This window comes from Siphateles boraxobius, unplaced genomic scaffold (genome assembly GCF_051911475.1).
Source record: "Siphateles boraxobius isolate OS27281-9 unplaced genomic scaffold, OSU_SipBor_1 65, whole genome shotgun sequence".
Taxonomy (NCBI): Eukaryota; Metazoa; Chordata; class Actinopteri; order Cypriniformes; family Leuciscidae; genus Siphateles; species Siphateles boraxobius.
The window spans coordinates 17706788-17767735 of NW_027509192.1; the positions used below are offsets into that span (position 1 = coordinate 17706788).

Genomic DNA, 60948 nt, shown 5'->3' on the forward strand with positions numbered 1-60948 from the left:
TAATACATGTTTACCTGCCCTGAAAATCCAGTCACATTTTGGATTGATTGGCTTAATAACACAACTGCCGTTGGGTACTGAAAGGTCAATGAAAACATTTTTTCAATGAAGACTTTTAATATCATTGGGTGAATGTGGTTGTGAGAAATTTTAAAGCAAAATTAAATTCTTCATTAGTTGCACAAAGGTTGAATGGTTTTGCCTCTTTATGATATGTTTGCTGGTAACACTGCAGATAAAAGATGAATTAGACTATAATTTCAAACCTTTACTTACTTTAATAATGATAATTCATAATTTAGAGTGGCCGTTTCTGATAAAAAAAAACTAAAAAAAAAACTTGTAAAGTAACCTAATCACAATCCTTGTGAAACCACTAACAAGCCTGCTGGAAAGACCAGCTTAGGCAAATCAGGATTGGTGCTGATCTAGCTGATGGACTAGCATAGTTATACTGGTAAATTTTTGCATATTGTGCTTTTATCTGCTCAGATCCTGACATCTTTAAGTAGTGTCGGAAGCACTCATTATGTCTTGCATTAGCCTGTTATATTAACCATGGCCTTACCGTAACTTTAACATTTTGATATATACTATAGGCTACTTGTTGAACATACACGTCCCTGTGCTATCAACACCAAAGTCATGGGTTAAATTCCCATGGACTGATAAAAAGCATACATTGAATCCCATATAAGTCTCTTTTGACAAATAATGACAGTACTTATACTTTGTCATTGTCAACAGTGGCGGTCTTAACATAGAGGCATAGGTAGGCGGCTGCTTGGGGCCCCCTAAAAGCGGTAGTAGTAGGGGGGCCCTCAACCAACCTAAAAACATATATATATATATATATATATATATATATATATATATATATAGAAAAGAAAAAACATGAAAAAGCCTTTTATCATCGTGAACGCTTCAAAAGCATAGTAAATGTTATTAATATTCCTACGAAATACTTTGAAATGTTGAAGTAGTAGTAAAAATGTCCAGTTCATGGTTATCCGCCCCTACACATAACACCCCTTACTTTCTCAATGAAAGGGACTAGTCCCTAACGGTGCGCGCCGAGGCGCGAAACGGCGAAAGATAAACACAATGACAGTAGGACTGGGAAGTACACAACGAAGCAAGACGAAATGCGAAAATGAAACGAAGTTAACCAAGCGGCTCAAATAAAAGAAAAAAGACGCCGATATGTATTTGGCAACGCTGCAAAAAATGAAAACTTTTTTTACGCCTTCTGTTAGGGATACATGCCGCTACAGCAGCTGCAGTTAGATGTGAAGTGACGCTAGATGAGGATAACGTGTATAACGTTACATCCTACAGAAAGGGCAAAAGTAAATATGACATTTATTATGGGTTTATGTGATGATTGTTTGAAGTTCACGTAAATTAAAAGTTGTTATATATATTTTTGAAAGCCTAATAAATGTTAATTTTTATCCAGACATCAATAGCTGTATTAGTATCAGTGATAGGTCTACTGACCTTCATTCATATAAAGATGCCATTAAACAAGTATTTAAAATATACTGTCTTTATGTTGTATCTGCATTTGTAGATTAATTGTAATATCATTACATTATAAAATATATAAACTAGTATAAACATATAAAAATGTTTGTTTGTATAATGTTTGAAATGTCAATTTCAAGTGCAATGCCAATTGCAACCTCCCTCACTCACTCATACAAAGTCAATTATTCATCTTGGCAATATTTGTATATGGCTAAAATAAGTATATGGCTGTTTGTGGGGGTTTACCCTAACTACTTGTCTTGCTGCTTATGTTGATATTGATTTGATCTTAAAAAAATAATAATAAACAGTGCTGGTTTTCTTGGCATTTTGGCAAAGACAGGTGTTATCTGAAACCGTATTCTCTGTTCCCTTTCAGTCGATAACGTCGGACGTAGTCGACGTTGACTGAATTGGGATCTCGCTAGAGAGCCTGTCTTCTTCGAGTACTATTGAACGAGCCACTGTAATTGGCGTGCGTGATTCGCATCACACACTCCGCCCCCGCGGCGCGGGTATAAATACGGAAGTGGATGCACGCACTAGTTGCCTTTCGCTTCGGAGCCGATCGTTTGATGTCTCTGAGAGTGCTGTTGTCTACAACGAGCGAGTGTGTCGGTGTTCTTCAGGAAGACTCTCCCAGTGCTGGTGTTCTACAGCGCGAGTGCAGCGGTGATCGCGAGCTTTGAGCTCTCAACTGCTGTTTTAACAGCAACAAATTTCTAAATGTTTGTGTGTGTTGATGGCTGGTTAGAGGGCGGAAAAGTGAGTGCTTCACTGTTTCAGTTCTCTGTTCAGTGTTGCCGCGGTCATTCCCCTGTGTGCTCCGGCACTGGTGACGGTCCTATTTTCTGAAAGAGCAACACGGGTGCGTTTGCGTCTTTTTCAAGATGTCATTCCGCCCGTGCGTTTCTGGGTGCGGTCGTTCCCTGTCTCTCTCTGATGGTCACAACTGTTGTGTCACGTGTTTGGGCTTACAGCACGCTGAGACAGCTTTTGTGGACAGCTCGTGTTTTCACTGTGGGAACATGACTGTCGCAGTGTTGAGGGCGAGACTCGCCTTCGTTCGCGGAGAGCGAGTCCCCATTACCATGCCCCACCCTCGGGTGCTGTGTGGGATGGGTGACCGGAGGATAGTGTTGGATGTCCCGCCCGGTAACCATTCCCTGTGGGCTCCTCACTCCTCCCTTCCACTGCAACCACTGGAGCCTCCTGTGATGTCTGCTGGTCCATCTGTAATGGGTGGGCCAGCGGTTTCACTCGGGGCTCCCCTGGAGGACAGGACGCCGATTGCAGCATCGGAGGGTGAGCTGACTTCTAGAGATGATGACTCGGCTGCATTGTCTCCCTCCGGGAGTTCAATGTTGCCCGAGCCGGATCCAGAATTATCAGCTATGCTGAAACTGGCCGCCGAGGCTGCCGGGCTCGAGTGGAACCTCCACCGTGTCCCGTTCAGTCTCGGTTGGAATCTGGAGTTTGGTATCTTGGGGCGGGCCGCGCTGGTTCTCAGCTCGCCGCCCCAGTGCCTTTCTTTCCCGAAATGCATGGAGAGCTTATCAGGTGGTGAACAGCATCTTTCTCTGCCAGAAACTGCCTGAATAGCTTTTCCCCCTCATTACCCTTGATGGAGGAACGGTGAAGGGTTGCGAGGTGTCCCTCCATTGGAGCGGTCTGTCGACACAGGTGCACCTGTGTCCGGCGGCCGCTGCCTTTTGGGGGGATCCTCGTCTCCCCCCTAAGGCCTGTGAGGTTTTGTCCGTTCCGACGGGCAGAGCTTACAAAGCCTGTGGGCAAGCCGCTTCCTCTTGCGTGCCATGGCGTTGCTGCAGGCTAGGGCACCCATGGCATGCACGAGGGTAATCCAGACCGTGCGCTCATAGGTGAGCACCGCACTGCATCCGACCTCACCCTCCGGGGTACGGGTGTCGTAGCGTGCATTATCGGTCTGGCGATGTCCACCTTGGTGGTCCAGTAGCGCCTTCGTTGGCTCAGCCTGGTTGGTATGGCGGATGCGGACAAGGTTCGGTTCCTGGTCTCCCCAATTTCCCAGGTTGGGCTGGTCGGCGACGCGGTGGAGAACTGCATCCAACAGTTCTCTGCCGCTCAAGCGCAGACGGAGGTCATCCGGCACATCCTGCCCCGGTGGCCAGCTGCTGCCTCCACCCGCCGCCGGTGGCAGCTCCTCCGCCTGCTCGTCGCCGTGGGCGTTCCCCGGCCGCCGCTCCTGCTGGCCCTCCGCAGCAGCCTCCACCAAGGCCTCAGCATGGAGCCGGCCGCAGTAGGGACGCCCAGCCCGCTCCAGGCGCTGCCAAGCCAGGTGGCAAGCGACAGCGAAAGCATTCCGGAGCGGGCCGCCCAGGAATGGATGAGATGCTCTTGGAGTGGCACGATCACTCCCTCCCCCCGGGTGAGGGCCGGGTGGAGCCTTTGTTTGTGTGTGTGTCTGTTCCGCCGCTGGCTCCCTAAAAATAAAAAAAATAAAAAAGCGGAGCAAGCGGTACCCACACTTCAAAGAGAGAGCAATTTCATCTGTTCCTGGGTCTCAAGAGGGCCAGTCTGGCGGGTGTGACCCTGTATAGCCTTACACCCCTCAGCTCCCCCTTGGTAGCCAGCAGGCAGCTTGGTGCGTTCGAGGACCCGGTCATCCGCCTTCTCACGCGCCCCCTGCCGCTTGTGGGGACAGGTAAGTGTTGCACAGCACACTAACACCACTCTCTCTACTTTGCTGCCCCACCTCAGGCTCGGCTACCCCGCTCAAGTCAGTGATATCATCACATTAGGTGTTGAGCAGATGTGCTCCTGAAAATTCAGTGATATTCATCACACCGAGCGTTGAGCAGTGCTCCTGACTTGTGCGTGCTTATCTTATCCTGCTGGCGAAGGATTTGATATAGCCGCTCCTCCAGCCGGTACGAAGGCCAGTTGTAAACTCGTTCTTCGTGCTACTAGGTGGTGGGTCGTGACCATCTTGGCCCAAGATTGGTCTGCAGCTCCGACCTGTAAGACAGGTGCTTAAAAACAGATCTCTACCTTCCGCACCGCAGGCCATCCTGTGGGTTGCGTGTAAGGGTGGAGTATCAGTACAGTGTCCTTCCCTTCGAGTGCTCCAGAGCCCGTTGGGTCTTCAGGTCAAATGGAAGAGAGTAATCTCGCCCACGGACTTAGTATCTCTTTTTCAGTTTTGGAGATGGACTCGGTCTAACACGTTTCTCCAATGAGAATGTGTTCAGCTGGTGTTTGAAGTGAGAAAGGGTCCCACTGGAAGAACTTTCAGAGGCTTCTGGGGTATATGGTAGTTGCAGCCATTGGCTTCCTCCATATGTGACAGCTTCAGCGCTAGCTTCATGATCGAGTTCCGAGGTGACAGTGGCAGAGCAGCTCACCCTGTGTGACTATAGTTCATCCCGGTCTGCTGCCAAACCCTCTTCAACAGAGGGGCCATGTACAAAGGGCGTGTTTTAACGGGGGCCTGGGCGACCCCCAACTACACGGGCATTCGTGCCTCGAGTTGTTAGACATTGCGACCGTTGCGCAAGCTTCCCCTGCATGTCACAACTCACCCGTCACCTCCTCCTTGGAGTCAGACGCTTCTGAGGGCGCCTTGTTCCACTCCTCCCTCTTACTCAATCGTGCCGCCATCGAGCCTCACGACAGTTATAGCCAGGGCAAGTGGAGACTCCATCCCCTGGGTCCGGCTGGGTCATGACCATTCCAGGGCCGCTCAGTTGCCCTCCCCCCCCCCCCCCCCCCCCGGTTTCATTTTTCCGCCAGTGTTTGTGTAAACCGAGCGGACTACCCTTGGACAAACACTGGGTCTCAGCTGCCCCAGGGGCCCGCAGAAATGCGTTTAACCCCAGTGAGCCTTCTAAAAGTGACTGCGACTCATGGTCGCCTTGCGCCTGCTCAAGTCAGTGAAATCATCACTCTTCATGTTGAGCAGAATTGCTCCTGAAACTCAGTGAAGTTCATCGCACTCAGGTGTTGAGCAGCAATGCTCCTGTAGCTCAGTGAGTTCATCACATGTAGCTCAGTGAATTTGTCACACGCAGTGCTGAGCAGAAATGCTCCTGGTGCTCAGTGAAGTTCTTCGCACTCAAGTGTTTAGCAGAAATGCTCCTGAAGCTCAGTGAGTTTATCACACTCAGGTGTTGAGCAGGAATGCTCCTGAAGCTCAGTGAACTTGTCACACTCAAGTGCTGAGCAGAAATGCTCCTGTCGCTCAGTGAAGTTCTTCGCACTCAAGTGTTGAGCAGAAATGCTCCTGAAGCTCGGTGAGTTTATCACACTCAGGTGTTGAGCAGGAATGCTCCTGAAGCTCAGTGAACTTGTCACACCCAAGTGCTGAGCAGAAAATGCTCCTGAAGCCCAGTGATCTTCAAATGTTGTGTTGAGCAATGCTCCTGTCTTTTGCGCCCGTCGCTTGCACCTACGTGCCAAGTCAGGAGAGGAACAGGTCTTCATAGTTGCCCCTTATTGGCCCAACTAGACCTGGTTCCCATCAACAGCCTTCCTGACTTCCCCTGAAAACTCTTTCGGGGACGGGGCACGATGGCACACGCGTTCTGCCCCCGGAGATTCCGGGCGGTCTTACATCTGAACGCGGAGGTTCAGGTGGCTATCACAAGAACATGTGATAGTTACCATCACTTCTGCGAGCACCCCCTAGAATTGGGTAGCGTGCTTACGCCTTTAGAAGTGGAACCTAGTCGTTGAGTGCGTCTTCTCTCCAGAGGAGATCCTGAAAGCTTTCGATCATTTCAGTGCTCTCTTTCCTGCAAAATGGGTTGCAGTAGGCTGTTTTCCTTCACCCTCAAAATGATGTTGCCTCGGTGTTTAAACGACGCTCATCGTGTTGCAGAAGTATGCAGAAGCACGTTCTGATCGTCAGGTTCCTGAGGAGCAAGGTCTTGTAAACCCTTGTGTCCCTCTTTATCCTCTTGGGCCTTGTCCCTGGTGCGACTGCACTGCAGAGACCGCCCCTGAGCCACTGCAGGCAGTGAGTTAAAGAATCTGTTATATCAGTTCTCCTGCTCGCGTGGACTCTACTAGAGGGTAGGGACTTGCTCGCTTTCAGTCAACGTATTGTGCCTGGAGTCTGGGCCGGCTAACAAGCTGAGACCCCGGCTCGGATTGTGCCCAAGGTTCCTACCTCTCCCGTAATAGGAGCAGGTGGTGAGCCTGCAAGCGCTGCCCTGGAGGAGGCAGATCCAGCCCTGGCTTCTCTGTCCGTTCGCTTGGACGTGTACAGAATGCAACTCATAGACCTCAGACCAGCTCTACAAATATCTGTAGGAATTCAGCAGAGAGGGAAGGCTGTTTCCATGCAAAGTTGCACTTAGTGCTTGCCTTCATTTCGGTAAAGATCCGAGATGCAACATGTCCACTTAGGTGTTGAGCTCCTCTATGATGAGTGTAAAGTGCTCCGCCTGGGCGTTGACGATATGCTTTGCTAAAACAGATTCTAGAGTTGGGGGCTGGACGACACCTAGTTGAACCGCTGCTTCCCGTGGGCTCCCTTCTCATGAAGCCAGTTTCACCGTGAGCCCGGTTCAAGTGTCGGCTTGCTGCGCCATTCCCCTCCTATGGACTGGATACGTGCGCCTTTCTACTCCAGTTGAGTTCACTTAAAATTGAACCCTGTTGAGTTCCTCCACACCCCTCCGACGTCGGACGTGCGGAACGTCTGGTGTTAGGCCTACCACTCGTAAGCAGTGTGGAACCTGTGTTAGGCTGGGTCCATATGTTGCGGTCCCTTCGGCGACCCCATATGTGTATTCTTCCACGATACGGCTCCCTGCGGTGAGCCCGTGTCTTCCCTCGGCAGAGTCTCTCTGCCGTCACTGTCCGGTGTGTCTCCCCCCGTCTTAGGCTGGAGCCACCCCAGTGTCATTCCATATGTTAGACTACCCGGTTTCCGCCCAGTTCGTATGTGTATTTTCCACGTTACCTCCCTCTGGGTTGGACGTGGCTTCCGCAGCATCCCTTCCTTCCAATGTACGGGGAACGCTTTCCCAGTGGTCCTGTAGGAACAGCAGTGACTTCCCTGGCCTAAGCCCTGTCCTTCCCCGCCTTAAATTTGCGGGGGCATCAGGAGGCTTTGGTTTAGGCACTGGAAGGTGGCAGCGTTAGTGGCGTGTTCAAAGGGTGATCCCAATTCAGTCGACGTCGACTACGTCCAACGTTATCGACTGAAAGGGAACGTCCTGGTTGCGTATGCAACCCACCGTTCCCTAAAGGAGGGAACGGAGGACGTAGTCCCCTTGCCACTACCGCTGGACCACCGCTGACCCGGGTTACTCTCGGCTCCTCAGCGAAAAAGCAACTAGTGCGTGCATCCACTTCCGTATTTATACCCGCGCCGCGGGGGCGGAGTGTGTGATGCGAATCACGCACGCCAATTACATTGGCTCGTTCAATAGTACTCGAAGAAGACAGGCTCTCTAGCGAGATCCCAATTCAGTCGACGTCGACTACGTCCTCCGTTCCCTCCTTCAGGGAACGGTGGGTTGCATATGCAACCAGGACGTTGTGTTTCATCATGACTATTAGTTTGTGTAGTACTACACTTTGTGTGTTCTCTGCTTTCCATCTTCATTTTGGAGTAAAGAGATGTATGCAGGGTTTAAAGGGCAAGGTTTTTTTTCTCCTCTCCAACCTTTACTTCCCCGTAGATTAGCTTTCAGTCGGTACATTTTTTTTCGTTCTCTTTTAAAGATGGGATGGGGGGGCCCCATACGTACCTTCGCTTTGGGCCCCCAATTTGCTAAATCCGCCACTGATTGTCAATAATGCATTTCAATACTGTTTAAGGGACATTACAATTACATTGACTTTCAATTGACTACTGTGATCTTGAGTTCCATTTTTTAGATCATTTTGTCAACTGCATATAGTTGGCTCGTTAATTGCCTCTCTTGGGGTTGGCTGCTGATTTCCCTATTCTAATAATACCAATTGCTCTGGAACACATAGATACTGCACTGCCACTCATCATTAGTCACAAAGTTTTGTGTACAGCTTACAAACAGAAAAGACGTTGTAATTTGGGGTGTGCAAGTGTACTGGCGGGCCCTGTACAAGAGCAGTTTTGAATGCTGTCCCATCTACATTAATGGGGCATTAAAGTGAAACTGACAGTTTTCAGAGAAAGGGTTGGTGCAGGGAGAAAAAAAAACATACAAAAAACTGTCCAGTTAACTAGCATCATGAGCCTGACCAATAAGTAAGTTGTTTTGATCAAGGGACACAATGCTATCAACATATATTCTCAAAAATGAATACCCCAGTAAGAAATAACACAGGGATCAGGGGAAAGATGACATTAAAAGTGTAAAAAAAATACTGTACATAATTAAAACTCAGACTTCAAGAAAAAAACATGTAGTGACTTACAATTCCAATTTTATTTCCATTAAAATATTAACTTTATTAGGGGGCATTTACAGATCCAATTGATTCTCAAGCTTGAGCCCTCTATTTTGGGCAGCAAACCAAATCTCTTTAACTTCATTATACAATAGGATTTATATGAGCTAGTAAATTCATAAATCATATTATTCTACTCTAGACCTAGACCTTTATTTTGTAATTAACAGCCATAATTGTACCGACTGATATTTTATTATTGATTGAAAAAAAAATCACTAGGTCACAAAGTTTGAAATTGCAAGATCCAAATACTGAATTTATATTTTCACTTTCTGATGGAATTTTCCGTCAATTTATGACACAACGCCTCCGAAGACGAAGAAGAGATGACTCTTTCAGAAGATGAGTAGTGGCACCCCTACAGTATAACAGTGAAAACATGGATTACTGGAAAATTCCATCAGTGGTGGAATTTTCCAGTAATCCATGTTTTCACTGTTATACGGTAGGGGTGCCACTACTCATCTTCTGAAAGAGTAGATCTCCAGATCAAAACACAGACGAAGAAGAAGCAGAAACAAGTAATAAAAGCATTGCTTATGAAAGAGACGTGGTTTCGAAGACTGACATTAGGGGTCACACCTGAGAGCCCCAAACACCTCTGAAACTTCAGAAAAGGCCAGTGAGAATTGGCGAGCAAAATTTGCATGTGCCACTCCCACGGACATACAGGTATAAAAAGAGATAGCACGCATCCACTCATTCAGGTTTGTGCAGAGGAGCTGAGAGCATGTCCCAGCCATCCAGCGGGTAGTCCAGCATTATGGCAGGAGGGACACCACATCTCGTTTCCTCCATCAGGGAACGGAGGTTACAACAGTAACCGAGATATTCCCTATATGACAGTCACTTCATCATGGTGTCGAAGACTGACACTAGGGGTCTTTTTGGAAAGCGCCACAACTGCTGAAATGAGTTACAAGGTTTTGGAGATGGAGAAGTCAGCAAACCACTGCATGCCGGTTAACAAGTGATTGATTCTATAGTTATGTGTGTTTGAATATATGTGTGCAGGTTTGTAATTCCCTACAAACCATGCCTAAACAAACTACTTGTCTTGCCTATACATTTTGATGCAGAATTTTATTCATCACTTCGGGTAGGTACGCAAACCGAAAAATCCACAACGCTTTATCTGTAGAGTGGTATAGGGATCATCCATAGGGAGAGGCTAGTTGGCATTTCAGCACTGCATTGTCATCGGGTCCAGGCGAAGGTCCTTCGTCAGATCTGGAAACGGCCTGGATCCGGCAGGCTGCGGGAAAACCCCGGGATAAACAAAGATACTACAATTAGCGTAGATGCCATTTTCTTCTTATGATGTAATGAGTACAACAGGATTTAAGAGAGGTTTTCCCAGTTCCGGCTGACCTAATCTATGCAGCCTAATATTGAATTATAGAAGTCGATAATGTTTTATGTGAATGCTAGGTCAAAGAGATGTGTTTTAAGTCTAGCTTTGAACTGACAGACTGTGCCTGCTTCCCGGACAACGTTAGGAAGACTGTTCCAAAGTTGTGGTGCAAAATAGGAAAAGGATCTACCGCCAGCAGTTGATTTTGATATTCTAGGTATTATCAACTGGCCAGAATTTTCAGATAGCAATAGACGTGAAGGACTATAATGCGTTAAGAGCTCCCTCAAGTACTGGGGAGCTAAACCATTTAGTGCTTTGTAAGTAATCAGCAATATTCTTAAATTTATACGATGTTTAATAGGCAGCCAATGCAGTGTTGACAGAACCGGGATAATATGGTAGGGAATATAAAATGGATAATAACCAGGAATATAATTCCTGGTTCTGGTAAGAACTCGAGCTGCTGCGTTTTGAGCCAGCTGTAGTTTGTTTATTAAGCGTGCAGGGCAACCACCCAGTAGAGCATTACAATAATCTAGCCTTGAGGTCATGAATGCATGAACTAGTTGTTCCGCATTTGTCAATGAGAGCATATGACATAATTTAGATATATTTTTAAGATGGAAAAATGCAGTTTTACAGATACTAGACACGTGACTTTCAAATGAAAGATTGGTATCAAAGAGCACACCCAGGTTCCTAACTGGCGACGAAGACTTAACAGAGCAGCCATCAAGTGTTAGACAGTATTCTAGGTTATTACGTGTGGAAGATGTTTGTCCAATAATTAGAATCTCTTTTTTTTCCGAATTTAGTAGTAGGATATTGCTAGTCATCCAATTTTTCATATCAACTATGCATTCTGTTAATTTTGTGAATTGGTAAGTTTCATTAGGTTTTGAAGAAATATACAGCTGAGTATCATCAGCATAACAGTGAAAGCTAATTCCATTGTGGCGAACAGGACGGCCGAGGGACGTGAGAAAACGGCGCGAGGCCGGTGGTGCGATTGCTAATGAGCAACACCTGTGAAGCACACCGGTCTTGCATCTCTCACTGAGGAGCGGAAGCATAAAGGAGGAGCGACGACGTTGATGATCGAGAGAGGAACAGGCCTGTTGTTTAGTTGAGTTTTGTTTTTTGTATTTGTGTTTTATTTTAGCCAGCAGTCGTCCGCGAGGGGCTGCTGGCCATTATGTTTATTTTGGGTAAGCCAGCAGTCGTCCGCGAGGGGCTGCTGGCGGTATTTTAGTTTGGTTTGTTTTATTTTAATAAAGTTTATTTGAATGTTCGCCGGTTCCCTCCTCCTTCTTCCCTGAACATTGCTACACTGGTGCCATGGACGCTCGAGGCGGTGCGCTGGAGTGAGTTGCCGGTGGGACGGTCAAGCTCGCTGCCGGCCGCCTGGGTATTGGAGGGGCGGCTGCCATCCGGGAGGGAGAGGAGGAGTCGCCGCCGCTCGTCGTGGGCCGGAGCCTGCTGCCGTCCACCAGCGAAGGGGAGGAGCAGGGAGCGGGGGACTCCTGCCGTCTGCCCAAGGCACCCGAGGAGCCGTCGCCGTGGGCCGAGGGCTACCCAGCGTCACCGCCAGGCACCGCGGAGGAGATCGCCCAGCTGGTGGGGGACTAGATGGCAGCGTATTCCTCCCTCTTCCCGGGTTTCGGCACCAGTGTAGCAATGTTCAGGTAAGAAGGAGGCGGGAACCGGCGAACATTCAAATAAACTTTATTAAAATAAAACAAACCAAACTAAAATACCGCCAGCAGCCCCTCGCAGACGACTGCTGGCTTACCAAAAATAAACATAACGGCCAGCAGCCCCTCGTGGACGACTGCTGGCTAAAATAAAACAAAAAAACAAAACTCAACTAAAATACAGGCCTGTTCCTCTCTCGATCATCAACGTCGTCGCTCCTCCTTTATGCTTCAGCTCCTCCGTGAGAGATGCGAGACCGGTGTGCTTAACAGGTGTTGCTCATTAGCAATCGCACCACCGGCCTCGCGCTGTTCTCTCACGTCCCTCGGCCGTCCTATTCGCCACATCCATTTTTCCTAATCATATCTCCCAAAGGTAGCATGTACAGAGTGAACAGCAGTGATCCTAGTACTGAGCCTTGTGGTACGCCATACTGAACTTGTGAACGATAAGACATCTCTTAATTTACTGCTACAAACTGATAACGGTCAGATAAGTATGATTTAAACCATGCTAGTGCAATTCCACTAATGCCAACATAGTTTTCTAGTCTATTTAAAAGAATGTTGTGGTCAATGGTGTCAAATGCAGCACTAAGATCAAGTAACACTAATAGTGAGATACAACCACGATTGGATGATAAGAGCAAATCATTTGTGGCTCTAATGAGAGCTGTCTCAGTATTATGGTACGGTCTAAATCCGGACTGAAAATCCTCGCAGATATAATTTCTTTCAAGAAAGGAACACAGTTGTGAGGATACTGCTTTTTCTAATATCTTTGACAGAAAAGGTAGATTTGAGATCGGCCTGTAAATGACTAATTTTGTATGATCAAGTTGCGTTTTTTAACAAGCGGTTTAATCATAGCCAGCTTAAAGATTTTTGGTACGTATCCTAGAGACAAAGATGAATTAATGATATTAAGAAGAGGATCTATGACATCTGGAAGCATCTCTTTCGGTAGTTTAGTCGGTATAGGGTCTAACATACATGTTGTCGATTTAGATGAATTAACGAGTTTGCAAAATTCTTCCTCTCCTATGGCAACAAATGAATATTTTTTTTTCCTCAGGGAGACTACACTGCACTGTCTGATGTGATACTGTAGTAGACGGTTGCATAGTTATAATTATGTCCCTAATACTATCAATCTTATAAGTGAAGAAGTTCATAAAGTCATTACTGCTGTGTTTCTTGTAAACTTCTGGGCTTGAAGCTTTCTTTTTTGTTAGTTTAGCCACTTTATCAAATAGATGCCTATGATTATGTTTATTTTCTTCTAATAGGGTTGAAAAATAAGCAGATCTAGCAGCTTTTAAAGTCTCTCTGTAAGCAATCGAGCTCTCCTTCCATGAAATCCGAAATACCTCTAGATTTGTTGTCTTCCAATTGCGCTCCATTTTTCTGGCTGCTCTCTTAAGGGCCCGGGTGTGCTCGTTGTACCAAGGCGTTGGACTATTTTCTTTAATCTTCTTTAAGCACAACGAAGCAACTGTGTCTAAAGTGCTGGAAAAGAGAGAGTTAAAAGTTTCTGTTGCAATATCGAGTTCTTCTAAGCTATCTGGGATGCTGCGATGATGAAACTGATCAGGAAGATTATTAATAAAGCAATTTTTAATGGAAGAAGTGATAGATCTAACATATTTGTAACACAGAGTTGGTTTTGCAGCTTTGGCTAGTGAAGTTTATCTGTATTATATCTCATTTTTATTTGTTGAACATCAATTACATTTTTAACCTTAGATTGGATTTCCAAATTCGGGGAACAGACACAGTCTCTATATGATGATATCTAGCGTTAGGTGAAAGAGGCTCTATGTGATGGGATTTATTCTGACCTCAGTGACGTGAGACAGCTAGCAGACGGTCGATTTAGCCAGTTTGTCTGCTTCCTGACCTGAGCCCCAGATTGTCATGTTTGAGCTCTAAGACTATAAGCATATTACTAAAAAGAAGAGCAGCACCATCCCAGGAGGGATAAATACCATCTCTTTTCAACAGGTCAGGTCTGCCCCAAAAACTTTTCCAATTGTCTAGTAATTCTATATTATTTTGCAGGCACCACTTAGACAGCCAGCCATTGAGTGAGGACAAGCCAACTACTTAGTCTACTACTAACTATCTCATCACTCCTTCGAACAGGAAGGAGGCCAGAGCAAATTACAGTGTCTGACATCGTACTTGCGAGTTCACACACCTCTTTAATGTTAATTTTAGTGATCTCCGACTGGCAAACTCGAACATCATTAGTGCGGACGTGAATAATAATCTTAGAGAATTTATGATTACCATTAGCCAGCACTTTTAAATTTGCTTTGATGTCAGGCGCTCTGGCTCCCGGCAAACATGTGACTATGGTGACGGGTGTCTCTATTTTCACGTTCCGTGTAACAGAATCGCCAATAACTGGGGCACATTCAACAGGATTCTCAGTGGGTGTTTAAATAAGTAGGGAGAATCTATTTGATGTTGTAACACCGTCTCACCGTCACCCAATTGCCCTGCTGCACGGGCTCTACTAGAGCCGGAACCGAACATTGTTCAGTGTTCTCTAAGCTAATCGCATCCAAAGTAGTATCTAAAGCCCTTGCCCCCTTACAATTAACCTCAATTAAAGTTTGGATGCATGTCTCTAGTTCTGAAATCTTCTCTAACAGCCTGACTATCTCCCTGCATTTATCACATGTAAATCCTGTGCTGACAGAGAAAGCTATGCTATACATGTTATATGAAGTGCAAGTGACAATAAGAGGGGAGATGACATGACTCACCGTGTTTGTTTGACTGACTGATACTCACCTCAGGTGTTTGATGGACTGGTAAAAGGCGCGAGCAAAATAAATAAATAAATGAGCGCACTGAATTTGCTAGTGTGTTGTGCTAGCAACGATTTAGATTGAAGCTAGCAATGTAAAGTTAATATGTGATATTGAGTAAGTAAAATGTAACCGTATAAACAACAGGAAATGCTAATAATGATTCAAAACAGAAAGACATACAAGGCTTACAGAAGCAAACCAACCCAGCAGCAGCAGCAGCAGGAAGGCAGACAGCACCACCACTTCAAAAGAATTATATTTGAAACAAGACTTCTCAGTAATTCTGAAGATATTACTATAAATTACAGCAACACCTCCCCCTGTGCCATTCAGACAAGGCTCATGTTTATAACAATAACATTGGGGCGTGGACTCATTTAAAGTAATGTAATCATAAATCGTCTGGTTTTAGCCAGGTTTCTTTCAAACACAGCACATCTAGGTTATAATCTGTGATCATATCATTAACAATAAATGCTTTTGAAGAAAGGGATCGAATATTCAGCAACCCAAGCTTTACCATTAGGGGAGGGTCTTTGTCTTTCCAGGTAACATCAATATTCAGTGTTTCCCATAGGTTGAGAATTTACTTGTGGTGGCGGGCAGGGCGAAGTGGCGTGGCGCAACATTAGACATAATATAATAATCAGACATTAGCCATGGAAATATTACAAGTAACTGAAATAAGCACAAATGTCAGAGCATGTCAGAACACCTCCAGTGCACAGAAAACACCTCAGACCCATGGAGAGAAGTCCTAGATGAAAAGGGAGGAACTTCTACAAATGCAACGACTGGTGCCAGATATATCATATCGTAGACAATACATCATATTGGATCACAATCAGGAAATCACTACATATGGAGCATCTGGCCCAAGTATATGGGCTGACCTGGAAGGGCATGCATCATGAGTACTGGGCCTGCCATTGAATTCCTCTGCCGAGGAATCACTCCACTCAAGTCTCCCACATTCCTTCCAGGGACAAAATGTAGAGGTTCCAGAGGTCTGGGCAAGGGTGCCAGATTGTTCCCTGTCCCTGAGAAAGGAGGTCCTTCCTCTGGGATTCGCCAAGGAGGAGCAGTCGTAAAGAGCAAAACCTCTGAGAACCAAGACCGGGTGGTCCAATACGGCACAATCGAGAAGCTCCCTGAGCTTGCACAACGTCTTTGCAAGTACGCTCACTAGGGGAAAACCATATTTGAGCAGACCCTGGGGCCAGCTGTGTGTCAGTGCGTCCATGCCGAGGGGGCCTCAGTCATACCACAGTGGACAATGGGAGGATTGCAGTAAACAGGTCGCCGAATCGACTGCTCAGCTGGACTACCCGGGCATGGAGACTCCACTCCCCCTGGAGTATTTGCTGCACGACTGAGCTCGCCTGGGATGTGAGTGGACCGCAGTGACTTCAGACGCTGCTGACTCAAAAAGAGGAGATGTCGGGCGAGATGTGACATGAACTTAAAACTGCCCTAGTGGTTTAAGTCTGTAATCATCACCTTGTTGTCTGTCTGGACCAACAAATGCTTGCTTTGGATCAACAGCCAAAACCTCTGCAGGGCCAGCAACAATGCCAGCAACCGGAGGCAATTGATATGTCAGCGCAGTCGAGGTACTGTCCAGAAGCAGAAGGCTGGTGACCGTTGCATGCTGTGCAGCAGCCTAACTTGGACGCATCTGTTGTGACAACAATCTGCCTGAATACTTTTTCTTTGGGAACCCCTGCCCGTCAAAATGCATGGTCTGTCCAAGGGCTGAACGTATGGTGGCAGTTTGGTATGATAACCACGCGTTGCATACCGCAGAGGCATTCTGAAGCAGTCTCGTATGCATAAACCGGAGCACAGTTACCACCGCCGAGGACGCCGTCTGTCTCTGAAATTGCTCCACCTGGGGAATTGAGGGAGAAAGAGCTTCTGAAGTTGGACCTGGCATTAAAAGGTGCCTTCCATGACTTTGGGAGCTCCTCATGCACTTCTGTGAAGAAATTCACTGAGACAGGGCATGTCTGTGAGTCACACTCAGAGCCCAGATACCAATCATCCAATCATGGCCGGCAACTCTGTGTTATACATATACTGGGTCACCGCATCCGAGGGTGGAAGCCCAGCCTAGTCTTCCACGTCAGAAGGCACTAGCACTAAGATGCTGCTATCGACAGCTCATCCTCATCCAGAGCCCCGAAAGAGAAATCAGCCGTGCCATGCAGCGCAACGTCAAACTCATCCGGGAACTCCACCGAGCACAACGTGCTTGATGAGAGAAGGGAGGCCCACTGGGATAGACCCGGCAGAAATACTCCCGGTGAGAGCAGTGGCTCTGGTGGCCCCACCAAAAGATTTGGTACCTGATTTTGTTGCACCAGGGTGGTGGGGATGTAAATTTACTTAAAAAATGTAATTTTGCTAACATCTGTAAAAAATTTAACCTACTTTTTAAAGGTAAATTTAAATTTAACACTTAGGACTCTTAGGAAAGGAAATTCTCCTTTGGTCTTCATACTGTAGTATCATACATAGATCATGCTAACCCATGCATGGCATCTCACTGTGCCATAGTAAAAAAGGAACAATATGATTTCTATGGTATTTAGAACTGTTCTATGTTATTTAGTCTAATTACATTTCATTACATTCCCAGAAAGGAAGGACACAAAAGAAGAAAAATGCTCAACTTATTATAACAACACAAAAAACAGCGTGAGTCACTGGGCTCTGAACCAACTGTGCAATAGGCAAAAAGAAAGTCAAACAGGCTGGGGTCGAAATCCAGATCAGTCCATTAGCATATAATATCCAGTCGTGAGGCAAGAGTCGAGGTCAGACGAACAGAGGGATCAAACAAGGGGCAGACAGTATCGGAGAAATCCAAGCTCACAGTTTAGGCAAGACAGTAAAAGCAGGCAAGCAGTGTACTGGGAGAGAATCTAGACTCCAAAACCAGAACCAGAGAGTACTGGGGGGCAAATAGGCAACCCACAACACAACTGGGCAGAAGAGAAAAACTAAGCAAAACAAACAGGGATCCCAAACTTAACAAAGTAATGGGAAAAGAGTCTGGAAACACAAAACTGGCAGGAATCAGAGGGAAACAAAGTATACGTATAGCAGAGAAATAAAAAAAACAAAGTGAATCAATAACGATAACGAGTGGCCGCGCTGATTGCAGACCGTGATCAGTTGAGTGCGGTCAGACACGGAAGAGAGAGAGAAACAAAACAAGAGAGAAAAAAGGAATGATCAAACCTGAGTCCTGACACATTTAGCATACATACAAAAATTCACAAAACTGTTATATAATAGCATAAGTAAAATTACTGTATATTACTCTACATTAACAAAATAACAAGATTTGATAATGAATATCCCAAATTTCGGCCACAATTACATGGTTACAGTAATGGTGTAGTAGGGATGGGACGGTATGAAAACGTCTCGGTTACGTATGTAACCCTAGTTCCCTGATAGGGAACGAGACGCTGCGTCAAACGCTGCGGGAACGCCCCTGCGTTGTGCGTCATGAAGCACGTATGGAATCAGCCCAATGGAGAGATGAAACGTCATAGGCGGGTGACGTCATCGACCAGGAAACTATAAAGCACCCCAAAAACACAAGCGCATTAGCTTCTGATAGGCTTGAAGGAAGCGCTAACGGGAGTGCCGGGAGTATGGCGGAGCGACGCAGCGTCTCGTTCCCTATCAGGGAACTAGGGTTACATACGTAACCGAGACGTTCCCTTTCAAGGGAACTTCGAGCTGCGTCAAACGCTGCGGGAACGCGAATACCCACGTCGCCATAGGACCAAATGACCGTCATGTGAGACTAGCGCACAGAGGACGAGAGCACCTGTGCCCCAGGGGTAGAGCTTAAGTCTAGGTCATAGAACTTAATAAAAGTATGCGGTGAAGACCATCCAGCCGCATCACAAACATCACTCAGGGAAACCCCCGACAAAAGAGCTTTAGAAGCAGCCATACTCCTGGTAGAGTGAGCTCGGACAACCAAAGGTGAAGGCTGGCCAGCCGACTCATAAGCAAGTGAGATAGCCTCAACCACCCACTTGCTCATTCTCTGTTTAGACGCCGGACACCCCTTCCTGGGTGGCCCGAAACATACAAAAAGTTGTTCTGATTTCCTCCACAGGGCAGCTCTGTGGACATAAGCGTCTAATGCCCTAACAGGGCAGAGTGAATTAAGTTTCTCCTGGTCCGATGACATAAATGGAGGAGGACAGAAAGCCTGCAGAACCGTAGGTCTAACAATATTAGTAGGAACCTTAGGAACGTAACCTGGTCTAGGATGCAGAAAAGCTTTAACCATGCCAGGTGCAAATTCCAGGCACGAGGGTGAAACCGACAGAGCCTGCAAATCTCCGATTCTTTTTAGTGAAGAGATAGCAAGCAAAAAGATAGTCTTAAAAGTGAGAAACTTCTCGGGAACTTCTTCGATAGGTTCAAAAGGAGCTAGGGAAAGACCTTCTAATACAATGGCCAGATCCCAAGTCGGCACCCTCGTACGAACTGCTGGCCTCAGCCTCAAAGTGCCACGGAGGAAACGAGTTATAAGCGGGTGTCTCCCAAGAGAAACTCCACTGAAAGGGACGTGGTAAGCAGCTAGTGCCGCCACATACACCTTTAGTGTGGAGGGGGATAACCCTGTGGAGAAGCGCTCCTGCAGGAATTCCAGCACTGCACCCACTGGGCAGTTAACTGGGTCCTGCAGGTGTTCTCCACACCAAGAAGTGAAAAGTTTCCACTTCAAGGCATAAAGCTTCCTCGTGGATGGAGCTCTGGAGTTAAGAATGGTCTCAACAACCTCGGTTGAGAGACCGGAGTCTATGAGCTGGGCCCCCTCAGAGGCCAAGCCCACAGTTTCCACAATTCTGGGCGGGGGTGAAGTATCGTGCCCCCCGCCTGGGAGAGTAGATCCCTCCTGACCGGGAGCTCCAAAGGAGAACCGTCCAGGAGAGAAATCAGGTCCGCAAACCATACTCGGGCCGGCCAGAACGGGGCTACTAGTAGTAGACTGACCCCGTCCCGGCGGACCCTCTCCAGAACTCCTGGTAACAGAGCAATCGGGGGAAAGGCGTACAGACGTGACCTCGGCCACGGCTGCACCATAGCATCCAACCCCAGGGGGGCTGGAAGAGTGATGGAGAACCACCGATGACAATGAGTGGTCTCCTTGGAAGCGAATAGGTCCACCTCGGCGCGACCGAAACTCAACCAAAGGAGCTCCACCACCTCGGGGTGGAGTCTCCATTCCCCTGGCCTCGGCCCCTGCCTCGACAGGGAGTCTGCTACCACATTCAAATACCCAGGGAGATACATTGCTCTCAGAGATAGTAGCTTCCCTTGGGACCACAGGAGGATCTGACGGGCCAACTTGTAAAGCCGGCGAGACCGCAGGCCCCCCTGATGATTTATATAAGAGACCACCGACGTGTTGTCTGATTGAACTAACACATGATGGCCTCTCAGGTCTGTTAGGAAGTGTTTCAGAGCCTGAAACACAGCCAACATCTCTAGACAATTTATGTGCCACGAAAGATGATGATCCTGCCACAGACCTTGGGCTGGGCGACCACTCATGACCGCCCCCCACCCTGTGAGGGAAGCATCCGTCGTTAGCGTTATGCGACGACAAAGAGCCCCCAGCACAGGACCTTTGGATAGGAACCAAGTTTCTCTCCACATGACCAGAGCACGAAGGCAGCGCCGCGTGACTTTGAACGTGCGGAGCGGATTTCCCCTCGGGGAGAATCCCTTGGTCCTGAGCCACCACTGTAGCGGTCTCATGTACAACAGGCCGCAAGGTATAACGTTGGACGCTGCTGCCATCAGACCCAACAGTCTCTGAAACTGCTTGACAGTGAGTAGCTGGCCTAGCTTCACTTGTTTCACAGCTGAGAGAATCGAAGCGATGCGGGTCGGAGAGAGTCGCGCCCGCATCGATACCGAATCCCAAACGACACCCAGAAAAGTGGTCTTCTGGGAAGGAGATAATACACTTTTCTTTGCGTTCAGCCTCAACCCCAACTTTCTGATATGAGCGAGGACGACATCTCGATGCCGAACCGCCATCTGCTCGGTCTGAGCTAAAATCAACCAATCGTCGATGTAATTGAGAATACGAATGCCCTGAAGCCTCAGAGGCACTAGTGCTGCATCCATGCATTTCGTGAAAGTGCGGGGAGATAAAGCTAGGCCAAACGGAAGAACCCTGTACTGGTACGCCTCGCCCCCGAAGGCGAACCTCAGGAACTTCCTGTGTTGTGGAAGGATGGACACATGGAAGTATGCGTCCTTCAGATCTATCGTGACAAACCAGTCCTCGGACCTGATTTGAGACACGATCTGCTTGATAGTGAGCATCTTGAATTTTAGCTTCCCTACCGAGCGATTCAATATGCGCAGGTCTAAAATTGGACGCAACCCCCCATCCTTCTTTGGAACGATGAAATATCGGCTGTAATAACCTGACTCCAAACTGGGAGGAGGAACCCGTTCTATAGCCTCTTTTTGAAGGAGCGTTTTCACCTCTTGTTCCAATACCAGAGCCTGCTCGGGGCCCACCACTGTGTGCAGAACCCCTCTGAATTTTGGTGGACGACACCTGAACTGGATAGCATAACCCTTTTCTACTGTCTGCAGGACCCAATGAGATATTTTTGGAAGGCTTTTCCACTCTGCCAGAAATTCTACTAAGGGTACCAGCCTCTCGAGACTGGCCTCTGGTGTAACTTGAGCAGCAGACGCAGCGCCCTGTAACGGCGCACCGGCAGGGAACAACTGGTCTGACCGCTCTGAGACCCTCCTCAGAGGGAGCGAGCGTCCCTCGGGAAAGCGCTCGCTGGGATCGTCTGTGCCCCGGCATAAAGGCGGGGTTGGCAGAACGAGCCCCTGAGGGCACCGAGGAGGAATGGGCACCGTAAAAAGAGGTGAACACCTTTCCGCCTCGGTGGGGACCACCCTCAGCATCCTGAACGGCTTGGCGTCAGGACTTCTTCTTAGCCGAAGCCTTCTTAGCCAATATAACTGTCCTCAGATCAGTTCTACTGGGAGAAGGCTTCGGCTGAGAGTGTCGCGGCTGAGCCCACTGTCCAGCAGGGGGAGCACGAGACGCGACACTCTGCCTCTGCTGCGCTCTATGTGATGAGCTCGAAGACGGCCGGGGCTGCTCCCGCCCAGCAGCCCCAGGGACATGAACTTTAAGGGGAAGAAACTTTTTAAAAGCTGCAGTTTGTTTCTTTTCTTCTTGGAATTTATCGATAACTGAATTCACAGCATCACCAAACAACCCCATGGGAGAAAGAGGAGCATCTAAAAGAAAAGCTTTTTCTCTCTCTTTAATATTAGTCTGATTTAACCACAAATGTCTTTCTGCGGCCACCAGAGCTGCCATAGAACGACCCATTAATTTGGCCGATTCTCTGGTGGCACGCAGGGATAAATCAGCAGCCTGACGCAGTTCACGAACTACGTCAGTACTGACCTCCTCACTCTCACTCATGTCCCTTAGCAGATCAGCCTGGTATGCCTGCAAGATTGACATAGTATGCAGACATGACGCAGCCTGACCTGCTGCCGAATATGCTTTACCCACTAAAGCCGAAGTGTTTCTTAAAGGCTTGGTGGGTAATGCCGGTGCCTTAAAAGATGATGCTGCTTCGGGGGAGAGATGGCTCGCAAGCGTCTCTTCCACACGAGGCAAAGCACCATAACCATGAGCCTTGGCTCCCATAATATTAGCGTATGTTGAAGTCTGGGGACTAAACACTCTATATGACACCGGTTTTCTCCATGATTTCGACACCTCGGTGTGGAGATCATGGAAAAACGGCAGGCACCGGCGTGGAGGCTGCACACGTGACGGCAAAAATCTCTCATCCAACTTTGATTTAGAAACAGACTCCTGTCTAGTCACTGGCCATTCAATATTAAGTTTTTCAACAGCTCTTGTTAACACCTCCATAAGCTCATCACTCTTAGGAGTGTGGGGTGGCGAATCCTCCACATCTCCCTCAACACTAACAACATCAAGTTCCTCAGAACTGGATAGCTGCAGCATTGGTGCCTCAGCCCGAGCGGAAGAAACCGCAGCGCGTGCTTCCGAACCCGGGACTGAGGCACTGGATCTCACAGGTGAAGGGAGAGATAAGGCAGAGCCCGTCTCAAACCCCGCTGTGAGATCCATCTGCGATCCCCACGATAAGCGCCGCCGCTCTGCCTCGGCAGAAGCGGGACCCGAACCGCGGGGAGCGCGCACCGAACCGCTCTCCTCAAAGAGCGACCGGCGGGAGCGGAGCGTCCTTAACGGCAAACGCTCGCAATGCTCACAGTCTGCTCCCTCGAGAGCAAACTGGGCATGCTGAACTCCCAAACAAACAACACAAAGATCATGTGTATCCCCGCTCGTTAAATAACGCGAGCAGGGAGGAACACACTTTCTAAACTGCTGTTCGTCCGCCATAATCTCTCAATATATATATATATAGGGATAAATTGTTTGTGTGGTGCAGGGTATGTAAGACAGACAATATCACACAGGGACAGATTCACATGTAGCGCGACTGAAAGCACAGAAGCTAATGCGCTTGTGTTTTTGGGGTGCTTTATAGTTTCCTGGTCGATGACGTCACCCGCCTATGACGTTTCATCTCTCCATTGGGCTGATTCCATACGTGCTTCATGACGCACAACGCAGGGGCGTTCCCGCAGCGTTTGACGCAGCTCGAAGTTCCCTTGAAAGGGAATTTCATATCACGATTATAGTGACCAAAATTATCGTGATTATCAAGATTATCACGGTTTTGTTAAAACGAGATGAAAGTGTTCAAAAAGAACTGATGCTCACACTGAAAACATTTCAACATTTCAAGTTTTATATTTGAAAATCAACAAACAACAAATAAAACAAGCAGCTCTATGCATTTTAAAGCAAGATTCTGTGGCATTTGCTTCCTTATAATGATCGTCGTCAATAGCAACGCATTATAACTCAGCGCACATCGATGTATCACAACGGACGCGCGCTCTCATTTCAAAATTCAACTTGTAAAATACAACATAAAAATTGCGTCACCATTTTTGATTGTTTTGAAAATGAAATCAGAGTTGATTTTTTTACACAGTTTGATAATATTGTTGCGATCATCTTGCCTGGATGAGTTTTGTCCGCTGTACAAAATGTATTTAACGGGTAAGATTTAAAACATTAATCTCAATTCAATATGTCCCCGTAATTATGTGGTAAAAAAAAATATTAAAAAAATAAGTGTAATAAGTGTACAATGAATATAAATTATTATCTCTTAAATGACACTCTTGTTTGAACTTGTTCATTCGTCTTTGACTCAAAGCCACTTGCTGCGAAGTTTTCTTCGTGGAAGCTTCAAGTTTATGTCAAGTGAGTGAGATTAAATATTTCAACTCAAAACAACATTTTGTGCCCAATTATTTCCCAGACGTAGTTTTGGTATTGAGGTCAAAGTTAACTTGACTTGCATTCGCTACAACAGTGTGATGGACACACAGGACGACTCGGCAGATTTTGTGTTTTTCCACTATTGCAGCGAATTTTTTGTGCATGTTCTGCAGACAGGTGACCATCCTCGATTAAGTTTCCCTCGGGACTTTTGTAGAAGCAAAAATATGACCACACCTCAGATTTGGTCCTCTTAAAAGGCTGAAAAATCTCCCGAGCACGTTCACTGCCTTCCGTCACTCCTTCTCAAAAAAAAAAAAATAATAATAATAATTGTTGTGTGCTCTGCTGCGGCAAACTGTTGCTGGCTAGACAGGATTTAGGCTATGTTATTAAAATCGCGATAATCAAACACGGTTTTAATGATATTTACATTTTAAACGATAATACTAACTGTCAGTACATTTTTTCGTGGTTTATAGTAAAACCGTATATCGTCCCATCCCTATGGTGTAGTGATGTTGTAATGTCTGAACAGGCAATGAAGAGAAATTATCTAAACAGTTTTGTCAATACCAAACCGTTTTGTCAATACCAAACAGTTTTGTCAATACCAAAAAAAGCAAAGAAGATAATCTAAATAGCAGAAATCACAGGAGCAAAAACGTGGCAGGAAAAACAACACAAGACCAAGAACTGAACAAACTGAGGGCATTATATACACAGAAAAGCTAATTAAATTAACTAGAGACAGGCATTTAACATAATCAGTAACCATGGAAACAAACTAGTATCGGGAACTCAGGCAAACTGGAACAGAACCAATCCAAACCAAAACACAATGAAACCCCAAAAGGCACGTCCTTGTGTCGTAACTTGAGTCCAAAGGAGGAGGAGGAGGGAGGGCAGGGTGCTCTGGAGGAAGACATGAAGTTGGAGAGAGGCTGTCAGAGAAAACCATCATGGAAGAGACAATGGAGGGAAAAGCCAGCTGGGGATCCAGTGTAACCAGGACGAAGGCCCATATCATAACAAATGGTTGGAGGAGCCAGGGAAGAGTCAGAGATCCGACCACCAGCGGTGAAGCCAGGAGATCTGGAGACCAAGTAGACCGTGGAGAAGTGGTGATGAGCAGCTGAGGTGGAGCCAGGGTGGCCAGAGGGACAAATGAGCCCGATGGAGCAAATATGTGGTATGGGGAATCCGAGGCGATTTGATTACGATTCAGAGGACTGCCAGCATGTGCTAAATGCTAATGCTAAAACGATTTCTGATGCATCTTTTGTGTGTGTGTGTGTGTGTGTGTGTGTGTGTGTGTGTGTGTGTGTGTGTGTGTGTGTGTGTGTGTGTGTGTGTGTGTGTGTGTGTGTGTGTGTGTTTGTGTGTGTGTGTTTGTGTGTGTTTGTGTGTGCGTGCGTGTGTGTGTGCGTGCGTGCGTGCGTGCGTGTGTGTGTGTGTGTGTGTGTGTGTGTGTGTGTGTGTGTGTGTGTGTGTGTGTGTGTGTGTGTGTGTGTGTGTGTGTGTGTGTGTGACTATTTGGAACTTTTAAGGCAAAGTATTTATAATGACCCATAAAGAATTTACTTCCAATATCTTTTATTAATAAAACAAATGGAAGTGATTTGGCTGTAAGGTTACATTTGCCAGCATAAGTCCCAACATTGCAAAGGACCAACAGGAAAAGAAATGTGTGCCTGTACTACCAGCATACTTGTAGTAAATGTATACAAACTTCAGCATATTCTGAATCTCTAACATAAAATAATAGACTTCTAACCAACATCCTACTGGTATGTGCAATGAGCAATATAATCCTTCACAAAAATAAAATCACAAACAGTTTCAGACAAAAATATAGAATTAATTACCAGCAGCCCTCATACAAAAATAATGCTTGTGGACTTACACATATTCTGAATAATTAGTGATATACAAAGCTACCCAATAAATAATGAGTCTAAGACTTATGACTTGAAATTGTTGCTGTATACCACAATCAAAAAACGTATGATCATCTGTAGAGAGCACAGTTAAAATGCAACTTTTTGTGACTGGCCTTGCACCGATACACACTGTGACTGTGGAGGGCAGTACAGTAAACCTACATATAACGTACGTATAACAGATATTTGTACAGCATATTGATGCGAAAACAAAACAAAGAAAGCAGCTCTCAAAAATGGGCCACAATGAAATTATGCCAATTCTCCTTATCTTTTAACAAAGAGGGTTTCGTTTGCATTTCGCGCTCAGCCATCATGCGTCTCTGTTATGTGCATGCCACAGACTGTCCGGGCACTGCACTTCCACACTTCAGAGTTCCACCTTTTACATTCCATCAATATTACGTTATAAAAAAAATTTAAATCAATTTTTGAATCGATTTAGAATCATCCACGTCCGCATCGCAACGCATCTAAGAATCGATCCCCCCAAGGATAACACCAAGGCGAAACTGGAGGGAGGAGGGAGCACGGTGGAGCCGTGTAGACGGTGCTCCCAGGTGGAGCAGAGGGAGGGAGAAGCCAAGGTGGAGCCGACTGGTCGACGGGCCGAGGTATAGCAATGGGTTGGAAGGCCCGAGGCAGAGCCAGGAGATCACCACACCAAGGCGGAGCTGGAGACAGAGAAGCCCAAGGCTGATCCGAGTAGCCAAACAGAGGTGGGGCAGAGGAACTGGATGAGATTGGCAGAGGTAGAGGGAGTGGGAGGCTGGGTGGGGCCATCAGCAACAAAACCGACTTGGTGCTGGGCAACAAAAAAGATTTGATGCTGGGCGGAACCAGCGGTGATGAAGAAGACTTGGAGCTGGGCAACAAAGGAGACTGAAGGTTTAATGGGACAAGTGGAGGAGGGAGGACTTCAGATGGGACCAGGACATCCACCTAGTCAGACAGGACCACCAGAGGAGGGAGAGGTTTGTGGGGACAAGGGAGGGAACTAGCTCTGCCGAACTCCTCGGTATCCAACTCCACTAATAATCCCAGGGGGATGGACAAAGAAATCAGCTCACACACCTGGTCAGAGGGCATCAACTCTGGGACGGACATGGCTTCAGACTCTGGCTCTGAGGTGGGCATCAGCTCTGGGTCTGTGATGGGTATTGGCTCAGCTTCCATGGTGGGCATAGGCTTTGGGTCCATGGAGGGCTTGGGCACTGGCTTGGATAGGAATGGAGTAGACAGACTGGATCTGGATGGAGCTGGATAGTCCAAATGGTGTAGTGTGGCTTTCAGTGTGTGTCTACCCCAGGTAACCTTATGGTACAAGTCCAGAATTTTCTCCACATATCATTCTAGTGGCTAGTCATTTTGGTGGATGATAAGCAGCCGGTCCTCCACTTCCTTTTTAACTGCTGTTAGATCCATAAATTCAGTCAATCTTTTGTGTTCTGTCATGTCTGGGCAGGCAATGAAGAAGAGAAGAAAGGATGTAAATTCAGAACTTTTACAAATAAAAAACAAACAAAGAGCAGAAATCACAGAAAAAAACACGTAGCAGAAAAAACAACACAAAAAGAACTGAACAAACTGAGGGCCTTTTGTACACAGGATACCTAATCAACTGAACTAGAGAAGGATGTTTAACATCATCAGTAACCAAAACAAAATAGGGTCAGGAAAACAAGCAAACAGAAACAGAACAGAATCAAACTAAAACACAATGAAACTAATACATTGTGAAAGAGGGGTTTCTTTTCCATGAACAGTTTTTTTTTCTTCGAACAGTTAGTTTTAATGAACGGTTAAAAAAACAATTTAAATTTGTTTACATAATCATGCAATGACGTCACATATAAGCAATTGTATTAATAAAGCACCAAATATGTCTAAAACTCACCTTTTACATAAACCATAACCCCTAAAATCCACTGGATCCGTCTACGGCGCGGAACGTCAGCGCCACGTTTTTGATGCGTCCCTAGCTCGGCGTCAAAGTCCACTGGAAGCGTCTCAGACGCGTTTCAGCAGCGGAGCGTTGGTCTCCACTGGGTGTTTTATTTAGAAAATCGACCGGATCCTCTATGCCGTTCTGTGTCTGACTTCCTGCCCGGTACGATGTACTCTGTGCTGCTTGACGCGGCAAGCGGCGAAAATAGACCTGCTACTTATTCTCTGCGGAGCAGAGCGGAGAGAGGCTTCTGGGACGCACGCTTCTGAGACGCGCTGCGTCCGCAGCTGGTGGACTTAAGAGCATTGACTATAATGGCCGAGATTAGCACTGGCATCCGCGACGCTGACGTTCCGCGCCGTAGACGGATCCAGTGGATTTTAGGGGTTAGATACGCAATGCTCATATCAACAGCTCATTGTTTCTCCGCAGACATGTCTGAATCTGAACTGTTTCATCAGTTCAGTGTACTGGTGACTCGAGAACTCTTAACTCAAGAACTACTGCCATAAGATTTATATTTATAGTTATATTTCCAATATGTTGTATTTGTTATACATTATTCTTTTCAGAAAAAAGAAAACAAAATGTTGCCCCCTCTATGAAACCCCAGGTAGAAAGTTCTCAGTACTGTTGTCAGTTCAGTGTATTGTTTGAACTAACTGGAGTGCTAAAAGTGTTGGCAAAAACCAGCATCATAGGATTATCAACTCATGGACATTGGCTTGTTTTTAGTTAGAATGATAGTCAGGCACATCTGACAGTGAGTTTTGAATGGGTAATCTGGGTTTAACTAATTAGATCCCACTTCTTCAAGCAGGCCAGGGGACAGATCAGCGTACCGCGCCCGCCATGGTAAGGAGTGATCACACTACTCAAACAACTTTTGGGGGCTCAAACATGCTCAGGCACAGTTCAGATTGCCATGGCATATGTTGGTGATTTGGGGATTAAAAAGCCTTTAACCTGATCAATGTGACACAATGTTTCTCTTGCTTTCCATGTCAGTGTTTTTGAGAATGTCAGCGCAGTTTCATCTGGCTTTGAACTACTGAAAAGGTGCAGTATGTAAGATTGACAGGTAGCGGTTGAAATTGGTATTGCAGTCCAAATTGAAATTTTGGAGAGAGTTGTTTCTTTCGCCCCCTCCTCATCAGACTTGAAGCTCATGTGGGTTGCCAGTTTGAGGGCACGCAATAGGAATGAGCGCAATTGACAATGGAATGCTAAGAGACTTACGTCGATTTATTGATTTATTGTCAGTTGATATTGCATTTTAATATGCTCCGGTTCATAGAGATTTTTAGTTGGGTGCTGAGGTTTTTTAGGTTGGGTAGAATTTGCAATCTCTGATCCAGTTTGTTCGCTGGCTTTTATGACTGCAATACGCTGTGTTTTCGGCCAACTGGCAACCTGTGGTGGCGAAATCCTATTGGGTAAATTGGCAACATCCGGTATTGCAGAGACCAAAACAAAAACAGACATTCTAACACAGAACGCACATCTCAAAGTAAAATAACTGGATGTAGCATTGTTTTTCAGAGAAATGATTATATGAACTCAGCATGTTTCTAAATATCTGAAACATATTATGGTATTTGTATGCTTTAATACAGTCAAAAACGTACATATAGCACCTTTAAATCACTGAGACATGTGGTTTGTATTGAAGAACTCTGTGCTTTCTTTTGAGCTGAATTGTCTGTCCACACTACTCGCTGCAATCAGTTTCAAAGATCCCTCTGTCGGGTCAAATCAAACCAGCTTCCTTACCCAGCGCTTGGGTTGAAAACTTAGCCCAGAGTTTTTAAGAGTGTTGTACATTGCGACACCCCTAATATAAGCAACATGGCTATAGACTCTGGAGGTCAATCCGAACTCCATATGGATTTTTACTAGTTCCCTAAATTTCGAAATGGTTATTAAAATGGTTTGAATGTCAAGAGACTGAGGAAAAATATGGAAAACCACAGACATGGAACTATAAAAGAGATGTGTAAGGTTTTGCACAAGTTCTTGGTTGCACCAAATATCATTGACAACTCGTCCAGTGACCACATGAGTTGTGGTCTGAAAATTTAAACTGAGCTAAAACATTTTAAAATACCATTCTACCATTGCTAAGCTGGTAAAGTAGAGGAACAGCCATGATATCTATCTTACAGTTTTGTTTTAAACATTTCATGAACTTAAACAGAGTTACACGACTCTTGGCTTTTTTTATATTCATCTAAGATCTTAACACTGTCACTGAAAGATTAAAAAAAGCTTTTAGAAAGTTACTGGATACACTAAGTTTCTGTACAATCATAACAGATTGGCTTCCTACCTTATCAACTTTATTTTGTCCACTTAATGAATCAGTTTACTGCCAACTGGCCAAGGTTATGCACACAAGCAGAACAGATACCCATCACTACAGTACCCTTCACAGCTCAAGAGGCATGTTGATATTCAATCCAATTTAATCTAGATTAATTTAGAATGTGGTGCATAATACTAGACTCTGTTAGCTGATTAATTCACTTATCAGCATCTTCCATAAAAAACAACTTTAATATATCATTGCTTCTCCATTGCTTTTTTTTTTTTTTTTTTTTTTTTTTTTTTTTTTTTTATATATAACTATATTAAACAGATTCAACTATTTTCAAATTAAGCAAGATACCAAAGTCTGCAAACAAAAGAAAGAATTCAAAAATCAAAAACTCAGTAATACTTCTCACCATGTTCTCACAAGACCAAATGTCTTCCTGTATGTCAACAAATTGTCTTATTTGTGGGTTTTTTATTTCCCCTATTTTAGAAAAAAACATCTGGGACAAAGTTCGTACTTAAATGTAACATACCTGAGAGCTTCAATAATTCTCTGGAGATATGAATGAGCAAACTGTTCAAGTTCAAGCAAACTGTGTGTTCAACCTGAACAAAATAAAAATGAATGCCTTCCTAACAATCAGGCGGTATCTAGTTCCCGCTAAAAGTTGCAAAATATTTCTTGAATTACAATTGAATTACAATCGTAGCTTTACACAATAACTCTATTAGGAAATCTACCCTTTCATCTCATCTGTTTATCAGGGTAATGGTTAGACTGAAATTGCACGTGTTGCTCTGTGACCTTGTAGCCCTCCTGGCGTCGAGCCAATGAGCAACTGTACAATATAACCTTCAGTAGTTGCAGTTAAGTGAACTCGTAAACATAGCTAGCTCATATGGCTGTCACGCACACTGTCAGCCATGACAAGAAATGTTTCAATTTCATGTGTGACGCATTGTACTCCACTTCTTAGTTTTTCTTTTCCAGAACCCATATAGATCCTTCATTTGCGGCTGGTATTTTGATTGTGGTTAGTTTCGTATTTCCACAGCATCATTTTTAATCATAGTGTTTTTGTGTTGGTGGCCAAAACTATGGTTACTGTAAATATTTTGACCATGTTTGGCATGTTCACCTACATTTCATTTCTCGTAAAAAAACAATTCCCGGTTATTTAACCACAGCATGGCAGGTAGACGATAACTAATCTTGTGGTTGAATTTTAGGTTAGCGCTAGATTAACATCAGTGGTGTAGCGGACTTATGAAATGAGGAAGCAAAGTATACTCTCTGCATTTAGGTTTTTTGTAAATTTATATTCCATATAGAACACAATTGTATCTTCTCTATCAACAAACTACCAATAATAACATATTTCTGTATATAAAATATTATATTCAAATAAACATGTATTAAGTTCAAGTCAAATTCTCAAACTTTTTATTGTTGTTTCAAATGTAATTAAATCCTGGATTTAAATACTAAATCCTGTTGGAACATCAACAAAACCTATTTGTATAGCTGAATAATGGTTTCCTAAAAAATAGTAAGCAGCAAAATCGTTTTCATAAATATTAAGAAATATTTCTTGAGCAGCAAATCATCATATTAGAATGATTTCTGAAGGACCATGTCACGTGACATTGAAGACCAGAGTAATAATGCGGAAAATTCCCCTTTATCACAGGAATAAATTACATTTTAAAATATATTAAAATAGAAAACATTTATTTTAAATTGTAGTAATATTCTACAATATAAATCTTTTTACTTTTTATTAAAATTAATGCAGCCTTGTTGAGCATAACAGAAAATAAAAAAACAAAACGTAATAACCTCAATCTTTTGAACGGTAGTGTGTACACACACTACAACTAAAAATATTTGCAGGATGGTTGATAACATTTTTACATAGACAGAAAGATGGTGGAATTGCTTTACATACTATTTGATTGCATGTTTTTTCTAGAGATTTTTTGCATCCAAATTCTTTTGACAAGCCACTACCTCTCTTGCCACTGGAGAAAAACTCCCCTGCTCAGCATGTTCTTTTTGGTTGTACCTTGCAGATTTAAAACTGCTGATTAGGTTGCTAGAAGTATTCCAAACCTGTTTATCACAGGTGCATACTACGCTCAATGTACCTGTGAAAGTGACATGTCCCCATAAAAGAGCAAGAAGACAAAATTGTCCGTTCTTCATAGTAGTTGGAAGGCTGTCTTCATTTAGAAACGTTGCACCAGTTCTTTGTATGTAAAACAAACAGAAGTGGCCACTAATGTACGCATATGGGCAGCATGAAACATCGCAATTTGTGTCAACTTGAGGCTGTGGCATAGAGGCTTTGGCCACTGATAAGACTTGGCCAAAGTAAAAACTCTGAGAAGCGTTACTTGTGGTTGGTCGGATGCACGGGATGCATAGGAGTTCCAGCCAACTATTGAAAGTGGATTGGCAGCGGCGTTGGACAGGTCTTGGCCTGGCCAGAAAGGCCAATGCCAGTTTTATTGGGTAGAGTGTGGCCAGGCATTCCTGTACAAGCAACAACTCCTCTTACTCTAGTCTGAAAGGAAGCAAAAGGGGGTCACTTCCTTGAATCGAGCAAACTCTTTAAACCGCCATGTTTTTTTATGCTCTTCCGCTTTGTTTAAAGATTAATGCCTCAAATTTCTTGTTTTGTTTCTTTTCCTTTTTCCAATGGGCCTAATTACATAATGAAATCAATTTCACTCCAGATCCCAGCCAATGCTGTTTGTTACAGCAGGAGCACCACATAAAGACGAGATTGTGTTTCTTCAGTGCTCCACAAAGCGATCTAATTGTCAGTTCCTAATCAACCAGTAATGTGAGGAAGGCTTTCTAATTATGTAACCATAGTTTCTGACTTGTAAACAATAGATGGACATTCAGTATCTTTGAATCATCTTTGAGCTCTATGGGGCATGACATATGCTGGCAGAGGTTGTTATGATGCTGTCTTTGTTTATTGGGTCATGCCCTTGTAAAAGATACAATAGGTTAAACACAGTAAAAAACAGTAGGATCAGTACAGAAGGTTTGCTATAAGGCCAGTATCACTATTACTATTAGTTATACATAAGCTTGGGAATTTGAACAAACACATTAAATATTAAATAAGTATTAAAGGACAATTACGGCCAAAAATGAACCTAGGGCTAAATAACACATGGGTACCGAGTCGACCGTTATATGGGATGTATTTTCATGATAATCGAATGTACCCAGTTTTAACGTTATTTTTAGTTTAACCACAGATTAGCTTATAACGTTAGTGTATGGGGCATCGAATAAGTACGAATAAAAACCGCTAGTTAAAACCACTTACAAGGTTCAAAATAGCCCCACTCTAACACGGAAGCATAATTAGGGTCTCTACCTGCAAACCGAAGCATTGAGAACTTTGTAAGTGTACAGACAGTTTAAAAAGAAGATCATTTATAAAGACAGTACACTACACGTATACAAGCAGGAGCCGTCTTTGGTAAACAGTCTCGACCAGTCGAACCACGAACGCCGTGCTACGTCCTGGTCGATAGCATGGTCAATAATCACAGTTCAGCTCACGTAGCACGGCGTTCGTGGTTCGACTGGTCGAGACTGTTTTCCAAAGATGGCTCCTGCTTGTATACGTGTAGTGTACTGTCTTTATAAAGTATCTTCTTATTAAAAGGATAGTTCACCCAAAAATGAAAATTCTGTCAGTATTTACTCACCGTCATGTTGTTCCAACCCCGTAAGACCTTCATTCATCTTCGGAACACGAATTAAGATATTTTTGATGGAATCTGAGAGCTGGATCACTCCTCCATACTAGTCCATAGGCTTCTTCAGGGATTGAAACTTGTTCCCCGAAAAGTTATTAAAGACATCGTTAAAATAGTCCAAGTGACTACAGTGGCTCAATCTTAAGTTTATCAAACGACAAGAATACTTTTTGTGCGCAATAAAAACAAAAATAACGACTTTATTTCAACTATTCATTTCCTTCTCTGTGGGCCTCTAGTCAGTTCACTAGTAGCGTAAGCTTCTGTTGTTGTACGTCACAGGCATCACTCACATGACTAGCGTCGGCCAATAGTGAGCCTACGTGGCTCTACGCAATTACTCTTGTTTAATTGACTAGAGGCCCAAAGAGAAGGAAATGAGTAGTTGAAATAAAGTCGTTATTTTTTTTTTTTTTGCGCACAAAAAGTATTCTCGTCTTAAGATTGAGCCACTGTAGTCACTTGGACTATTTTAACAATGTTTTTAATAACTTTTCGGGGCTGGCAAGTTCAATCCGTGAAGAAGCCTATGGACTAGTATGGAGGAGTGATCCAGTGCTCAGATTTCATCAAAAATATCTTAATTCGTGTTCTGAAGATGTGACCTCAGTGGGTTAGTTAGAATTTTTTGCAGCATCGAAAATACATTTTGTTCCAAAAATAACAAAAACGATGCCTTTATTCAGCATTGTATTCTCTTCCGGTTCTGTTGTCAATCCGCGTTCACGAGGCCAGTGACGCTGCTGACGTAAGACGCTGCTGACGTGTTATCTGGTGCGTCCGTGTATTCGGGTTCAAATAAATATGTCTGGTTAAAAAAAATGCAAGTCTTCCTCTGTGTGGAAATCCTTAGACATGTTTGCAAAGATTGTTTTGTTTACAGCGTGCGTCTCCCTCAGACTGTAAACGAAGCTCGGGCGCACCAGATAACACGTCAGCTCGTCTTACGTCAGCGGACTCATGAACGCGGATTGACAACGGAACCGGAAGAGAATACAATGCTGAATAAAGTCGTCGTTTTTGTTATTTTTGGAACAAAATGTATTTTCGATGCTTCAAAAAATTCTAACTAACCCACTGAGGTCACATGGACTACTTTGATGATGTCTTTATTTCCTTTCTGGACAAGGACAGTATACCGTACATAGATTTTCAATGCAGGGACAAAAAGCTCTCGGACTGAATCAAAAATATCTTAAACTGTGTTCCGAAGATGAACGGAGGTCTTACGGGCTTGGAACGACATGAGGGTGAGTCATTAATGACATCATTTTCATTTTTGGGTGAACTAACCCTTTAACAATTTTTTTCAGAAAAGATAAAAATAGATGTTATAGGCTAACATAGTGCGTGTAATTAATTTATCTGTTTATATCAACATGATAGAAAATGGTGAGTAAAATATTTCCAGATACTTGCACAGGTTCATTGAGTTCACGGTGAGCATACTCACGTGATCTTGAATGACAGTTTAGATCTTGAAATATTCATTCATGTTGTAAAGACTTCTCCGATTGAAATCTATTGCAGGGAAATGGAATTTTGTAGAAGCGGTTGTTAATATTTAAACCACCACAGTGCACTAAATTAAACAAGCAGGTTAACGTCGTGCAACATTTAACGTTTTCTTTAACGACATTCACGTGGCGTCTTGAGGGGATACATCGAGTGCATCCATCATTATAGCAGACACAAATACTCACTAACACACGCCAGGTTGCCTTCCGCCATGGTTCACTAGTTGATGTGTCACACACACACACACACACACACACACACACACACACACACACACACACACACACACTAGTGCTCTGTGCATTAATGTGCAGCCTCTGACAGCTAAAATGGATCTGAAAGGCATCAAAGGAAGCGCTCGTAGGCCTACTCCTCAGTCAGCTGTTCTGGACACGGCCGACCGGCGGGATTACCTGAACCAAAGCTGATTCATCTTAAAGGAATATTGCACCTAAAATTAAATGCTACTAAAGTCTCCAAAATTAGCCCCCTTTAACAGTGCTCTTAAAATCTTTAATCAAAATAACTTACCCTCCGTCTGATAACGTGTTTACTGGCGCGAAATACAGTTTTCTTGTACAAAAAGACATTTTACTTGTAGGATAAAATACTATAGGGAAGAAAATACTATCACAGCTTCTGTTTCATGACTTTAAACCACAATTTTCATTTCACTTATACATCTCTCATTAATTTGTAAGTTGACAGGAAAGAAACTGAAAAGTAAATAAGTAAATTATAATAAAGTAAAATATGGTGTGGTATATTCTCTGTAGGTGCATGGGCATTCCTCATCTTAAAGGAGCAGCTCAGCATTATCATTATTCACTTAAGTCAAGTCAAGTCGAATATATTTATATAGCGCTTTTCACAATACAGATTGTATCAAAGCTGCTTCACAGTATCAATCAAAACAACTTAACAATGTTTGTTTATTACTGGAAAAAAAAAGATGACTTACCCTCATCTTGTTCTTTTTTTTTCTCTTTTTTTTAGTGGAGCACAAAAGTAAAAACATCTTAAAGGTGCAGTCACATTACTGTTTTTTGGCTAATTTTAATGGGTGAAATGTGAGTTTTCTTGTTTTGTGTTGCATGGAAAAAATAAAAGCATATGGGTTTGGAACGACATGAGGGTGTGTAAATAATGACAGAGCAGTCTGTCACGGGTTAAATAAGATTACATTTGGTATAATAAATAATTTAAAGAAATAAAGATTTTATTTTATTACTGTAAATTGCTTATCGCTGAATATTGCACGTTTACAGGGTGAAGACATGATTAGTCATGTGTAGATGATAACCATCATTTGATCAAATAGAAATACTCTTTACTCGGAGGTCTATACAGCAGCCCTTAACCTTTAGCAGCAGCACATGCAAATGAATTTCACAGAATTAGGTTTATTATCTAAACCATCCCATAATGATCACTTGATTTAGGTGGATACATTCTGTGGGGGTCCAAACATTTGAGCTCACAGTGAAAATCTGGAATTCAAAGTCTTAATTATACCTGGAAATAAATTACAAAGCAATATTATGTTGTAAAATTAATAAGAAATAAGGTTCTGCACTGTTATGTCACTAATCAAATAAGGAAATGTGTATAGCAAATAAGCACAATGCGCTCTTTGGAACATTCTCATGCTGGACGACATTAATCATCAGGTTTTGCACAAACCTTGATAATCAAATAAATGATAAATGTTGAAAATTAAAAATGTCATGCTGATAATATAGTTTGTAATGAAACAGTTTGTATATTAAAAAAAAAGCAAAATAGAAGCATTTTTTACCAGACTTTTGAACTCCACTGTAGATGAAAAAGTCTAAAATGTTATTTAATATAGCTGAATCAATCTAAATAAGTTCATTTATGCCAACAAAACTAGTTTTTATAGGTAAACTCAGACTTCATCTGAGCTGAACCTTGTAGCGTGCGGAGCTGACGTGCATCTGCTCCCATGTCAGTTGCTCACTGTTTGGCCACATTTTAGTGCATTTTCCTTCTTTGGCACACAGATCAGCCAAGTGCAGAAAAGATGCTAAAAGCATCAAGGAAATTCTTTGTAGGCCTCAACGTCTACTAAATCATTTATAGTGCAACCCTGGCAATAAAAACACGTACACTTGCACATGACTGAAACATGTTTGATAAAATGTTTTTTATTGATATTAAAAATGAAAGTACATGAATTGTGCATTTCGGACGTTCTAGTGTGCAGAGGTTAAATCAATTAAAATACACACAGGCTGCGTGGGCTACTGATATTATACTGTTGCCAATGAAAGACAAAAGATCCCTTCATTTTTAGCGTAAAAGGACATGTTTTCCTCACACGCCTTTTTTCGCACGGAAAGATAAGTAACCAGTTTGGAAAGAACAAAAGTGAATGCAGTCCTTGCAGGAATAACATAATAGACAAATGGCGATGCCTCTGGAAATATGGGATCTTCAAATAATAAAAATAATGATAGTAATTATAATAATTGCACTGCTTAGTCACAACTGATATTAATCAGATAAATATTGGATTATCAAGGCAGAGGAATACACTGCAGGCACTTAGACCTTTAAGTTTCAAGATACTAAGTGATACTATAGTCTAATTTTTTGACCTTAAGATGGGGCTTATACAAGAAATTATGTTGGCTTGTTGTCCTTGTCTGAGAAACTGCAGAGAAAATGGACTTGTATTGGATTTTTCACATAAATCTGCTGATATTTCCTGAGTAGTAGGGTAAATAAGTATGGTAGCCCTTCAACAACTGAGAAGAAGATACATGGAGGACTTGAAAAAACACCCCGACCGAAAGGAAATAAGAGGATTTAGGGCATATTATTGTAAGATGGCGAGATTGAAGGGATGTATAAACAGTCCACTCTTTGTGACTTCATAATGGATCTTTATAATGGATTTTTACTTTAACTTATGACTGCAGTTCAATTACTCAGCAACAAGAACAAACACTGAACCAGGGACAGACTCTTCTCAACCCCCAAAACATGGCATACCTTAGAGAAGCCAAAAATTATGATACAACAATTAAGACTGTAGTGGTTTTGTGTACAATAGTGAAATATAAAGACCGGGTTTATCCTGAACCTCGTGAGGAAAGTTAAATGCAAGTTTTTTTGTAGTTGTTTTTGTTTTTTTTACAAACAGAAATCCATTTGGCAGATTAAAAAGCCATGCGGTAGAGAGAGAGAGAGAGAGAGAGAGAGAGGGAGAGAGAGAGTATTCTGAGTATGTGCCTATTTTTGCATTACAACATGCCTAAGCAATCCAGGCTACAGCTGCTGTTAAAATATTGATTTTAAAATAGCTCTGTGGCGAACCAAAAGGAAAAAAAAAAAGGATTTTTTTTTGGTACAAAGCATCTACAAAAAGCATTTACATGTAAAATGGGAAAAAAAGAGAGCATATAAAATAGAATCCATCAGTTGAGCATCAGTGCTATGTATATTACTGTATTTGGACTGATTTTAATATATAATTTTATAACAAAATAAATAATGCCTTTATACAGTGCCCATATTTGTACTTAAACAAACAAACAAAAAGAAGCTTGGCGGCTCATTACGCAAGATACAGATCAGACTAAAAGAATATTACATGATGTCCCTGGAAACTAATTATAATATATATTTCCATATTTATTCTATATGTATATATATATATATATATATATATATATATATATATATATTTATTTATTTATATTCAAGTATTTGTTTCTCAGGCAAAAGCATGTGAATACTACAGATAAATGTCTAAAATATATGTTAGTTGACATTATTGCGTTTTTTCCCTTTGAATTGATATTTGTGCCTTTTTTTCAGAACTGTAAAATAACCTTACAAAAACACAAAGCCTATTTTGCAACAACAAGAATGTCACGGTACCAGAAACCAAACTGGGCTTTTTTTTTGTGCCTTTTTTCCTTGAAGGGTTTTCACGAAGAAGAACATAGAAAATACAAACATCCCACTTTTTCAAGGTCACAATGTTCCCTCTTCCTGCAGTGCAAAGCAGGGGTTTTGTGCAGCCAAGCTTGAAAGGAGGCGAGTTCTTCACGTCCAGGCATCTGAACATGATCCCTTCAGCGTCCCCACAATGCTCTTTCCTTTATCGCAATGGCAGCGCCGGGACCCAAGGCATACGTCGCGTGTCTTACGTATACGCATCTGATATCCCCGCAGCCAATATACTCTTATTTACTCTTTCCAAAGTCACACTTTCCTTAAAACGGAAAGTTTAATAAAGTTTCAAAGGAAAAAAAACATGCTTTTCAACCCCTTCTCCTTTGAGTCCATTCCCAAAGCTAGCACCATGACATTGTTTGAGCTACATGTTCATAGTCCATAAAAAAATAGTGCCTTTTTTATTTACTTAACAAGAACTTTGACGTAATCCGTGGCGATGTGCAATTCGCAGACTCTTCTCTGCTTTTCATTTGTGATTACAAGGTGCTGGAACAGGAATCTAATTTTACAACAATTCCTTACAGTGTGGATGTCCCTTTATAGTTACAGGTGCAAACTAATATTTAAAAAGGACTAAAAGAGAGATACTTTTGTCTCGGGAGAATGCAGTGGAATGGGTTCGTTCATGCTAGCTCTAGCTGTTCCTCGCGTTCTGACGTCCTCCAAACTGGCGAAAACGTTCGACGTTCCGCAGCTTCTTCGCTCTTTCTTTTGCTTCTTCACCTGAATTGTGTTCCTCTCATTTATGATTTGCCTTTTTGTTGGTGAACGAAACAGCAAGAATAGAAACTTGAAGAGCGTGTGAGCACGTCTGGTGGGGAAGGAAGAAAGGTTGTTGAGGACTGCCACAGAAATGACGTCAGAGACAAAAAGCTTTGATCCCCTAGTCTTTTTTTATCGACTCTGTGCAAATGATCCTGGTTTCACTTGTGGCTGACATAGTTTTCTGTGGGAAGAAGGATGGGCGGGAGCTTGCTGGAAAGTGTGATGAGAGGCCTGTGGTGGTGCAGTTGCTCCTGGGCCTTGATTCTCTCCGCCTGCCGCCTAAACTTCTTGGCCCGCAGGATGGCAGGGACGCCCCTCCGTAGCCTCTGGGCAGCCTTCCGTTGCCACACGTCATATTTGGAATATTTCACGGTCACGTTCTTTCTTGGGACCTCCTGTTGCGAAAGTAATAATAGTGTTAGAAAATGACTCCTGAAACAGGTTTAAATTCTCACAGATTTCCTGTTATCTCTGTAAAGCTGCTTTGACACAATCTGTATTGTAAAAAGCGCTATATAAATAAATGTGACTTGACTTGACAGATATCTTCTACGATTGCTTAGAAGATCTCTAAAAATGACTTTAAACTCTCTTAAACTCAAAAGCATTTGACTAAAAATTTTAATCATTTTGCAGTATTTTGCCAAAAATAGATTTTGATAGAATTTCCCCTAAACTACCAAGAGAACACCCCACTTGATATTCTCTTGCCCAATCCTCGTCTTTCTTAAAGTCTTAGATCACCCAAAAATGAAAAGTCTACCATTATTTACTCACTCTCAAGTCGTTCCAAACAGTCTCCTCCTTTTAAAATCAATACAATGAAAGTCTGTTATTTTGGACCCCATTGACTTTATTTATTATGGATAAAAACATTTTTCAAAATATCCCTTTTGTGCTCTGCAGAAGAAAGTCATATAGGAAGGACATGATGGTGAGGAAATGATGAATTTTGGGCAAATACCCATACCAGATGTTATTTAAAGGGCAATCAATTTCTAATACTGACAAAGAACAAAACTCAACACTGAAGAATGACAAGGAAAGCGATACGGGCACAGTTCCACTTGTCCCCAATGTCCAACCAGCTAGTCAACATCCAGGTCATTTTGAGAGACACTGGTTTGGTAACCCAATCCAAGTATGTGATGTAAATCTAAAGGAAAATTTCAACCTAGATATGACCTCTCACTTCTATCATATCATTTTCCACTTGGTCAGCAGTTTTAGGGCAATACTTGCTTACTAGCTCCTTACTCTGGCTCATTGTTTTCTTTAAACCCACATCCCAGGATGGACAAGTTCGGCAGAAAGCACAGGACAATCAAGATGGTGCGTGTGATAAAGTGCTGGAGAGTTTTTTGTTGTTTCCCACGGTCGGCATACCTGTTTTAATGCGGGCATCACCGGGATGACCTGTAGGGATGTGGCTGAAACGTCCCTCTCTGACTTGGCAGGTTTAGCGCAGTATTGTTCCAGTAGAGCTAGGTTACAACTGCTAAAACAACACTCTTCCACAATCCCACGATTTTGAGAACGCCGACTATTCGACCTACTAGTTGGTCGACCTGCAGGGATACAAATAAAATAAATTTATGGATGACAGGGAAAGAAGCTCTTAGATGATCACATGTCAGACAAATTTGATGAAGTTCACCTAAAAATGTCCTCATGTCATTGCAAATCTGTGTTCAAAACCAGTTTTTTGTCCATGCAGTGAAAGTCAGTGGTGACCAGTGTTGCTTTGGACCCCATTGACTTCCGTTGCATGGTCAAAAACAGTTTTTCAAAATATATGATTTTGTATTCCAGAAAGTCATTAGTAAATGTTGACAGGATTATACAATGCTGATTGAACTATACTAGCCTAAACTGGTTTGCTGGTCTCCCAGGTTTGGGGCACTTGTCAAATACTCCAGCTGGCTGACCAGGTACAGTAACTCTACTAAAAAGACTGATTAAACCAGCCTAAGTTGGTTTGAAAATCATTCATGTTTTAAGTTCCCATTCACTGAGCCTGGTAAAGCTGTTTTTTAGCTGGGTAAACTAGTCATCCTGCCTGAACAGCTGAAAAGTGGGGGAAAAAATCCCTAATTAAAACCAGCCAACAGATGAGCAAACTAGCATAGACTGATTTATTTTTTTCTTTTATTTTTTCAGCTGGAGATCCAGTTGAACACCAACATAGCCATGCTGAAAGGCCATTTGACCATCTCAAACCAGTTAAGTCTAAGGGGGGCTAGTTTTGGCTGTTTTGGCAAGAAAGAAGAAGAGATTTGGGTGAAACTCTCCAAACAGTTGCCATCAAACAAGTCAATGTAAATCAGCTACAGTGGCCTGATTCCATTGTCAAAGCAGATTTCATTATCGATTCATCGTGTTTTGACTGGGATGCATCCATGGTGTATAATAAAGGCAAAATCTGTGGCATAAAATGGAGTCTGTTTATTTGTTTTCTCGCCCGGACTGATCTCGTAATGCCGTCTAATTAAGCTCTTCGAAATCTGTTTCGAAGAATTCGCCGACAACCCAGCAACACGGATCCCAGGAATGGAAGACCGAAAGTCTACAAATAAGACAGCTAGAGTATTTAAGGGCAAAAGTCTTCGCTTCTGTTTGGATGAGTAAATGGTGGATATCCTTTGACCTTGTCCTTTGCCAGCTCAGCAGAGATAAAGAGAGCATGAACGAGAGGAAGGGGGAGGGGTAGAAAAACAGACTTGGCATGAAAGAGCGAAGATACAGGACACAGTAATGGAGGTGGGGGAACCAGACCGGGGGAAAGGAAGGAACAATTGATTTTCAGTCAAATATTATGCGTAGTATTGGCGCTTCTCACAACCGCAATGATCTGAAAGTATGTTCTTGATTGTAGGATGGGAAACATTGAAAGGTGGATCTGGTGGATAGAGGGGGGAAAATCTGCGCTGGCCCAAATTGGATAATGATCTTTCGGGGTAGTTAGGCTTCTATGGACAAGAGAACACAAAGGCCTTGTCTGTTTGTCAGTGCTGGCGTGAGGAAGACGACAAATATTTAAAAAGTTGTGCTCTCGACCCCCTCCGTGCATGTGAATGGTGTACAACCAGCAGATGTATATGGATCTGGATTGAACAATCGGCAATCATTGCAACTAGTGCAAATCAATATGTTAGTATCTGTTACGCTAAACTAGTAATGAAGCTGTCTCAATCCATCCAGCCATGTAAGAGGACAAACAACTTTTTTTCAATTGAGTGTAGCCTGGGAACATTTCTGGAGAGGTGAATGGAATGCCACTTGGGTACTATTACTTTCCCTGGTGGAATGTGCAAGTAAACAACCAGGCCATTGTGGCTCATTTAGCATGCCTTTCATATGCAATCACAGATATCGCGAGAGAATGCGCCCAGTCAGCACAATCTGCAGAGACTTCGCTCGTAAGTCTGGTCGTTCGTGACATACAATTGGCAGGGTTTGCAACCAAAGAAAAGAAAACACAGAGATGTCCAAATATACGTACTGAAATAGAAGCCTCTGTCTCCACACACAAACTGTAGCGCGTCCACCAGCTCTCCACCACATAAAGTTTCAGCTGAAGCGACTTCGAAGGCAGACAGGGTTAAAAACAGTATGCATATGGGCATCCGTATGGACCAGTACATCTTTATGGCCTGCAGAGATAATGTGTTTTAGTTAGTTTAGATGGTGCATTTCATTTTTAATGTACCCTTTGTATATATAAAGATATCATGTATATCTTAAATACATAACATAATACTGAACAACTATTATTAGCTTCCTCAATGCATTGAATTTAGTAATGCAATAAAATACCTGCATGCACTTGCTTGATCACATGTAGGCTATGTAAATGTACAGTATGTAAAAGCATGCAGTGTAGTTCACAAAAAGTGAAATGTATACATGCAACACTGGAATCGTGTTTTCCTCTCTCTAATGCATGTAGCCTTTGTTTTAGCAACAACAAAAAAGAGGTCCGATTTTTGAGTAACTACAGTATTATTATTTTTTCTTTGAATCATTGAATTCACTAAATGCAGTAAAACACCCTGGGAAATTGTGCATTTTGTAGCATTTAATTTTTCACTAAAAAGCTGATATTTTAAAGTCTAAAGGCCTGCTGATCAATCATCTTCAAGATCTTCCTCTGGTAATAGTCATCAGTTCCTTCAGTGCATTCCAAATCGTCAATGCAATTCTTCAAACACGCTGGGATTGTAGCCTACTTGCATGCATCTTTTTAATTAAGCTAGAAGATGAATTGCTTATCCACGTCAAAACGACTTTTTGTCTACCTTATTTAGGCTACACTCTTACACAACGTTCAACAAGTTGCAAGACTGCTCAATATACCCAGCTATCTCATTCCACACAACTCAGCATATAATTTCCCTAAACCCAGCTCATTTAAAGTGCTGTCGCCCCCTTGCGCAACTTCTTCCCCGTGCGCGCGTATCCTGAATGAAGTGGCAAGTAGGCTAGCCTACATTTTTATTTGTAAAGCGCTTTACTACACATTGTTTCAAATAAGCTTTACAGAAATTCATTATGTTAAATTTTATAATATCTTATATTTCAGATTTAGAGCTGTCAAGATGATTAGAGCTGTTAGCAGTTTAAAGTGTCTAAAACATCTCCGTTGCATTACGCGAACTGACTGAAAAGACTGCATCAAAAATCTCTTTTTGTTTCCAAACGTGTCAATTTCAGATGTTTAGGCCTATTCAAGTCAATAAAAAAATAGATTATTTAAAAAAAAAAATAGATTATTCTATTTAAGAGACTATTTTCAGATATATCCAAGATTTCCTAAAGGTTATCAAATTGTTTTCTTTACCTTCTTTATGAAACTGTCTGTTCTCAAGCAGGTATGGCAAACAGAATGATGTTTTAGTTGATCCTCCATGACAACGTAAAAACAAATGCAGTGCCGTTGTATTTGGTTGAAAAGGTCTGTTAGTTTCCCCAGTTGGTGTTAGGATGTTGTGTGGAGCTGTCCCAAAAATCAGGCGACAGGCAAAAGTTCTGTGAGAGAAGTATTATATACCCAAACCCGCCCCTTAACACCCCCCTCCACCCCCCGCCCCTCTCGTGCGCATGTCCGTGAGGTAAAACTCGAGGTGGTCAGTGAATCTCCAGCAGTTTGCCAAGAATTCCAGATCAAAAAAAGGTCAATGAACATTTAAAAAATAGGCTATGCTTTCCTAAATTAGTATGACGGCTTCATCGTTTTTTCACAAATTATTGTAACACCATCTCATTCTCAGCCAGTTATAGGCTACAGTAAAATAGCCGTATAACTTATAGTCATAGCCAATAAATAGGCTACAGTAAAACAAATAAATAAAATATATGTAGCCTAAATAAACCGATGAATAAGACAACGTTCAAATTTTCAGAAACGCACACGTCAGTGTACAGATTTCTGGCAGGACAGTCGATGTGTAAAATTTTACAGTGGAAAGTGCCCGGATGATAAGGAGTGAAGATGAAACGCTTTACGCCGTCATTTCCTCTGATATCCACCTGCCTTATCGACCCTCACGCGAATAGTGGCTGTAATGATGGTAATTCACTTTACAGGCTGACCATTCAGAACACTGAGAGGATAATGAAGAATTAGCTCGACTTGAATTGAACTTAAATTGGTTTGATTGAATTACTTGGAAATGTCATCCATCACCTGGGAAAGCAATAAGGGCCATTATTAGATGCAGATGTTATTCTTCGTGGACAGTAGTCTCCATCTGATATGAAATGCAGGGTCCAAAAAGTCTAATACTGCCTTACTAAAACACCTTTTGAAATTGTTTTAAACCATAATCATCATGTGAACAATAAATTATATATATATATATATATATATATATATATATATATATATAATAAATTATATGATCAATAAAATGACAACAAATGTTTTACATCAAAATAAGTGTAGCAATTTTCACCTGTTTTTTTTTTTAAATTAGTTATACAAGATTTATCTATTTCAAATCAGTTTAACATTCAAGTTGATTGTACTTAAAATGTAAGGCAGTGTATACCACACACACACACACACACACATATATATATGTGTGTGTGTGTGTGTGTGTGTGTGTGTGTGTGTGTGTGTGTGTGTGTGTGTGTGTGTGTGTGTGTGTGTGTGTGTGTGTGTGTGTGTGTGTGCAAACTGTATATAATAGACTATAATATATTATGTATTGGGTTATATTATATTAAATTATATGTATATAATATATAGGCCTATAATATACATAATAAACATATGGCAAATTCTTCATTCTTTTGAATGTCACGATCATTAAGATTAATGTAAGCTATTTTTTATTTTATTTTTTACATTGTGTGATTGGATTGGCCAAAGAATATTTGAAGAAAATTTTAAGGTTGGAAATCTTCAATGAAATTCCGTAGGCAAACACGAGAATGACATCAAAATGTTGAGATCACAAACCGTGCATTGTAAAATTAACCGCTTCTTGCCAAAAACAACTTAAATTAAACGTTAAGATACGCAAAGTGATGATAAACAGCGTTAAGTCTGGTAGAAATTGATGAGAAAATTAGAGAAAAGCAATGGTCCTGTCTTCTTTGACTAAAATGGCGCCCCTGCTGGTCAGAAGAAGAATAGCGGCGCATGGAAAAAGGGGGGCCTGCTGCTGCTGGCATGAATTATCAATGCACTCTGTTACTGGAAGCACCATTATAAAGACATTAAACCTCTCTTCCTCTGTCTCCTATTATCCATCAGATGAAGGAAGCAGGAAACCCAAAAGATCTGTAGGGCCTTGCAATAAATCATTCACTGCATTCAGTAAACTGCATTTTCATCTTAGTCACATTGCCATGCACAACAATAGATAAAACTGCCCATGGTACAGGACCAACGAGTCCAGTACAAAACATTAGAGGTCATCAGTAAAAAGCACAGGAGGTTTTGTGATAACCAATATGTACAGTCAGCAATAGCCAATATTTGACCTGAATAGCTCTCTGTTTTAAACTCAGTGACCTCAGTTTAATTGCTAAATTATTGTAATTGTAACTACAATAATATATCAGTCTTCGTTAGCGTAAAATCCTACACCTACTGATTTACTACATGACGTATTCCACTGTGGGATTTTTAAAATGTATTTAGTGGTTGGTTGCGTATTGAAATGGTAGATCTTTCCCACTACTTGGATCCAAAATCAGAATCCTCATTCTAATCCTAACCTCTAACCTCATGACACGACCCTTACAAAATCCCTAGTCATTATACCGTCCTTAATATAAAAGCGCTCATCAAAAAGTGCTGGTGTTGGACGCTTCACCTACATATATGCTTAGACTACCATCTGGTGGTGGTTGTTTTATTTAAGGTTCAGTCAGACAAATAGTCTTCTGAAACCAACATACTTTCCTGTAAAAAGCATTTATGAAAGGGTTGATTCGATATAAAGTCAGAAAGTAAACCACTTGCACTACACAGTTTTCTTGCAACTTTATTTATGCTTATTAACAGCAATGGTATTTCCACTTTTATGCTTTGTTTGCAGAGACTATTCATATTTATATTTCATATTTTCTGGAGAAAGTTGAATATAAACAGGCACCAATCAGTAGGCCAGCATTTTCTTTTTATGAATGATTTGGTGTTAATAATAAAATATTTCTACCATCTGTAGAGGAATCAGACTCAATGTATTATTCTAGGAATATATTTGGAATACTAATACATTACATTTTTATTTATTATACACATTTGATTATATATTGTACATATTTCTTAAATTTTTTTTGAATAGTACTAAATCTGGTGATATTTCATAAATAACTTTTGTCTTCTCTAGCTTCAGGGTACGTTTACACAACAACGATTTACCCCCCCAAAAAATCGCCTACAGATTACAACGTTTACACGGATCCGCAAAAACGGCTAAAAACGCTGTATTATTCATGTCAGGCCAGTAGATGGCGATGCCACTTTGTAAAGAAAACTACACGCCTATAGAGAGCCTAAGTCCCTCCCCTTCCGGTGGACCATGGGACCTTATTTCGGAAAAATATTGTATGGTAGTCAGTGGCGAGAGACAACAAATATTTGGATCCTGTTTGAAATGTGCCCTGAATTACACATATGATGTTTGTCAATTTAAAAGATACATTTTAAAGTCAAGAAAGTTACAGTTTGATGTAAAACTGAGGTATAAGACTGTGAAAATACATAATTACAAAGACTACAAACCCAAAAGGCGCGCATGTGACATCATACCTTTTCTCTCAATGAATGAATCTAACTTTACTGAAGCTAACGTCTGTCTTTTTTTCTATAGTCTGTTATAATTGTAACGTTACACTGTCATCCTGTGTGTTTTGTACCAGACTGCACACACACACACACACACACGAGCTTGGTGACGTACATAGTGCGAGACGAGAGATGTAGTTCATTAAGAGATTTTCACATAAAACTAAATGTTACTCTTCTGTTTTATGACAAACTGTGACTTTCTTGACTTTCATAATTATCTTTTAAATTGACAAACATCATATGTGTAATTCAGGGCACAGTTCAGACGGAATAAAAAGATAAGTTGTCTCTCGCCATTGACCACCATACATATTTTTTCCGAAATAAGGTCCCATGAGCCGGAAGCGGAGGGGAGGGACTTAGGCTCTCTATAGACTGAACACATAATTCGCATACGAATGATGGTATCGTTTTCAAAAACTTGCACTTTGAATCCCGTTTGCATTTTCAGGCCCTCAAAATGCCATTATTGAACAGCCAAAACGCATAAAAAGTGTTACGTTTTTAGTTGAAAACGTTGTCGTGTAAACGCCCCCTTATTAGCTTAATTTACAATGGGCATGATAAAAAAAAATGTAATTAATGTCATGTTGACACAATTTTTGTGTAGTAGAGTATCACAGAGTGATCCATTAATCCAGAGATCAAAAATAAAAATTCTGTCATCATTTAATCGCCCTCGTTGTTCCAAAAATCTGTGTGACTTTCTTTGTGGAACATGAAAGACGATTTTGAAGAATGCTGGTTTCGGTTCCCATTGACTTCCGTTGTATGTTTTGTCCATACAAACCAAAACTGTTTGGTAACAGACTTTCTTCAACATATCTTTTTGATGTTCTACAGAAGACAGAAACGCATACAGGTTTGGAACGACATGAGGGTGAGTAATCGATGGTAGAAATTTCATTTTGGGGTGAACTATCCCTTTAAGGTTTCTGGTATAGAGTTCCAAGATGAGGTTTTGAGGCTGGCACTCAGTGTTTTAAAAGCAACGACGTCAGTATAGCAGCAGATGTAGACGTAGACGCACAGCATAACGATGAGACGTCACATATGAAGCTTAGAGGAACAGGAGAGGAGTTTGGCTCCTGGAGAAAGAATCAAGCCAACACATTCAGGGCATCCGTGAGGATCTTCAGCTCGTCTTTAATGGTCTCCAGCCCCTGCTGGATCTTCAGAGGGTTGTCCAGCACTTCTATGCCGTCTGTGTACGGGTCGAACCGCACAGAAAACGGTCTCTTGATTCGGGTCACGTACGCTCTGTTTAAAAAAAAAAAATGGTTGAATTATTGTTGTTATAGAAAGACCTGAAATTATTTAACAGCAAATAGTTCAGACCATAAATTACATGAAAATGTATCCAGTAAATTCCTTCTTTTATTAGTCAATACTTGCAAGATTTTTAAGGAATAATTTAATCTTTGCAAAATATTTTTAACCAAAACTTTAAATTAGCATTCATTTAAAATTAGTCATAAATAGACAATTTGCCTTATATTTTCATTAATATCCAAAAGTCTTGTTCAATTTGGTTAAAATATTCATTAAAAATTTTCATTAAAATGTTCATGGACATGTAATGCAATAAATAAATAAATACATTATTTATTTGTTTATTTAATGCATTGCATGTCCATTAACTGTTTAATGAAAAACTTTTTAATAATTTTTTTAATAAAAAAAAAGTTTGTACCAGTAGCAGTAGGCAAAGGCAAAAACGATGCAAATGTATATAATATTCTACCTTTATTGTATTTGTGAGTATTTTTTATTTACTATTTTAATTAGTTAGTTAGTTTGACACAAATTAAAAAGTATTTATTAATTTATTTTCATTCATTCATTTCATTTTCCATTACAGAGAATGTAATCATATATTTTATATTTGTTATATATTTTATTGTCATAAATGCATTATGTAAAATTGTTTTATAAATAAATAATAAATAAGTAACAGTTGATATTATTTGCAAATAAAATAACAATACAGACAAAAAAAGCAAATGTATGCAATAAATATCCGATTTTTATTTTTTGGGTGAGCATTTGTTTTATGGACCACTATAATAATTTTTAAAAAAAAGTTGATTTACACTTTTTAAAACTTATTTTCATTCATAGTAAATTATATGATGGCTAAACCCACAGTACAGCTCACCTCAGTTTCTCTGTAGCAACTATGAAGCTCTCCGACACAAAATAGACGGGTTGGTACGTCTGGTCTTGGTACGGCTGAACAGCCACAATGTCCGGGTCAAATTCCCGTCTCTCTGGCTCATCTGAGAGAGAATGCTGAGAAAACAATGGGCAACATTAAATATCAAATGCATTCACCATGAAAAGCAGCCAAAACAATTCATTCGATAAACGCCACCAACCACCAGTTCGCCGAAAGACGACAGCAGTCCTGCTCCATACGCTTTGATCTTCCCGCCTTGCTTACACAGTCCGAACTCCACCGTGAACCAGTACAGCTGGAAAACACATTCAGAACAAACACATTCAGCGTTTTTAACGTACAGCAGCAGATAGGGCCGGCCCGAGGCATAAGCGAACTAAGCGGCTGCTTGGGGCCCCTTGGCCACCAGGGGGCCCCCCAATCAAGTCGAAAAATCGAAAAAAAAAAATTAGATGACTTAAACAACTGACATAAATGAATGAATTAATATGAATGAATAATTAAAGACAAGAAAATTCTGATTTCATGCTCAATATACCTGCCTACAACTGCTGCTGTGTCTGCCAGCGTTTAAGTCATGCGCATAATCTAGACACCTCGCGCGTGCATAGACAATTCGTGCGCAACTGCGCATAGTCACGGTAATATTTAAGCCATGTCGCAAAAAAGGACGTATCCCTCTGGTGCCGAAAATAGAAAGAAAAAATGACAGAGGAGGAGACAAAAAGAGCAAGATAAAAGTATGTTTGCATTATTATTCACGGTATGTTTTTTGCAGCAATTGACCCATTCCTATCTACGGCAAGGCCCGAGGGGGGAAATACATTGCATACACACATATACAACGAGCGCCAGTACATCATTACCGGTATTATAGTAACAGGCTTTGTTGGATTCTGTCATGTGCTATCCAACAAAGTCTGTTACAATAATAATAAAAAAATAAAAAAAAAGATTTTGTGGAACGTTACACTGTATTGAGACAGTTGAGAAATAATAATATTTTTTACAGTTTTCAACAATAATTGTCATTGTTGAACCCTTGCTCTTATTATGTTTCTGATTTCTCAGTTTTGTCATTATTTTAGCAAATAATTTATTTGATATGTTTTAAAACAGTTTGTTTTAAGAAGTTTCAGAGAGTTAGTAAAAGAGTAAAGTAAAAGTTAAAACTTTTTTATTTAAGTAGGCTATCTATTTTTTATTAAGTATTTATTTTGTATTAATAAGACATAACCTCACTGTATTAATTTATAATGTATCATTATTGCGTGGTATTTGTGTCGATAATCGTCAAGCACAGGTGACTCCGCGTAGTGGGAGGGGGCCCCAAAATCAAATTCTGCTTAGGGCCCCCAAAAGGCTCGGGCCGGCTCTGGCAGCAGAGATTGATGAGATGCTTTACTTACTGTAGACAGTTTCTCAATATCTTCCTCGGAAGCTCCAAGAGAGGCCAGACCAATACTCTGACAAAACATAGAGATTTCAGCACATAGATCCAAGATCAACGATGTAAGGAAATATGGGATAAATACATAAAGCATTTTTTTTTTACCTGAGAAAACTGTGCAAATGTTCTATCAGCCAATATCGGCACATGTCCAAGAAGTTCATGAACACAATCCCTGGAACGTAAAAGATACAAAATAATTATGATTATTTGTGACTATACTGTGCCATCATTTTCATTAAAGCAGACTTTACTTTTGTTTTACCCACTTAAGTAGGACTTAAGAATATTGTTATATGTAATTTCATCATTACTTCTGTTATTTTTGAAATATGGTTAAAGTGTACTGCCAAATGTATTGACAAGCATTTATGATAAACTAAAATACACTTTAATGTCATTTCTTGTAAGTTATGTATGTTAAATGTATAAGTTAACAACACACACTGGTTTATATACAAGTGCTTTATTGTGTCAGTCAACACATCAAAATGTGTGTTCTTGGTAACACTATTTCACATTGTCCTTGCTACATGTACTTACTGCAGTTATACATATAATTACACTGTAACAAAGACACCTACGGTTACACTTCACTTTAAGGTGTCATTGTTACAGTGTAATTATATATTTAAGTACTGAGTAATTATAATTAACTACATGTACTTATAGGGTTAGGGTAGGATTAGGATTTGGTTAGTTGCATGTAATTATGCATAATTTACTGTTATTGCTATGGTAAGCACATGTAATAAATGTAACAAGAAAACTGTAAAATAAAGTGTAACCAAATAAAGTGTAACATTCTTCTTCAAAGATTGACAAAAGATTATTAAAACAATGGTTTTAAAATGTACTTTAAAGTAAAAGTTTTAATTTGACATTGTTACAAAGTGCACTTTTTAAATGTGTACTTATTGTAAGTGTGTTAAAAACAGTACTGGATGTATTTTCTCTTTAAGTACATTTAAGAGGCCTTTTATTCCACTAATATTATATTATCTGCAAGTTTACAAATACTTTTAAGATTTGAAGTATGCTGCAAGTGAATATTTAAAACAATTAAGTACACTTCTTTTTCACAAGGGCTGCAGTATTTATATAATGCATGTACAATTATGCAATTTATGCAATGGACAAATACATACTAACTGTATATATACATATATTTTTAAGTTATTTTCACAAATGGAAGTAAAATCTACTTAACTGAGTTAAGTAAAATAAACAAAGAAAATAAGTAACTTTAACTTGGCCAGTTAACGTTTGGTGAGTCTTGTACTACTTGTATTTGAAGTTTATTGCAAGACTATGTTGTTGAAAAATGCAACCTTATAATTATTCATGCCCCAGTGCATGATGGGAACACCAGTATCAGAAAGTTGAGTAGGTTTTACTTCATTTTATAGCATTGATATTTACAGTTTAATTTCTACAAGCTTAAATTGAGTATAGAATTTAATTTTTTTGAAATAACTTATTCAGGTCGAAATTTATGTACATTTCTGTAGTATTTATTAATTTACTTACCATGTAATCATTTTTATCAGTGCACACTGAAAATCTCTAAAGTTTAGCTAATCGGATTTAAGTTAAACTTTTAAGAGTAATATGTTAATTAAATTGTAATTAAGTGTCCAAAAACATTGCAATCAGTTGGCACTTAAGTATATTCTTTTAAAAAGTATTATTTCTGTAATAAGTACTATTTTAAAAAGTATGCTATATTGAACTCCTTTTCCACTACAAGCTCCTTTATTTTATTTGACATACACATTTATTGGGTTGCAGTGTTTCAGCGTGTACTAGGGAGTCAGCCTACATCTGGATGTAAATCAAATGCTTAATAAACAGGAAGTGTCTTCATAAATGTAAAATGTGTGACAGTAAGTCTCTTACGGTTCAGGCGAGTGCATGGGGGAGGAAGCGTGCCGGATGTACTGCGTGCACTGGAACACTCGGAAGGCCAAGCTGGCCAAAAAGTCTCGTGCGGAGAGGAGACCTGCCACTGGCCTCAGCTGGAAACCTGTGCGCTCTTTGTACATTAGAGAGAGAGAGAGAGAGAGAGAGAGAGAGAGAGAGAGAGAGGCTTGACTGTGCCAAATTCATCACCATCCTTTTGTCTGGTTGCTAGGGTGTTGCTATGCTGTTGCTAGAGTGTCCTAGGTGATTGCTATGACATTTCTATGCAGGTGTTCTGAGTGGTATGGTATTGCCATTCCTAGGGTATTTTGGGTTGTTGCTAGGGTGTTGCTATATGGATGTTCTGGGTAGCTTCTATTGGTTGCTAGGGTGTTTTAGGTGATTGCTGTGGCATTGCTAGGTGTTTGCTAGCACAATGTTATGGAGTTGCTAAGGTTTCCTGAGTGTTTGCCAGGGTTTGGGTGTGTAGTTGCTGGGTGGTTGCTGTGAAATGCCTAAGAGGTTGCCAAGGTGTTCTAAGTGGTTATGAGGAAGTTCCTGGATCCTGCATCTTGGTTGATCCTGGTACACCATTCCAATCAGCCAATCAGATTCGAGGGACAAGTTTACAGTTTATGTCAAGTTTATGATTACAATCAGGGTTACATGCTTCTAGATCAGTGTTATTCACCTGTCATTTCCCTCTGATTTTAGGCATAAGTTATGGGCAGGGTTAGGGTCAGGTTTAGGAGTAGGGATAGGGTTAGGACTACATTTTGGGACAAGAATGTTGTGCCAGGATCAACAAAATATGTTGACCCAAGAAAGCGTCTAAATGGCCAAAATCAGGACATGTGGTAACTTGGTCGGGAGCTTCTTTCCTTCTTTTTCTTTGGCATTCCCAAACAGCAACATAGTGTCGGCCCAAATCCGGTACATGTGGAATCCACACATTCCAGATGTGGGCCAGATCTGGGCTGACACTATGTTGCTGTCTGGGTTACTAAGTTGTTTTCTAATGCATTGCTATGGGGTTGCTATGAGTGTTAGTGTTTACTTCTAGGTGGTTGCCAGGGTGTTGCTGGGTGGTTGCTGTGTCATGGCAATGTGGTTGCTAAGGTATTGTAGGTGGTTGCTGGGGTGTTTTCCGAAACGCTTAACATATTGCTAGTGTTTTCTGTTACTGGCAATACTGAAGAATCTTTACAGTAACCAAACATGATTTATTATATTCAATAGCATGTTGAATGACGCACGGGTTGCACTGTTGTCTAGCTGTGCTATAATTTGATTGGTACCTTTTAAGAAGCGGGACACATCCTCCAGCTGAGGGATGTTATTGGGACTGTAGCCACAGTGTTTCTCCAGCAACTGGAAAGCCTCTAAGTGTTCACTACAGGCGTGGGTAGTGTACAGATCTCTGAGGGTGGAGTACACTTCTCGCCTGCACACACATTTGGTTGCATGTGAGAAATTTGTATGAGACTAATTTGTTCATCAAGGATAGGTTGTTTATTTCCGCACAACGCACCATGTTCCGATCTCCTCTTCCGTATACTCAACTCTAGGAATCGGTTCTCCTCTGGAAAGAGACAGGTGTCAGTCAAATATCTGTGCCTACATGTCCAGCGAGGCAAACATAGCATTATAAACACTGTTGCAACACACTGTTTATATTTGAAGGCAATGTCTCCGATCATCTTCCGTCGTTTCCGGTAAACAGGGTCAGTGAATCCCTGCAAAGACATAAAAATGTATAAGAAATACATGACAGAACTTGGGTAATCAAATGTAGTTATATTTTATTTTATTTTATTAATGTATGTAATTACATATGTAATTACACTGTTAACCTTTCCCTTACACCGTTTACCCAACCTTAAACCTCACCTGTCCCTAACCTTACCTGTATCACACCTCAATTGCAGCACAAGTGTTTTACAATACAACATCAACACAATAAGTACCTTGTAATTATGTTTTGATGTAAGTACATAGTATTATAGTAGGTGGGACTATATAAAGTGGGACTGAAAGGAAGAACCATTCCAACACTTACTGGATGATCCTGATCCAGATCGGGATCATATTTGGTGACAAGATGATGGCATCTATCCAATTCAGCTATTTTTCTGGGAAACCAATGAACTGAAGCAAGACAAAAGTACTAAGCGTAAATGACATTCAAATAAGGAAAAGAAAAAGCGTACGTATCAATAGACGCACATTTGACCTCTTTTGTGGTTTTGACGTCCTCTGCACTCCTCTTCAGAGAGCTGACCAGCGTGCTGACGTCTGACAGGTGCACCTCACACTGAACATAATACTCCAGATCCTCCAAGCCGTCCTTTGGTTTTCGGCTGGGTCTGGTCTCAAGATGGTGGATCTTGGCTTCAAATGTCTGTGGTGTTCAGTAGTTGAACATTACAATAAAATCCCCCCCCCCCCCAAAATACTAGAAATTAACACACATATTGTGGCAATGCCATTACGAATGTGAAAAAAAAAAAAACATTTCTTAATCTAGTGAACTCTCAAATGTACAATGTATGAAAACGATGACCAATTCTCACCATTGTTGCTTATTAGCTTGCACATCACTGACATATTGGCTCTTTATTAGTACTTATAAAGCACATATATTAATATGCATTAATCATTAATATTATGGCATTAGCCTTATTCTGCATTATCATATTCTACATCCCTTAATCTTACCCAATAATTACATTACTAACTATTAATAAGCAGTAATTAAGCGTTTATTGAGGCAAAAGATGTATTAGTGAATATTTTCCACAAACTAAAGTTTGACCAAAACTATAACATTTGATTTTCGAATGAATTGGCAATTTAAATACACATAGATAAATGTCATAATATACATACTGATATATTATTATATTAAATATTAATACATATAAAATAATGTCGATAAATAAATAATAAAGTAGATTGTTTCATTTGCAACATTTTTGCATTTTGTTGTTCCTCAACATATATGAAGAAAAATATATTTAGAATGTAGATTAAATGTAGAAAATTTTAAACAAAGATTTGGGGATATTTAGAATTGTTCTAGTTTTGTAACTCCTGTCAATGTACCGTACATTTTGCAATTAATTTTGTCTGATATTTAACCTAATTGACGAATAACTAATATGTTATATTTCAAAACAAAAACTAAGGTAGTACGTGAAAAAAGTAGGCTAACTATATTTGAAACATCATATAGTCCTAAAGGATCTGACGTGAGAATAAGGGTCTTAATCAGGATCTTAATTGATTCACAATGGATTCTTATTTGTGCCCATTAGGATTCCTATTAAGATATTTTCAAAATCCATCTTTTAGCGTTTCTTACTTCACGATATCTGGTCTACAACTTTTTGCGAAAAAATAAAATCCCATCTGTCTTACCTCAAAAACCTTGAGAGTGCGGGACAGCGCTGGGCTCTTTGAACTCCTCAGAGAGAAGAAGAGACTGAGCAAGGCTTTTCCATCGCTCTCCTCAAACACGATCTGCTCGTTGAGTCCCGCAACCTCCGCCGCCGCTGCCGCCGCCTCGCGCTCCTTACGCGCATCCTCGATCAAACTCTGCCGCCTCCCCACAAACTTCTGAGACTGTTCGAAGACAACGCCGCACATCATTGAGGACGACACATTCATGACTATTAATTTTTAAGATGCATCTAATCTATAAATAATAACGTAGACCTGCTTACCTGTTGGACATCGGATGGAGGTGATTTACATCTCCAAAAGCGCATAAGAACTTCAATGCAGTGTATGTATACCTGCCATATAGCTCAGACTTAATCATTTGCTCTTGAGCCAATGTTACAGCCACGTATAGGCCTAGACTTATTTTCAAAGCGTTTGCATTTACTAATTACCACGTAATGCTGTGCGTAATTCTCAACGGAGATTATATTTACTCACAGCAAAACGGTAGAGATGGTAAATCAAATGCTACACGTTAACTATATTATTTCTCAAATTATTAATTAAGTTAATGAAATGTATGAATTGAATTGCTCCCGATAATACCAAACTAACTGCATCTGCAAACAAATGCTGGACGAATTTTTTTTCTTCTCAGAACTAACTTAAATGCCACTCTGTACGTTTTCTCACTTTTAAATTATATATATATATATATATATATATATATATATATATATATATATATAAAATGTATATTATACAGTAATATGTTTGTATAATATAATGTATAATTCCATTTATAAACATTTGTCATTATTTTTTGTTTTTGTTTTTATAAATAAATAAATAAATAAATAAATGGGACTTCTCATAAATGCAATTCATACATTTTAAAGTGAGTCTAAAGTGTCAAAATCTGCCCAACTGTATAGATTAATTAATGTAATCGTAGAAAGAGTAGATTTTCATGACCAAACTCCCATGAAGTTTAATGCGTAAACGCATCTCAATTTTATTACAAAGATTGACGAGGAAACGTCAAATTGTTCTTGCTTTCTTTCTTTTTTTCCCTTCGTTCTAAATCTATTTAAGAGGAGCGCACAATAAGCTAAAGATTCTTACCGTGATAGAGTCCGAGCGCTCGAGTTCAGACGCAGCTCTCCGGATGCTCTTCGTGGAAGATGTGGAGCTGCTTGAATTCGGCATATTCAGATGAAACGCGCACGGGACAGATGAATGTATCTTATGGTGCTCTCTTGGGAGTGCTCACTTACTTCCATCTGTAGCTTTCTTTCCCCTTTATTTATAGAGATAATTTCTCTTGACTGACGTCAAACTGACCCCCTCCTTCTCCGTCAGTGAACATCTTGAAGCCCCTCACAACACATTCGTTGATAATTCGATTCTTTGCTACGTAACTGACTGTCATTTACATTTGTCACTTGTTAGTGTGTGAATGAAAAACCTGCAATTGTTACCTTAAAGAGCGATTATACTTGAATTGCGCTAAATAATATCAGTAATGCTAAATAATGGAATTTGTTTTTCTAATTCAAATAAAATCAGCTAATTTAGATGTTACCATTTTTAGGTTAGCATTATTACATACAAAGTTTTGAATTTAAAAAAAAGTCTAATGACAAAAAAGTTATTTTATAGAATCTATTCATTTCAAAGTAATTTTTTGTTGGTCAAACAATATTTGTGGGCTATATTTTTGTTATTTGTATTGCCATGTTGTGAATTGGTTTGTGTTTCATACTTTCTTTTTTTTCTAAATTGTGCTGAAAAGCTTATAATATAGACTTGGAATGAAGGTACAGTATGTGGCTGTATAAAATAACTGAAATGTTTATTGTTGTTAATGTAATTTTTAATTAATTTACTGCGTATAAAACATCTGAAAAATAAAAAGTTTTGTGACGTTTACCAATTAATTGATAACTCTACCACAATCCATTTTACTAAAGCCTTGGTTTAATTTCCCCTTTTTTAAAACCTTGCCCATGCAGCTCTAGTTACTCTTCTGTAGGTCTTAGATACTCTGCATTTAAGATTTTTTAATCTAAAGTGACTTATAAGGCACCAACTGCAATGACAGTCAGCCTGGAGCAAGCAGTGGTCAAGGGCATGATGATGATAGAACAGGACTTGGTTCTTTTGATTGAACCTACAACCTTTGTTTTAGCAGCCCAGACCCACAAACATTATCCAGTCACCCTGAGGGCATTTATGTTAAATGACATAAGCCAGAGCTCGACTGCAGGGTTACTTTAAAATGTAATCTGTTACCCTGCTGAATACAAATCAGTTTGCAACTTATATAAAAAAAATTATATAGGATCTATATAAGTGTCAAATTTGGGCTGACACTATGTTGCTGTCTGGGATGTTAATTATATTTAGTATCTAAATAAAAAGGAGTGCCGTTTTAAAAAACACACTTTTAATGCACCATACAACATTCAAAATCAAGTAACGTGCCTGGCATTTAATAAAATGTCTTCCCTTCCAACAAAAGGAAACAAAAGTCAACTGTGGTAAATTGAGTCACTTTATCAGCTCAACCGAAAATCTATTGTCATTTTCCTCAGCAGATGTAATTGCGATTAAAACCTGCCAGTTGTTTTCTGTCTTCTACCTGATCATCAAGTGATCCCTCTAGCCGTGAACAGTTTGATGTGTAAATTGATTAAAGTCATGATGCACAGAGCCCTGCGGTCCGGATTAGCAGCAGTTTCAGCCTCAGATGCAGCAACAGCTGGAAAAACGCTCGGTCACAGGGGGGTTGTGTCTCTAGTAGGATGAGATGAAATGCTAAAGAGTACTTGCGTACCCTCAGGGCTGTGTGTCGAAAGACTGTCCTTTACTGGGAAGGGCGGAGGACAGGAAAAGATAACACTTAGTGACATTTAAAGAAAGCACACAGATTTTCTGGATTGTTCACAGTCAGTTTGTTTATGAAATGCAGCTGAACTTGTGTTTCTCTGATGCTTGATCTCTCCATGGAAGGCACTGGATAGAGATTTGGATAACAGGTCTCACAGACATTTAAGTGTTTTCTGTTTTGAAATTGTGGCTTCAAAAAATGATAAAAGTGATAATGGGGGTCACTTAAGTTCTTCAATGAATCATGAA

At 41.3% G+C, this 60948-nt stretch overlaps 2 protein-coding genes and 1 long non-coding RNA gene across 3 annotated transcripts; all 3 read right to left on the bottom strand.

Annotated features, from left to right (window-relative positions):
- Positions 1 to 25834: 25834 nt before the first annotated feature.
- LOC143720465 (uncharacterized) lies at positions 25835 to 36011 on the bottom strand. The gene is made up of 2 exons (XR_013196572.1): positions 35958 to 36011; positions 25835 to 27658 (listed from the first exon to the last, which is right to left on the bottom strand). It is a non-coding gene; the product is annotated as an uncharacterized LOC143720465 (long non-coding RNA).
- A 3528-nt stretch (positions 36012 to 39539) lies between these two features.
- igf2b (insulin-like growth factor 2b) lies at positions 39540 to 45544 on the bottom strand. Its single transcript, XM_077211287.1, has 4 exons — positions 45368 to 45544; positions 44030 to 44180; positions 41914 to 42095; positions 39540 to 40922 (listed from the first exon to the last, which is right to left on the bottom strand). The coding sequence occupies exons 1-4, from the start codon at positions 45434 to 45436 to the stop codon at positions 40686 to 40688; spliced, it is 639 nt and encodes a 212-aa protein (XP_077067402.1). The 5' UTR covers positions 45437 to 45544; the 3' UTR covers positions 39540 to 40685.
- A 2456-nt stretch (positions 45545 to 48000) lies between these two features.
- Positions 48001 to 59057, bottom strand: th (tyrosine hydroxylase). The gene is made up of 13 exons (XM_077211288.1): positions 58933 to 59057; positions 57784 to 57987; positions 56590 to 56764; positions 56423 to 56511; positions 56032 to 56099; positions 55895 to 55945; positions 55662 to 55807; positions 54361 to 54496; positions 52567 to 52636; positions 52421 to 52477; positions 51211 to 51306; positions 50991 to 51124; positions 48001 to 50092 (listed from the first exon to the last, which is right to left on the bottom strand). Exons 1-13 carry the CDS (start codon positions 59014 to 59016, stop codon positions 49933 to 49935), a joined length of 1470 nt encoding a protein of 489 aa, XP_077067403.1. The 5' UTR covers positions 59017 to 59057; the 3' UTR covers positions 48001 to 49932.
- Positions 59058 to 60948: the final 1891 nt, after the last annotated feature.

Excerpts from the sequence above, each read along its gene's own strand:
- igf2b (XM_077211287.1), bottom strand. The coding sequence starts at position 45,436 with ATGGAGGATCAACTAAAACATCATTCTGTTTGCCATACCTGCTTGAGA. Across the intron at positions 42,096-44,029 it reads AGACAGAGGCTTCTATTTCA|GTCGACCAACTAGTAGGTCG; the intron begins GTACGTATATTT and ends GTATCCCTGCAG. Across the intron at positions 40,923-41,913 it reads TGATGCCCGCATTAAAACAG|GAGGTCCCAAGAAAGAACGT; the intron begins GTATGCCGACCG and ends CTTTCGCAACAG.
- th (XM_077211288.1), bottom strand. The coding sequence starts at position 59,016 with ATGCCGAATTCAAGCAGCTCCACATCTTCCACGAAGAGCATCCGGAGA. Across the intron at positions 54,497-55,661 it reads TGTGTCCCGCTTCTTAAAAG|AGCGCACAGGTTTCCAGCTG; the intron begins GTACCAATCAAA and ends TAATGTACAAAG. Across the intron at positions 51,125-51,210 it reads CGTCTTTCGGCGAACTGGTG|CATTCTCTCTCAGATGAGCC; the intron begins GTTGGTGGCGTT and ends TTGTTTTCTCAG.